Here is a 72,089-nt window from a genome sequence, read left to right on the forward strand (position 1 = left end):
CTTGGCCTAACAGTTTCAGGCAGTTCCTCTTTATTCAGTGGAACAGCATCCTCCTCTATGGGCATCTCCTTGACATCCCCTTCCTCATTTATTTCCATGAAGACAGGCCCTCTTTTCTTGTTCTCCTTCATTGCTACCCTCATGCTCTTTCTTTTTCCTACACTCTTCCTGTTCCCTCGAGGTAAAGGGACCTCTATTTGTTCGAGTTCCTCCTCCTCCTCCACTTCTTCTTTAACTGCAATTCCTTCCTGATCTTCCTCATCTTGTTTCTCTTCCTTTCCAGCCCTAATGACTTTACCCTGAACCACTTTAAGATTTAATAGATGGAGCATTTCAAGTTGAAGGATTTGGGTGGATTTTAAGGGAATCACAAAGTATGGGCTAAGGTCAACTGAGAAGCTTTTGAAGATTTCTGTAAGAAGGGAGGAGTATGGAATTTTGAATTTGGGGATACAGGTGGATAAGTGTTTGATCATGATTGCAGGAAAGTTTATGGGAATTTTCCTTTCAAGACAATACATGAGACATGCATCAAACAGACTTGCTATGTTCCTTTTCTGAGTTCGAGGAACTACACCTCTCCACACAATATTAAACAGTAATTTTTGAAGAGGTGAAAAGCAGTTGTGTGAGGTGGAGGTGGATACTTTAGAATCTCCTCCAATGGAACCAACTATATCTTTCTCATCTACATTATCTATGGTCACTGTGATTTGACCTTTGAGCCACATATCAAAACCCCTATTGGGTGTACCAAACAGCTGTTCCAGATAAGAGGCATCAAATTCGATGCGAGTTCCATTCACTTTACTTGAGCATACATTATCAACACATGCAAAGTTCTTGCAGAATTCTTTCATAGCTTCAGGAATTAAGGGGGATTTGGCATAGGTACTCAACAGACTTACCCACTTTTGTTGTTCAAGGATTTCCATCAACTCTTTAAATTTCGTGGCTTCACACCATGTTGAGTTGATTGCGAACCCCTCGACCAGATTGTTTTCCTTTGCAGTGAGTTTCTTGGACCCTTTTACTTCCCCCTGAGTTTGAGCATTCTCCTCTGTTTCCTCGATGTTTTCACCAGAAGCTTCCACTCGTCGTTTTTTGGATTTTCTTGTGGAGGATCTAGGGTTTGAGATTGGGGATTTCATTTCGATGTCAGTGTTGGTTTGTTCCCCCTGAGTGATTGCGAGCATTGGATTGTGGGATCGAAGAGGAATTGGCGATTGAATGGGTGAGGTATCCATGGGAACAGGAGATGAAGGGTTTCTCTTTCGTTTGAGGGATGTGAGATCAGTGTTGTTGCTTGTGAGAACCATGGTTGAGGTTTTTTTATTTTATAGGTGGAAGGAGAGGTGATGTCAGTGGAGAAGGCGTGTGAGAGAGAGAAAGGGGGTTGCATGGATTGATTGTGGAAAGTGAAGAGTTTCTCCTATTTATTGCCAATGGAACCGTTCCAAACATTCTTTGAATATGGGTATTCGGTTTTTAATTAAAAAAAAATAAATAGATAAAAATAAAAGGAAAATAAAAAAAAATTGTGTTTGACTTTGACTTGCTTAATTTCGTATCTCTGACTTAACTAGTTTGAAAGGAACTGCTTACCTTGCTCATTTGAAGTGTGAGTGAATTTGCCACGATGGTAAGCTTCAACTATGTTTGCACACAAGATTTTGTGTTTGTAATAGTCTATATGTACCATGATTCTTGCTTTTGCCTTAGAGGAACTTCAATTTGGCAATTACCTTAGCTTGATCATTCCGAGTTCCATTCTCATTTTCTCATGTTTCTCTCTGTTCAAAGGCTTAGTTAAAATATCAGCAATTTGGTGATCAGTTTGGCAAAAGTCTAATTTGATCAAACCTTTCTCAACATTATCTTTAAGGAAATGGTGTCTGATGTGGATGTGTTTGACTCGGGAATGATGAACCGGATCTTTTGAAATACAAATAGCACTAGTGTTATCACAATAGATAGGAACACAATCATAGATAATACCAAAATCTCTTAGCTGTTGTTTTATCCATAGAATTTGTGAGCAACAAGCTGCAGCAGCTACATACTCAGCTTCAGCTGTGGATAGAGCAACAGTATTCTGTTTCTTGGAACCCCAAGAAACCATGCATGGACCTAGGAACTGTACCATACCTGATGTGCTTTTTCTATTCACTAAGTCACCTGCATAATCAGCATCTGCATATCCTCTTAGCTCGAAGGATCCACTTCTTGGATAGTAAAGGCATAGGTCATCAGTTCCTTTGAGATATCTTAGTATTCTTTTCACCGCAGTTAGATGGGACTCCTTTGGATTTGATTGAAATCTTGCACATAGTCCTACACTAAAAGAAATGTCAGGTCTACTGGCTGTTAAATATAATAGAGATCCAATCATACCTCTGTATTTTGTTTGATTCACACTTTTCCCATTTGGATCAGTGTCTAATCTGGCAGCAGTTCCCATGGGAGTGTGATTTACTTTGGCTGATTCTAGCTCATATTTCTTTAGGAGTTCCTTCACATACTTTTGTTGGTGTATCATGATTCCTTCCTCGGTTTGCTTGATTTGTAAACCAAGGAAGAAGTTGAGTTCCCCCATCATACTCATTTCAAATTCACTGCTCATCAAGCTTGCAAAATCCTTGCACAAATTTTCATTAGTTGCTCCAAATAATATATCATCAACATAAATTTGAACTACTAACAAGTCAGTTCCTCTAGATTTTAAGAATAAGGTTTTGTCTATTCTACCTCTTTTAAAATCATTTTGAAGGAGGAACTTTGATAATCTCTCGTACCAAGATCTAGGGGCTTGTTTTAGTCCATAGAGAGCCTTATCTAATTTGTAAATGTGATTTGGAAATTCGGGATTTTCAAATCCAGGGGGCTGTTCCACATAAACATCTTCCTCTAAGAAACCGTTTAAGAAAGCACATTTAACATCCATTTGATAAAGTTTAAAACCCATGAAAGCAGCAAAGGCAATTAAGATTCTAATGGCTTCTAATCTAGCAACAGGTGCAAATGTTTCTTCAAAGTCAATGCCTTCCTGTTGATTATAACCTTTAACCACTAACCTTGCTTTGTTCCTTATGATTGTTGCATGTTCATCTTTCTTGTTCCGGAACACCCATTTTAGCCCTATCACCTTCTGGTGCTTTGGTTTGGGTTCCAAGTGCCATACCTTGTTTCTTTTGAATTCATTTAATTCTTCTTGCATGGCAATGATCCAGTCAGCATCTTCCAGAGCCTCAGTGTGATTTCTTGGCTCAAATATGGAGAGGAACGCGTGGAATGCGCAAAAGTTCCTTAGTTGTGACCTTGTCTGAGTTCCTTTTCTGATGTCACTCACAATGAGTTCCATTGGGTGGGACTTTAGATGCTTCCAAGGTTTAGGTTGAAATTGAGCTACTGGTGTTGTGGCATTTTCGTCAGTTCCTTCTATGACCTGAGTTCCCTGTTGGGGTTCCTCTGGTGTTGTTTCTGGATCTTCTTGGTTTTCTGCTTGTTCCTCTAGTACGGGAACTTCTTGATTTTGTTGAGCAGTTCCTTTTGCTGTGTGTTTGCTTATTTGGAACTCCTCATCATTTTCTGCAGCACGAGATAGACCAATCTCGAAAAATTCTTGTTCCTGTGCTATGTCAGTTTTGTTAGATTCATCAAATATTATATGTACACTTTCCTCAACACACATAGATCTTTTGTTATAAACTCTATAAGCCTTGCTATTTAAGGCATATCCTAGGAACACTGCCTCGTCGCTTCTTTCATCAAACTTCCCCAAGTTCCTTTTTCCATTGTTGTGGACAAAACATTTGCTCCCAAAGGCTCTAAAGTAAGAGATGTTGGGTTTTATACCTTTTAGTAGCTCATAGGGGGTTTTGTTTAGGATTGCTCGAATCATAACTCTATTTATAATGTAACAAGCAGTATTGACTGCTTCAGCCCAGAAGTTCCTAGGCAAGGAACTGGCTATTAGCATGGTTCTTGCCATGTCCTCTAGGGTTCTATTTTTCCTCTCAACAACTCCATTTTGTTGTGGAGTTCTGGGAGCTGAGAAATTGTGGTCCATACCTTGTTCCTTGCAGTATTCATCGAATTTGTAGTTTTCAAATTCTGTTCCATGATCTGATCTTATATGGATCAGTTGGTGACCTGTGGTTTTCTGGATTTTCTTTGAAAATGTAACAAACTCATCAAACGTTTCATCCTTGCTTGTTAGAAATATGACCCAAGTAAAGCGAGAGTAATCATCAACAATAACTAATACATATTTTTTCCCACTTCTGCTTTGAATTCTCATTGGTCCACATAAGTCCATATGGATGAGTTCCAATGGTTTTGTGGTGCTTACCAATTTCTTAGATTTAAAGGAACTTCGGACATGCTTGCCTTTTGCACATGCATCACACACTTTATCAGTTAGGAACTTGATTGAGGGGAGTCCTCGAACCAGTTCCTTTGATCTTAGTTTGTCAAGCAGCGAGAAACTAGCATGTCCAAACCTCCTGTGCCATAGTAGGGAATTTTCTTCAAGGGCACTGAGGCAGGTTAGATTGTTCCTGGGAACTGTATTGAGATCCACAGAATATGTGTTCCCTTTACGAGTTCCTTCCAAAATAACCTTCCCAGTGTTATTGTTTATGATTTGACAGTTTTCAGAAGTAAAACTTACAGAGTTTCCTTTGTCACAGAATTGAGAGATGCTTAGTAGACTGTGCATCAAACCCTCGACTAAAAATACATTTTCAATGGCGTAGGAACTTGACCTTCCAACTTTTCCAATTCCAATAATTTCTCCTTTCATGTTGTCTCCAAAGGTCACAGTTCCTCCATTGTAGGCTTCTAGTGAGAGGAATTTAGATTTGTCTCCTGTCATGTGTTTGGAACACCCGCTGTCGAGATACCACGAGCTGTTCCCCTTCACTAGAATCTGTAAAAAGATCAAAGGTTAGTTACAGGAACTCGGGTTTCCTCGAGTTCCTTTTCAACTATGACTTCAGACTTCTTAACCCATTTTTGTTTTACATAGTTTATGTTTCTTTGATCCTGTTCCTTCATCTTGGAACACTCAGTACTTATGTGACTTCCACTTCCACATGAGAAGCAGACTTTTACACTAGGAAGATCCACATACTTCTTCTTATGACTATTTTTATGGTTAAAGCCTAATCCTTCTGTTCTTTTAGATTGAGCATTCTCAATCCATTTGGGAGGAACTTTAGGTGGTTGTCTCTGTGCCCTGGCCATGGATAGTTCCCTTTCCAGTTTCTCTTTTTGTTCCTTTGTGGTGATCAGATCTTTGTTTAAATTTTCTAAGTCGATGTTAAAAATACCCATGTTGATTTCCAAGGATTTTGTAGGATCTAAACTTAAATTAAACATCTTATATTGACTGAGTTGAACTTGTAGAAGGATGTTTTCATTTCTAATTTTTTCGAATGACTCATTAATAGAGGTATTTCTATCTAGTAATTCAAAGAACCTGCCTTGGACATCAGATCTAATATTGTTCAGATAATTTATGTGGTCTTTACTGAGTTCCAAGGCTCTATCACTTTGTGCTTTTAATATACTTAGCTTTTTGTAATCATCTAGAGTTTCTAGCAACAGTTCAATTAGTTTTGACTTTGAGAGACACTGAAGAGTGGAGGAACTTACTTCTTCTGATGGAACTTGATCAGTTCCTTCTGTTCTAGCCATAAGGCAGAGATTTGCAGTTTCTTCATTTGGTTGTTCCTCATCGTCTTCTGAGTCTGTTGCTTCGCCCCATGCAGCTATCATGGCCTTCTTGAAGTTTGGTCTGTTGAAGGTAGACTTGTTAAAGCGATCTTTGACCTGTTCCTTCCCTTTTCCTCTGGTCTTGTCGTTCTCCCACAGAGGGCATTCACGAATTTGGTGATCAGTTTCTCCACATTTGAAGCAACCTTGCTCAGTTTTGGAACTAGTGATTTTCTTGGCAAAGTTCCTTCCTTTCTGGTTTCCTGGTTTGAAGTTCCTATAGAGCTTTCTCATTCTTCTGACCAGCATGGCAGCCTCTTCTTCATCTGGTTCAGATTCATCGAGTTCCTCAGCCTTTAGAGCAAGTCCTCGACTTCTTGAGCTCTCGGGAACAGCAGCTCCAAGATGCAGTTCGTGTGTCATCAAGGAACCAGCAAGTTGTTCAATGTTGAACTTGGTGAAGTCCTTGGTCTCAAACAGTGCAGTGACCTTTGTTCTCCAGCGATCATCTTGTGGCATGCTTCTTAGTATTTTTCTTACCTGTTCATCTGTGGGAATGATTCTACCAAGAGAAACTAATTCATTGGTTATGTTAGTAAATCTAGTGAACATTTCTTGAATAGTTTCTTTTGGAAGCATCTCAAATCTTTCATATTTAGACATCAAAAGGTCAATTTTGGAACGCTTAACTTCATTAGTTCCTTCGTGGGTTACTTGAAGTAGTTCCCAAATCTGTTTTGCGTTCTTGCACCCCATGACTCTGTTGTGTTCATGAGGTCCAAGCCCGCAATGCAAGATTTTGACAGCCATGGCATTCATCTCATATTTATCAAAGTCTTCTTTAGAAAATTCAGACATTGGTTTAGGAACTACCTCGTTTTCAGCATTGGTCTTTGTTACCTCGAAGTCTCCAACTTCAATTACACGCCAAACTTGGTAATTTTCAGCTTTGATGAATATCTCCATTCTATTCTTCCAGTATGAGTAGAACTTGCCATTGAACATAGGTGGCCTTTGTGTCGAGTAACCTTCTTCCAGTTTCTCTTGTGAGTTCATACTTTCAGGAACTTGACTCAAACAGGGTTTCCTGTGTTTTGGTGAGTACTGGCTCTGATACCAACTGTTATTCCAGTAGGAACACGCACAAGAGGGGGGGGGGGTGAATTGTAATTAGAACTTTGATAAAGTTTCTTGCGGAACTTAAGAAACAATCAAGAAACTGAGAATAGAGAAGACAATAACAATAATTGTGAAAACTTCTTGATACTAATCAAGAAGAGAATTCTTTTATTATGGTAATGCCTCGATTACAATAATCTCTCCAACACAAGTTCCTCTCAAACTCGTGTTCCTCACAGTAATCTACTTCGATTACAACTCCTTAACTTCTCTCTCTCAGACTTAAACTCTAAGTCTAAACAGGATAACTCTATCCTTACTAATACAAAATATAATTCGTGTTTGGATAACTCTAGATATTAATAATGCTTTTGTGAGGATATAAGAAACTTAGGAACTTTGAATTAACTAGGACACAAACTGTTTTAGAAAATCTTAGACAAAACGTTTTTAGGAAAGCAAAAACTCTCAGAATGTTTGTGTGCTTTAAACCAAAAACGATTTCCCTTTTATAGTGTTTATCCTTAGGGTTAGTTCCCTTCAAAACCTCAACTGCTAACTGCCAGCACTTTGGTCTCCACGTCCCTTGACTTGAGGAACAAGGGGAAGACCACTTCCCACGTTCAGCCATAAAGCAGTTGGTGATTTGACTCAATCAAACCCTAAAACATTTCTTTAAAACAGATTTTATTTATCTACAAAAACTTAGGAGAATTTTTAGGAAAATAAGTTTTGTTTAAATAAAACGTAAATCTATTTTATATTAAATATGCAAAACTTGTTTTTATTTATGAAAATGTTTTCCATAAAAATCGCTTCCAATAAAATAAATGGCCTAATTAAATCATAAGTTCCTTGAGTACTCTATATACCATTAGCATAATTAATATTTACATAAAATTCTAAGCACAGTGGACTACCTAGACTTCATGTCTTCCCTTTGTCTGGAACTTGCAACTCAGAAGCTTCAGACGTTCCAGCCAAGGAACATTGATGAGTTCCTCTCTAGCTAACACAGGAACTCTTGGCTATGAGTCTGTAATAGTTCTTGTGGATATTCGGAACTCTTGATATGTAACTGTGTTGCTCCTCTTGTGACTTCAAACTGGAACAGATACAACTTCCAGCTCTGAAACTCCATTGACTGTTCCAAGTGTACCTCAGGAACTTCACCAGTTTATTCAAGTTCCTATCCTAATAGAAACTTGGTCATATGCCTGTTCAAAGTCATTTAGCAACCATAATCAGGAAGTTTGCAATATGTGTGTGTGTCATCAACCAAAACTTAGGAACAACATATTTCAACTAGCTTAGCTTCCCATTCAAGAAAATTTGCCAGGTTCAGCTTGACCATAAGCTCAGAACCTATGATGATGCTTTGATTGTTGTTTGCCATATTTAAAAACTACAATCGAAAAGAATAAACAAATAAATAACCTTTCACAGTTTCTCTTAATAAACTTAAATTCTAGCATACATGCATAATTCAATGTTTATTAAGCATTTTGTTCAAGTTATGTGTTCCGACAGGTGTGAATAAAATGATTCCAAGATCCTAAAATCATTGAAGAACTAAGCACAGTTTGTCGACTTAATCCTAAAACATCTTAGGTAAGCAAAAGCCTTTTGCTAATAGTCTAGAAACTATTCTTGGTTGATAGGTACGTCTAAGAACTTATTAGGTAAACCTATCGATTTTGCCACGACATAAAAGGACTCCTTACTTATATCGTTGAGTATCACCAAAACTAACATGTACTCACAATTATTTGTGTACCTTGCCCCTTTAGGACCAATAAGTAACACCTCGCTGAGCGAAAACTATTACTAGATTGATGTAAAGGATATCCAAGCAAGTGTATATTTTGGCATGGCACCTTTTAACTCAATTTTTAAGTTTGGAACTTAAGGCTCTTACTATGTTGGTTAGATTTTAAGTGAACTAAAATCCTTAATCATGCAACATAATCAAGCTTTTGATCTCATGCATTTTAAGACATATTTAAAAGCAATAAATAACTTAAAACATGCATAAGATAAATGTGATCTAGTATGGCCCGACTTCATCTTGAAGCTTTAACTTCAAAGTCCGTCTTGAAAATCTCCGTGGGAGGCACCATTTTCTTCAAATAGGATAACCTATAATTAAAACTAATTACAACTATTTGATGGTACGCAGACCATATTTGAATTGAAAAACAACTTTGGTCTTTTAGACCAATTACATTCAAATTAATGGTACGCAGACCATATTTTCTATCCTATTTGGGCCATACTAGTCACTTCATAACCTGCAAAACAGTACATATACAATATATACCATTCACCCATTCATTATCATGAATGGCCCACATAGCTGGTTAGTAAAACACATTATGCATCACGTAAACATTTGCAGCAATTAATCAAGGGCACCAATAATCTACCAATTATTCAGTCCTTATTAATTCTAATCAAGTTGTTTTAACCTTAAGGATTTGTAGACCTAATCAAGAGTTTATGACTAAAAGGGCTCCCACTTAAACCAATAAATTCATATGCTTTACTAATTTTAAACATAAAAATGTATTTCTAGTCTAACCGGAAACATACAAATTTAATTAAAATTTAAAGCTCATATAAATTTATAATTGAATCCAAAAAGTTTAATTTAATTTCAGTCGTATTTAAATTAGTTCATGATTTTAATTTTAGTAAAATAATTAGAATAAATAAAATTTATTATAATTACAATATTCAAAATTAAAATCCAAGAAAATAATTTAAATTATTAATTTTAAAATTAATTAAAATTACGTAAACTGAAATTTTCAAATTAAAATTTCAAAACGATCTAATCGCAACGCAACAACCCCACGCAACGTACGCCCATGGGCCACACGCACACAGCCATCGCTGGTCATGTGCGCGCAGCCCATGCGCTGCGTCGCATCGCTGCTGCTGCTTTCCCTCGCAAGGTATCACGCGAGCTGGTGCTCGCTGCGCGCGCCAGCATTCGATGCACGCGAGCCATCGCTCGCTACGCTCGCTCGCCAGCGCTCGCTTCATGCGAGCCAGCGCTTGCTTCATGCGAGCCAGCGCTTGCTGCGCGCGCTCGCCAGCGCTCGCTTTATGCGAGCCAGCGCTTGCCAGCGCTCGCTTTGTGCGGGCCATTGCTCGCCAGCGCTCGCTGCGCGAGGCATCGACGCTGGGCGTAGCAATCGTGGCACGCGAGCTTGCGCTCGCTGCGCGCGAGGCTCCGCACGCTTGCGCGAGGCAGTGCGCGCTGTGGCGCAGCTCGCTTGCTACCCACACGCGACTGTTGTGCCTTGATTTCGCCCTTGCCCATTCGTCCATTGCTCACAGCCCACGACACAAGGCAGGGCTGCTGCCTTGTGCTCGTGCACCATGGCCTTGCTCATTGCATTCGTGTCGTATGGGCGACGAGCTCCCTTGCTCGTCGTCACATGCCCGCACTATACAACACCCCTTAAGGGTAACACGTAGCGTCCATTGCTTTGTGCGTGCAAGTTATATGAGCGAATCGCATAAAATTTAAAAAATTTATATTTCAAATTAATGACAAATTAATAAATAATATTAATTTCATAATTTTAGGGCGAAAAATCGAAAATTTATTATTCAATTGATTTCCGATTAACATGGATTCAAGTCTAGGTCATAAAAATTTAAAATTTAACATAAATTTACAATTTTTATGGTGGTTTTTAATCATAGGTATCTAATTAAATTATAATTAATTATGAAAATCAAATTAATTCGAAATTATTCTAATTTTCAACAAATTAATCATAATTACAAATTAGATTGCATAATTAACAAGGCTAGGCATTCAAACTTGTTAAACATATACAGTAGGTCAATCAGAAATTCAAGATTTATCAACAAGAATCGCAAATATTTAATTTAACATCTTAAATTTACGAAATTTTGCATTCGAAAAACTAAAACCTCCGAAAAGTCATAGTTAGGCTTCGAATTTGAGAATTCTGGGTTCGGCAGAAAAAAAATTTTGTCAAAATTTTAGAATGCCTTTTACATGCGGAATTGACACAAAAATCACTCGATTTGGATGAGTAACGAAGAAACTGCCGAAAAACTGCGTACGTATAATTAAATAAACGCAATTTGCAATTAATTAACAATTACGAAAATTAATCACCCCTTTTAATTCTTGCAAATTTGTAATATTTAACCATGTTCATGCAATTTAGATTATGAAAATAATAAGAGGCTCGTGATACCACTGTTAGGTTATGATACATATGACAATTCATAAATCATGCGGAAAAACCATTAAGCTAGGAAAACATATTATTTACACATAATCATTTAGCATAGTTTAGATGCATACTCTTTGTTGCGTGCCTTCCCTAGCTGCGCCCGAACCGAACAAGAACAAGTCTTTAGGACTCCAAGTGTCGTCCCTCCGTAGATAGTCCACAGCACGTCCGGATCCGCCTTAAGGTTGACCAACTAGAATCGCCCTTAAGGTACTCTGAATTTTCGGCACTTTATAGGCGATTGTGTGACTGAATTTTGCTCTCAAAAACTCACTTTGAATACTTGAATGCTCTATGTAAATATGTGACCCTAGGCACCTATTTATAGAGTTATGGAAAAGGATTTGGAATCCTATTAGGATACTAATTTATTTAATTATAATCCTACTAGGACTCTAATTAAATAAACTAAATCTTTTAGGATTAGATTTAATCATATGACAAATCCCGGTAGCTTTAGGATTCGAGTAGCACACAAACACACACGCACGCACAGCAGCCCACGAGGGTCGCCATGCGCGCGCGCGCGCAGCCCGCGAGCTCGCAGCCCACTGCCGCAAGCCCACACGCTGCCGCAGCCTTGGCGCGCGCTGGGCCTGCCTTGCGGTGGGCCTGGCGCAGCCTTGGCTGGTGTGTTTGTGGCGCGCTGGCCTGCTGGGCGATGGCCCGGCTTCGTGCTGGGCCTTCGTCTGGCAGGCCTCGTCCGATGCTAATTCGTACGATGCGCTTCAGATTAATTTCCCGATTCCGGAATTCATTTCCGATACGAACAATATTCAACATTTCCGATTCCGGAATCAATTTCCGTTTCGAACAAATATTTAATATTTCCGTTTCCGAAATTATTTTCCGATTCCGATAATATTTCCGATTCTGACAATATTTCCGTTTCCGGCAATATTTCCGATTCCGGCAATATTTCCATTTCCGATAATATTTTCCGATACGTACCATGTTTCCGTTTCCGGCAACATCTACGACTTGGATAATATTTATATTTCCGATACGATCCATATTTCCGTTTCCGGCAATATCATCGTTTCCGGAGTATTCATTTCTTGCCTGTGAAGATCTCAGCTCCCACTGAAACCAAGATCCGTCGATTCCGAACATCCATAGATGGCGTATTTAATGCCATTAAATACTTGATCCGTTTACGTACTATTTGTGTGACCCTACGGGTTCAGTCAAGAGTAAGCTGTGGATTAATATCATTAATTCCACTTGAACTGAAGCGGCTTCTAGCTAGGCATTCAGCTCACTTGATCTCACTGAATTATTAACTTGTTAATTAATACTGAACCGCATTTATTTGACTTAACATTGAATGCATACTTGGACCAAGGGCATTATTTCCTTCAACAAGTTTTCCGGCAAGACTCCTCCCATTGTTCATACTCAAGGTATATATGTTCCAAGAGTTTTGAAGCTTGTTCTGGTTGCACTTTACGTTAATTAATATTTTATTCATAAGGTGAACTCAAGACACAACAACATGCCATACAATAAAAGCAAGCAAACAACACTCTTTGTTAATTCATTAGGACTTGTGATCAACATACAAGACTCAAGTGATATTACTCCCATTGTTCCTTCTCAATATACTATTGAGATAACCTGATATGCCAGTTAGCAAGCGGGGTGTGCACAAGGCACGAAAAATCCTTATTTCAATTCACATAGACTTCCCAAACATACCCTACAGACGGGGTAGAATAAATAGTGCAACGAGGCACCATTACTTGGCTCAAAATATGCTAGACATTACGTACAATAGCATAATAATAATCCCTTGCATGTGAAAAACAACCATACATGCATAAAAATACTTGAACATCATGCTTGATATTAAATTCAACGATTATAAATAATCACAACATGCTTGTTCACATATAATTCATAAATTCAATAATAATCCATAACATGTTTGTTCACAACATCAAACATGAACCCATAATAATCCAAGTCACATGATTCACAATAATAACGTATCACAAGGTCCTCATCTAAACGGTGGTCACCCTAGACATGTACATACCTCGAATATCTAAGTACGAGGGCCACTTTGCGAATCGTGACTCAAGATTAGAAATCACCTCCTGTCATTAAAATAATGAAAACCAATTATTATTCATGCTCACTAAATTTCCAGCAACTTTTATAAATCCTAAAACCCTTGAATTTGTTAGAAATTAATTGTCCATTAATAAAATAATAGTCTCAATTGAAAAACTAAAGTCCTAGTATGAAAACATTAATTTTCCACCTTTAAAATCATCAAAATCGACATTTTTATGCCTTGAAAAAATTCTGAAAATTATATTTGATTTCCATAATTGAAATTAACATTAAATTATGTAAATATATCAATGAATCATTAAGTTGGGATTAAAACCCTAACCCTAATTTGTCATAAAACTTACTTTAAGCCTTTAAAAATCGACACTTTATTAAATACACGAATCTGAAAATTGTAGTACTTCAATATGAAATACTCCTATTAATCCAATCATACAAATCATCAAAATTAGGTGTTCATAACTGATCCCGGCAGTTTAATTAATCAAAAATCAATAATAATAATAATATATTTTAAAATACGGAAATGAAATAGAATAGGCAAGGAAGAAGAAAATTATACCACACCGACATATACCACAGTATCACGAATTGAATATGATTGGGCGCAAAAGATCAAAGGAATTTAGAGTATAATACACGACAACACCCATGACTTGTGTGTGTGCGTGTGGTGCGCAACGGACAGCAACACGGGAAGGGGCGCAGGCTGCTTGCGAGCAAGAGGGAGCACGGAGTGTGCGAGTAGCTGGGCGTCGAAGAAACAAAGCCGGGCAGCAGCAACACTCGGCGAGGGCACGAGTGTTGTGCGACGAGAGAAAATAGCGATGCGCAACAGGAGAGGGAGAGAAGGCACGAGTGTTGTACGGGTGATGCATGAGCACGAGCAGCAACAAGGCAGCGAGGGGGAGCAAGATGAGTGCATGAGGGTACGAAGGCACGAGGCAGCGACGAGGCACGAAGTGGTCGGCTGTTGTGCGCGAGTAAGGAGAGGGACGAGAGAAAGAGAGAGGACCCAGGTGTGTGGTGCAAGAAAGAGGAGAGAGAAAATTAATGAGGGAGTGGGGATAAATTTAATGAAGTGGGGTATTTATAGGCTTCCCCAATCCCTAATGGGCTAGGCTTATGAATTAGACATTGGGCTTTGCAAAATAGGAGGTCGAGTTTGAATTAAGAATTGAAATTAGAAATCTTAGTTGGGCTCAACTACTAGAACGAGTTGGGCTCGGATTTAATTCAAACCATTTAAAATCAAAACCCAATTAAATTTCCCTACTTCAAATAATAAATTCCTTTCGTAATTAATTAAAATCATAATTATTTTAATTAAATAAAAATACATTTAAATGCAATTTAATTTCCATAAATCATAAAAAAGCTTTATAAATATAATAAAATATATTTATAAATACAGAAAATTACGAGGTATTACACGTTCCGATCCGCCTTAGGTTCAACCAACTTGGATATCGTCTAAGGTATTATGCACTCGGGAACTCACTATAAGTGATAGGCAAGAATATTGAATTTGTTGAATTCAAGTTGTGATGTATGTTATAAACTTATGATCATGGATCACATATTTATAGGGGAATACAGTAGTCATATCCTACTAGAATTAGATTTTCTAAAACCCTTAGAATCATGATTTAAGTTATCTCAAATACTTAGTCTTTTAGAAACATCTAAATAGTTAGGTATTAGGATTATCATAAAGTTCTAAACTAAGTAGGATAAGGAAAACGGATAGCTAGTGGGCCAAGCTACTTGCCGCACAAGTAGCCTTGGCGCCCAAGCATTTATTGTCTCACACGCCAAGGTTGTGGGCTGCTTGCTTTCTTGCCACCCACGCCATGATGCAGTCTGCCCGTTGCCTGGCTGCCTTGCCGCCCACACTTTGCTGCGGGCTGGCTGTCTTGCCGCCCACGCTTGGCTCGCAGCCCATGCGCTAGACGCTGGGACTTGTGCTTGGCGTTGGCTCGTCGAGCGATGGGCTGGCTCTCTTGTCGTCCTGTCGCTCGTCGTGCTTCCGATTCGAACAATCTTTACGTTTCCGATAATATTTCCGATTCCGGCCATATTTTCCGATTCCGACAATATTTTCCGATTTTGACAATATTTCCGATTCCGATAGTATTTCCGTTTCCGACAATATTTCCGATTACAGCAATATTTCTATTTCCGTTAATATTTTCCGAAATGAACCATATTTTCGTTTTCCGGTAATATCTTCGACTTCGATAATATTTATATTTCCGTTATGAACCATATATTCGTTTCAAGAAAAACATCTTCATTTCCGACAAATATTATTTCTTTGCCTTTTGATGATATTAGCTCCCACTGGAACCAACATCCATCATTTCCGAATGTCCATAATTAGAATATTTACCGAATATTATATTCACCTAAATACTTGATCTGTTCACGTACTATTTGTGTGACCCTACGGGTTCAGTCAAGAGTAAGCAGTGACATTAATATTATTAATTCCACTTGAACTGAAGCGGTCTCTAGCTAGGCATTCATATCACTTGATTTCACTGAATAATTAAGTTGTTTAATTAATATTGAACAGCATTTATTAGACTTACCATAAATGCATTAAATGCAAACTTGGACCAAGGGCATTATTTCCTTCAGTCTTCCACATGTCCTTAGGGACAAGTGTGCATTTCATAACTCCTTTACCGCTTGATTCTTGCTCATGAACATAAGGTAAGTGTAGTCATCCTTCTTATGTCCAGAGGTTTTTTTTCGGTGTCAGATTTCAACTGATCAAATAAGTAGATAATCACAGCCTATGATTCATCTGAGCACGGCCATGCATTTTACAGTTTCTAGCTCTTTGACTGGTCTTGTACAACTTTTGGCATCTCTTCCCGATTTAAGTAATCTAGCGATCTTGAGGTTAGAATTCATTTGATAGGTGATTACCGAGCGTTGCTGTTATAGTCTCCTTTTATGGTGCGACATTTGACAACGTCAAAGTAACCAGTTCTCAAACAAGTAATCTCAAATCACTCAGGTATTGAGGATTAGTGTCTAATAATATAATGAAATTTAGTTATGGAAGATTTTCATCTCTTACAGTAAAGTTTCATAGGTCTGTTTGATACCAATATTACCAAGTAAGTATCTATGCAAATGATTGCGACATTGCCATGACCACATAGTTCAAGAAACAGAACTACTAGTCATCTTGCATTTTAGTAATCTAGTGTTTACTATGCGTCCGCCTTTATAGAAAACTTCCGACCAGGGACCTATCATATGCCTTGTTGAGGTCGATCTTGAGTATAGCAGCATATTCCTTCCCTTTGTTCCTTTTCTTCACAACGGTCATCATTTCATGAGCTAGCAAGCAATTATCAACAAGTAATCTTCCCGGAACGAATTCATTTTGGAAGTCTCCAACTATATCAGACACTACAGACTTCAGTCTGAGTACCATCGTCTTTGAAATGATTTTGTACATAGTGTGTTGCAAAGACCAATTGGTCTGAACTGTGATGCGGACTCCAGTCTGATTGTCTTTGGAATATGAGCGACGCTCAAGTGCTCAAGTGTAGTAATCTCCTCTTGGTGACGACTCAGTGTATAAAGAAATTAGTCCCACTATCATTTTGTACATTAAGCACCACTCTTTCATTCTTACTTTAATGAAATGAAGTTTCCTTTGTATCACAAAGAGATTAGAGCCTTGCACTGTTTTGTTCCACTTCTCATCCACCATACTAATGATTGGTTCCATGATCATTGCCCACACTCCCATCTTGTAAGGACGTTGCACTTCTTATAGCTGTTGATGTCTGCAAACATTTGGTAGTAATTTTGATGCGTCAGCAATTTGGGCTTTTGATCCATTATCAATCACACGTGTCTTGCTGAAATGATATGTCAGGATTGTTGTTTTGGTCATCACTTCTTTTCTCCCTATTTTCATCTCTCTTTATTTTTAATTATTTTTTTCCCCTTTCTCTCACCTCATGCCGAGTCACAACCAAACGTTGACCTTGCTCTTAATGATTAACGTTTTGAAATGAGCAGAATAAGAAACACATTTTTACAGATGAATGTATATTTGGCCTGAAAAATAATAACTCCAAAGACATATATGTGAATTCTGAAAGTTGATCCTTTTCGGAAAAAAAGAAATTTAACCTTTTCTGATAAAATTATTAAGAACGGTTGTATATACAAGCAATGTATTGATCGAAAGGCAAACACATTTACAGGAAAAAAGATATTACTGCTCATTGTGGCGTGTAGATCAAGTTTGAGTGAGCAGAATTATACTAATTGATGTCCTGCTCATAGTGGCAAGCCTGCATCAAGTTTGAGAGAATTAGCACTTTGTATTTCATAACATTTTTCTCTGCGTTATGTCAACAAGAATTTCGTGAACTGTTGCTTCACCTACTGAATGCCTTTATATGTTCTTCTCCACTGTATGAAAGATTACTGAGTGACAAGCCAGAAGTCGGCTGTTAGCCAAAAGGTGTGCGTATGAGTCAGATGACCATGTCATTTTTTGTTTTTCTTTGGGTAAGAAAATGGGAGACGGGGGACTTTAGCTGCTAAACAATTTTTCAAGTGTCTCAAAAGAAAGTTGGCAGTGATATTTTTGCTCATTAAAAAGGGAACTGACATCTAGATTAATAGGGGCACAACAGACATGAATGCATGCTTACCATGATTTACAATGAGTCATACTCTCATGCCAGTACTAGCTACTCAGACTTTTTCACCAAACTGAGAAGCACGCCAGTAGTAAGACTCGTTGCCACAAAACCAAGAGATACTTCTGTTCCAACATGGAATCCTGAAATAAAAGTAAAAGGAGAGAAAAAGAAATTAAATTTAGACAAAAAAGGAAAACTAGGAAAGAATTTTTTGTGTAAAAACACCCACCAAAGTAATCAAGGATCATCTTCAGCCCAATAAAGCCTAGTACAACAGCAATGGAGGGCTGAAACAAAACAAATCGAAGCTGTCTTAGTATTTTATTCAGTAGCAATAAAGAATTAACACAAGGCATTGCAGCGACTTGGTCATAGCCAGGTATATCCACATACTGCATTATATTGACACAAATTATTCAAACAGCACCAATGGTGAAGAATATTTTGAATTCCTTTTCAGTTGACATATTTTCTTCCAAGCCTTCACTGAGTTTGCTGCATATTTTTCCGAAAATGATTCACCACGGTTTCTAACATGCAGCATATTACCTAAATCTGTATGAATATACAAGAAATAAATATGTCTTAACAATGAACCAGAAAAGTTCATTCACCTGCAGATATTCCAAGTCGGCCATGCTTTCAGAAATAAGAGTATATAACGACCTTAAACCTGCATTCAAATTTATATCATCAGTACATCTAAATACTATAAATATAAAATGATAACCAGTCAATATAAGTAAAGCATGCTTTCAAGCACTGGAGCTAAGGAAACTAATGCTTCGTATGTACCAAATCCTTTGATTCCACTTTAGCAATTACCACAGAATTCAAGCAAACAATATGAACTCTCTGTTTCACCTAAATCTAGCATAGACAATTTACAATGGACTTAAAGGTCCCCAAATGGGGCATGGCTAAATAGCCCATATAGTTTCTTTCAGATTACCATTTCTCTTAGACCATTAGTTGAACTACATACTACCTCGTCGGATGGAAGCCTGAAATTTTTTTTTCAGAATACTGTTGTGTGGGGTCTTTGTGTGGTATACGCTTACGACCCGTTTGGTAGCCGGCCATAAATGGCGTGAATGAGAATGAATTTGTAAGGAAATTCAATATCCATTCCCATGGTAATGTTAGTTCACTCAAAATTACCTCTTTTTCTTTACAAATTTCCATTACCATTTTGGGAGTGGAATTAGGTGGGAATGCAAATCTATACTACTATTTTTATAACGGAAAGATTCGCAAGAAATCTAGCGTGCCACATGTCAAATCTTCAATTCTATACTACTATTTTATAACAGGAAGATTTGCAAGAAATTTAGCCTGCCACGTGTCACATCTTCAATTTCAATTTTTTTTTAAAAGAAAACCATCCATAAACATTGTGGAATTTCAATAGCCTTTTGTTACATTTCTCTTCAAATGTCATAAACTTTCCGTTTCTTTTTCATTTCGTTTCCGATTCCCTTCGGTTTCAAATCCTTAATTATCTTCCCTTACTTCTTTCCCCCATTAAATTTTACTCTAATTTTATTTTTCTTTCCCTTCTCCCTTTCGCCAAATCTGAAATTTCGAACCAAGCAACTTACTTTTTTTGAATTTACTTCCTTGCAAGACATTTAAGTCAAAGATTTTGCACAACAAATTGCTCTCTACTCAAAGTCGGAATTATGATATTTATAATTTGAGTAAGAATGTCTTGGTTTTAATATTATACTTATATAATTTATAGGATAAATTGATTCTAAAAATACAACCTTTAATCGATCTGCTTAAAAATGGCTGACTTAAAAATGGCTGACTTTCCGTTTAACTAAGAATAACACAACCTTTTAGACTTGTCTTCTTTTAAAGGGTTCCCCTCATAAATGACTTTCACCCCTTTTTAAGCAGATCGCTTAAAGGTTGTATTTTTAGAATCAATTTTTCCTAATTTATAATTGCCCGAAAAATACATAATTTATTTAACAAATTAACTCATGCGTTGCATGGGCCAAAGACTAGTTTAAGAAGAAAAACACCAAGTTTGTGACAAAAATTCATTACCATGGACTCATGATATTATTTTCCTTCCAAATAACACTTAGATTTATTCTCATTCCCACTATTCATCACTGGCTACGAAACAGGCCGTTAAGGCATTGCTAGTTTCACGTTATCAATGATTTTCCATCAGTTGTTCAATGTGCTTACCATCTCAACTTAGTGTTTGGCAGAAAATTAATATTTTCTTTCCAAGTTAATACTTGTATTACTTTCTTCCATCATGCTGTCAAAATGTCAATAATATGTTCTCCCACCTAGATAGTAGCTCACTACACAAAAAAGTTATTGGCTTTAATTGGTGATGAAAAAGTACCAGCAAGCCTAAATAGCACTCTCAAACATTCACCAGGCCAGTGATCAGAAAGACTCATAATGAATGAAATATTCAATGTTGATTTGGAAGCTAACACCAATGTATTATTTGTTCAACTTACTGAGACAATAAAGGACAAAGAACAAAATATCACCTAAGATGGCAAAGAGATTGGATGAAAATACTATGAAAGGATCTCGAGTTACACCGAACACAGCTGGTATTGAGTCAACCTACATGTAACAGATATAGGCAGACAAAAAACTTATTAGTAATTCGTTCATGATCTAAGCAAGGTTGACCATCCATCAAGTTAACATGAAATTAAAAGCCATGACATGAGATAAAGAACCTACGGCAAAAGCAATATCACTCAACTCAATAACTGCTACAGTGAGAAGTAAAGGTGTAGCCTGCCCAAAAGTTTAGATGCCTGTTAGAAACCAAATACAATTACTGTACAAAGGAAACATAAATGCACACATAGATAAGAAATATTTCACTACTTATCGAATCATCTAAGCAAAACAAAAGGTAACGTGATTGGCAGAAATCTGCTCAACTAGCACAACTTCATACACCTTTATGAGGGAATGAAACATGCTGATGTTTCCTTCTTTGTTCAGTGGGCTTTAATCTCAAGTAGAAACCCCTAAAATTTGAAGCGAATAAAATTAATATTTTTTGAGAGATGGCGACATCATTAGAAGATTTTTTGGCCAGAGCATTTACCTTTTCTTCAATTGTTATTAACATTTACATGGTGTATCTGTCCTCTGTCCTTTGCACTAATGATAACTTCCAATTTTATTTCAGAGCAAGTGTAACGAGCCGAGCTGGCGAGCTTGAACAATCCCAAGCTCGGTCTCAGATCGCTCAATTAGCAGCCCTAGCTGATGCAAGGACTTACTATTTTTGGATGACAACGAAACCCCTAGACTAGTTGATCTAATGGATGACCCTATTGCCTTTATTATTAATACAACAACAACAAAGCCTTAATCCCAAAATGATTTGGGGTCGGCTAATATGAATCGTCGTAGGAGATCGTCATTGTCACCAATCAAACCAGAAAGGAGCAGGAAGTAAAAAGAAAAAAAACAAGAAAGAGAAAGTGGAATTAATGAAAGTAAGATAAGAGAAAAATGTATATATATATATATATATATATATATATATATATATATATATATATATATATATATATATATATATAGAGGAAGGCTCTCGTGAGAACACTTCCTTACGGTGAGAACACTTTCTTACGGTGAGAACACTTTCTATAATGGCATTTTCGTAATTAATTATAACAAATACCCCCAATTTATTTTTTCACGACACTTTTTTTTTTCATTTCAGATTCATCTCTCTCTCTCCAATTCTTCCCCCTCTCTCTCTCTCCAACTCTCTCGCCGTCGGTCGCCACCAACACTCGCCGGTCGCTGCTCGCCGGTCAATTCTCGCCTCTCGCCGCCGATGATCGCCTCTCTTCGCCGCCGCTGATGATCGCCTCTGGCCGCCGCCGATGGCAGCATTTCAATCGCAATTACAATCGGTAAAATCGAACCAGAAATCCATCAATTTCACCGCTGTTCGAACAAATTCTCCATCTCGCGGTGATTTCTTCTCGTTGCTCGCCGCCGCTCAAACAAATTCGCCGATGTTCGAACAAAATCGCCGGTCGCGAAACCTGAACTCGAACCAAAAATGCTGGTGGCGGTGGTTGTGTTTCGCGAATCAGGTAAACACAATTCCAATTCAGCAATTCTCATTCGATTTTTCTTTAAAATCGATTTCAAAATCAGTTTCATTCAATTTCTTAATTTCAAAATCAAAATCTATTTCAATCGATTCTTCGACCGGCGCCGCTCATTGCTCGCTGCTCTCAGTTCGCCGCTCGCAGCAATCCGGCCACATATCATCTCCTCCTTCCTCCTCCAATTCCGATTATATTTTCGCAGCAATTTTGATTATCTCCTCTCGCCGACGACGCTGGTGGCCTCTCACCGCCGCCGCCGCTGCTCGCAAGAATTCAATCACAGTTCCTTGTTCCTTGTTCCTCCACCACGTCCCCTGTTTTGGTTGATTTTTATTTTGTAATTCTTCTTAGATTTGTTTCAAATGAATTATTCCAAATTTTGGTTTAGTTATCAATTTTGTAATTTCAATAACTTATTTTATTGATTTATGTGGTTGATTTATTTTTTCAATTCGCATTATAATTTGATTGAATCTCTTGATAATTAACTTGTACCGCTTTTATTGTGCTAGGAAAGCATATAATAAATTTAGAACATGTTTGAATAAATTTAGAACATGCTTGAATAAATTTAGAACATGGTTGAACAAATTTAGAACATCGTGAATAAATTTAGAACATGCTTGAATAAATTTAGAACATGCTTGAATAAATTTAGAACATGAGCTTAAAAATTTAGAACATGATTGAATAATTTTAGAACATGAGCTTACAAATTTAGAACATGGTTGAACAAATTTAGAACATGGTTGAACAAATTTAGAACATGGTTGGACAAATTTAGAACATCGTTGAATAAATTTAGAACATGCTTGAATAAATTTAGAACATGCTTGAATAAATTTAGAACATGAGCTTACAAATTTAGAACATGGTTGAACAAATTTAGAACATCGTTGAATAAATTTAGAACATGCTTGAATAAATTTAGAACATGCTTGAATAAATTTAGAACATGAGCTTACAAATTTAGAACATGGTTGAATAATTTTAGAACATGCTTGAATTAATCTAGAACATGAGGTTAAAAATTTAGAACATGGTTGAATAAAATTAAAACATGCTTGAATAAATTTAGAACATGGCTGAACCAATTTAGAACATTGTTAAATAAGTTTAGAACATGGTTGAATAAATTTAGAACATGATTTTGAAAATTTAGAACATCGTTGAATAAATTTAGAACATGCTTGAATAAATTTAGAACATGCTTGAATAAATTTAGAACATGCTTAAATAAATTTAGAACATGAGCTTACAAATTTAGAACATGGTTGAATAAAATTAAAACATGCTTGAATAAATTTAGAACATGGCTGAACCAATTTAGAATATAGTTAAATAAGTTTAGAACATGGTTGAATAAATTTAGAACATGAGTTTGAAAATTTAGAACATTGTTGAACAAATATAGAACATAGAGAGTGTAAAAGTGTTCTCACCATAAGAAGTGTTCTCACATAAGGAGGTGTTCTCACCGGATCCCTCCCCTATATATATATATATATATATATATATATATATATATATATATATATAGAGAGAGAGAGAAAGGCTCCCGTAAAAACACTTCTTACGGTGAGAACACTTCTTACGGTAAGAACACTTTTTAGACCGTTGGATTGTTTCTAATCTGACCGCCCAAAATGAATCGATTTTAACAAATCTGGACCTTTAAATATTTACGGTTGGGATTAAAAACAAAAATAATTTTTTTTTCAGATTTTTTTTTTCATTATTTCACACTCTCTCTCTTCAGTTCCTCTCCCTCTCTCTCTCTTTCGAACACCACCAACATCAGATCGTCGTTTGCTGCCGCCGTTGCTCGCCGGTCGCCGTTCACCGCTCGCCGCTAGCCTATCGCCGGCCGCCGCTCGTATCCCGCGGTTGTGGCGGTGGTTGTTCTCTCTCTCTTCAATTCCTCTCTCCCTCCCATTTTCGAACACACATCCGGCCACCGCTCGTAGCCGCCACCACCACCAACATCCAGCAACATCCTCCTCGCGGTGATTCCTTCTTGCTGCTCGCCGGCCGCCGCTCGCTGTCGCTCAAACAAAATCGCCGGTGTTCGAACAAAATCGCCGGTCGCCGAACCTGAAATCGAACCATAAATGGCGGTGGCGGTGGTTGTGTTTCACAAATCAGGTAAACACAATTTCAATTCAGCAACTCTCATTCGATTCTTCGTTAAAATCGATTTCAAAAATCAATTTCAATTGATTTCTCAATTCCAAAATAAAATCGATTTTAATCGATTCTTCGAATACGAAATTATTTCAATGGTGCCGGCGCCGCTCTCAGTAATTCGGCCACATAGCATCTCCTCCCTCCTCCAATTCCGATTATATTTTCACAGCAATTCCGATTATCTCTTCAATCAGCACTTTCAATTCAAAATTAAATTCACAATTATATATTTAGTGTTATATACTTGGACTAATTAATAATTTCTTTAAAATTATCTAAATATAACAATATATATACCGTTATAATTGCATCTGAGAAGCCAGAGCTAAAATATCAGCACAAGAAACAACACCAGGGAACTCCTTTTCTATAGCGGACTTTATTGCGTTCATGACTTCAAATCCTCGAATTGTTGACTAAATTTAGAAACAAGCTAATGCTTGAATAAATTTAGAACATGTTTCAATGAATTTAGAACATGCTTCAATGAATTTAGAACATGTTTGAATGGATTTAGAACATCATTATATAGATTTAGAACATGTTTGAATGGATTTAGAACATGCTTAAATAAATTTAAAACATGATTGAATAAATTTATAACATGTTTAATAATTTTAGAACATATTTGAATTAATTTAGAACATGAGCTTGAAATTTTAGAACATGTATATATGTATATGAGTTGACTAGGTTCTCGTGTTCTAAATTTAAAACATGCTTGAATAAATTTAGAAATGCTTGAACAAATTTAAAACATCGTTGAATAAATTTAGAACAAGAGCTTGAAAATTTAGAACATTTGTATATGTGTTGGCTAGGTTTTCATGTTCTAAATTTAGAATATGGTTGAATAAAATAGAACATGGTTAAATAAATTTAGAACATCGTTGAATAAATTTAGAACATGCTTGAATAAATTTAGGATATTCTTGAATAAATTTAGAACATGGGATTTAAAATTTAGAACATGCTTGAATAAATTTAGAACATCGTTAAATAAATTTAGAACATGCTTGAATAAATTTAGAACACGAGCTTGAAATTTTAGATCATGGTTGAATAATTTTAGAACATGCTTGAATTAATATAGAACATGAGCTTGAAATTTTAGAACATGGTTGAATAAATTTAAAACATGGTTGAACAAATTTAGAACATGGTTGAACAAATTTAGAACATCGTTGAATAAATTTAGAACATGCTTGAATAAATTTAGAACATGAGCTTGAAAATTTAGAACATGATTGAATAATTTTAGAACATGCTCGAATTAATTTAGAAAATGAGCTTAAAATTTTGGGACGTGGTTGAATAAAATTAAAAAATGTTGGAATAAATTTAGAACATGGTTGAATAAATTTAGAACATCGTTGAATACATTTAGAACATGGTTGAATAATTTTAGAACATGAGTTTAAAAATTTAGAACATGGTTGAATAAAGTTAGAACATGGTTGAATAAATTTAGAACATGATTGAACAAATTTAGAACATGGTTGAATAAATTTTGAACATGATTGAACAAATTTTGAACATGTTTGAACAAATATAGAACATGTTTGAACAAATATAGAACATGGAGAGTGTAAAAGTGTTCTTACCATAAGAAGTGTTCTTACCTAAGGAGGTGTTCTTACCGGATCCCTCCCCTATATATATATATATATATATATATATATATATATATATATATATATATATATATATATATATATATTATAGAAGAAATATTGTAAGAAATAATAAAAAATAAGTAAAGTTTAAAATAAATGAATAAGTAAAATAAGTACATTTCAAAATAGCATGTAGAATTAAAAATAAAATTTAAAAGAATTTTACAAATAAAATAAAAATTAAAAATTAAAATTAAAAAATTAAAAAATAGAAAGAAACAGAAACATGAAAGTTGTATAAGTCAAATGAAGTCATCAACGTATATTCTCTCCCTCCACTATGTCCTATCCAACGCCATATTTTCCTCAATCCCAAGAAAGCTCATATCATGCTCAATCACCTTCCTCCAAGTTTTCTTAGGTCTTCCCCTACTACTTGCAATTCTATCACTTTGTCACCTTTATTATTAATGAGGCACAAAAAGTTTTTCTGATTCACTTTTTTTTATGGGGATGAAGAGGTTAACAACAATAGAATTATCATTATCATCATTATCATTACCCCATTGCCTCAAAGAGGCTCCCGTAAGAAGCGGGGTAAGGGGGGTCGGGTGTACGCAACCTTAACCCTGCAATTTCAGAGAGGTTGTTTCCAATTGACCCAAAAGCAATAATAGGACGACAACGGGACGACCATCTTCTACTTCATTGAAAGGAGGCGAAGAGGTTTTAAGAGCCATTTTGATTTAGTCCATTACATCCCACGGCCAAAAGAACAAATGAAACTTTGGCTCCATCGGAAATGGACAAAGGTTAACAACAATAGCGTTAACAACAATAGCATTACATATTATTTTTGTATGACAACGAAACCCCTCGACTAGTTGGTGTAGTGAATGACCTTATTACCTTGATTATTAATGAGGCACAAACAGTTTTTTTTATGCATTTTTTTTAATGGGGGTGAAAGAGGTTAAAAACAATAGCATTACATAATGAAGCTCATACAATGACAATCCAATTAATCAAGTACTTCCTCCGTTCCACAATAGATGCATCATTTCTCATTTGCGCACTATTCATCAATCAACTTTGACAACCTTTCTTTCACTGTTGTGTAAGAAAAAAAACATAGTCAAGTGTGATCTTGTTAAAATCGTATTAATGCAAGGATTCCAAATATCAACTTTTTATAATTTTTACTTATACGCATTTAGAGACATTAATGTTCAAATAAGCGCGTTGGCATACGTGCAATGAGAAATGATGCATCTATTGTGGAACAGAGGAAGTAGATAACTGTTGGAACACTCCAGTTTGTACAAGCTGTTCACTATAAGCATCCATGAACAAAGAAATTAATAACCAATGTTGATTTGTGACTAACCTTCCACACACCATTGTCGATTGTGAAAAACCGATTGCCATCATAATTAGCTGCAAAGTTGAGAAGATGGGAAATGAGAACTTTGGACAATGAACACCGACAGCAAAGTGTTCACTATAATAATCAACCTTACAGTCTTACAGCATTGTAAATCAAGTATTCTAGCAATTATATTTACTTGAAACAGGCTTTTGTCTGGTAACTGATTCAGGTGACTAATATGACAAGGTAGATGAAAATTTCTGCTAAAGTTTCAATTAAAATAAAATCATAAAATTTCATCTACATAAACAACTTCTTCGTTCTACCAACCACTCATGTAATCATCTTACAATCAGCCACCTTACCAGTTTCAGTTACTACCTATTTTTGTTAATGCTTAGTTGTATCAGATTCAGCTTCATTTCAACCAGTGTTGCCAAACATAGCCTTTATTGTAACTTAGGACCCTTTACCAAGAATATAGTCAAATTGAACTAGTCTAGAACATGTATAATCATCAACCATGATCCACTTAGCTCTCTGCAGAAAACAAAGTCTACTTTCTTAAGGTGGTCCTGTTTCAAGTGAGTCAACCAGACAGTAGCAATATCAAATTAACAGAAACTTTTTAATTCTTTGCTCTATTTCTCTCTGAAGACCAAGAATATAAATTTAAACTTCAGCGCTTATCCTTGTACTTCTGGACTCTGGAGGTAAGAGAACTGATTCAACTGTTTTCCATACGTTCAATGATTCAATATCTCAGTAAACTTTCTGATATGATACCTTAAAAATTCTCCATTCCCCTAATCAAATCAGTGTAGGCTCTCTCACAGGACTAAGTCTATTATCTAGCTTCTCACCACAGGCACCAAATCTTGACTAAGATCAACAAAATAAAAAGAAAATCAGCACCGAGACGTTAGAGACACTTATCAGGTCGAAAGACTCAAAACTGAAGCTATCAGAGTATCAGACTATTAACATCGATCATGGCCTCACTGCAACTCTATGAGGGTTAACCACAGCTTTCTGGTATACTGCGGCTGCTTGGCCTGCTTAAAAGTGATTGAATTGGTTGTAACTGGATAATCTTAGCATTCTCAAAATCGTTATAAAGCTGGCTACACAGCAATGCATTATTGTCAGTTACAGAAAGTACTATTAAAAAGAATATGAAATTCTCATTGATAACACTTAGCAGTATTTCCGAGTCCATATAACATAAAAGTAGACACGAAATGGAAATGGAAATGGGAAATGGGAAAAGGGAGATTTGACACTTTGTAAGTAGAAGATGATGTTGATCTAAGTATGCTGCATGCATCAGCAGAACAATATAAATAATTCCGTGCAAAAAAGTAATCCAAACTACAAAATATACACTAACAACCCCATCTAGGGAAGCTAAAATCAAGATCATGATTCCACTGACATTTCAACTTTCTACATCAGGTTGGAGCAATTGAAGTACTGGACTGTAACACTCGGGCTCAGCCCCGACAAGAGTACCTGTCCTGATGTTAGACTCAATAATTTCATGGATAATGCACATGTTTTTGGTCCAAAACAAAGTGTCAAGATTTTCAACCTAGTAAATTGTCCACACTCTACAGAGTTTAATATTCGACAAAAGAAGAAATGAAAAGATCCAGCAACATAGGATTAGAATGGGGTTAGATAACCAGTGTGATCTACCAGAGATATATTATAGTAGGATCTACGACTTGTTGAACTTTTCTGGACTTGGCTCTTGGCCTTACCACCAATTTGATTATTGAACTTTGCCAAGTTATGGAAATATTTACAATTAAATTGATTTTTTTAGTCTCAAAAATCTACATGCAACATTTAAAACAAAAATGAACAGATTTGCCAAAATAAAACCTTCTATAAGACACGCCTTGTCAAAAACTAATTTATAAAGAAAGGTTTTGAGATACTACCTTTGAAGATACTTTTTTCGCAAACATATACCACAAGTTGACCAACTCTTTGGAAGTTGACTTTTTCTTTTTTCCTCTGTTCTCTTCCTTTTCCTACTTTTCTAACTCACCTTTCGTTATCCTATATTTTGTTCCCTTTAATTCTTTTGATCAAACAGTTCTAGATCCAAGAGGCCAAGATTCATCATTTCATAAAATCTCACCAATCCAAAGTTGATGAAGATGGCGATGATATTTCTAGCAAGATGATCAACCAAAGAAAATGGAGCATGGGTTCAACATTAAGCAAACCATGGAGCATGGGTTCTGTAATTGTAGTAATTTCCAACATCCTTTTTTATATAAAGTAATTTTTGACAAAAAGGGTCTTATAAAAGATTGGTTCAGGCGAATTTTCCAAAAAACAATGGCAGGGAAAGCAAGACAGCAAGTTAGTTAGCTTTATAAATAGAAGATAATACAAGCGTCCCAGAGGCTCGTTCTCTCCAAAGTGTAAACTAAAACCAAAGAAAATTTTCAATAATGTTCTTCATGGCTTCTTTCTCCCTATCCTTCTTATATATAGCATTTCCCACAGTTCATTTCCTTTCTTCTTGAAATCTGGCTCACAAGGTTAGGATTGGGCAGAGATAATTGGCAATAATGAGAAAAACTCATGGTTACGGATTGATTCAATCTTCTACACACCCCCTTCCCCCCTAGGAAAGAGGGGGGAAAAAGGCTTCCAGTTTAATATAAATGGCTATAGGCAATCGTTGTATACTATAATGTTCCTCCGGTTTTTTTTTACTTGCAACACTTTGGTTTTTGCACTATTCACATACACTACTTTGTTTATCTTTGATGATTATACTTAAGGTAAAACATATTCATGAGAGATTCGTCATAATGCATTTTCTGAATATTAACTTTTTATATTTGTACTTATTGTTAATTAAAGATATTAATTGTTCAAGTTGTGCAGTGACAAATGTGATAATGAAGTATTGCAACTTGCAAGTAAAGAGAAATGGAGGAAGTACGTCATAAATGCCACAAATTTAAAGCTCTTCAAGTTTCAGTGTTATCGCGAGAACTATCAAATCCTTGTATTTTCATTTTACATTTTTACTGATTAAAAATTTCGTTTTTGTTCGTCCCATTCATTGGTTTGCATTGGACTCCCTTTCCACTGAATATGTTTTACAAATGGGATTTTTCATGAAATGCCCCTGAGGTTTGCCTTAATGCACCAAATACCCCTAAACTTTCCAGAATGCACCAAATACCCATGAGGTTTTGAAAAATAATACAAAATGCCCACAAGGCTAACGGACATTAAGTCTCCATTAGCGTATGTTTACCCTTTTGCCCTTAATCAACCATTTTAACTACTAATCCTAACATTAACCCTTAATTAAAGTAAATAAAAAAAATCAATTAACCTCAAAAAAATCAATTAACCCCAAAAATAATAAATTAACCCCCAAAAAATCAATTAACCCAAAAAAATCAATTAACCCCAAAAAAAAACAATTAACCTCCAATTTTTCCTGTTTAGAACCTTCACCACCACTAACCACCCGCGCCACCACCGCCTTAATTGCTGCAGACGACCCGCAACCACCGCAACACCACGCCCTCGTCTTCCTTTCCTTCTCTCGCGCTTCCTGTCTTCTTCTCCTCCGCGCTGGCCGCAGCCACGCAGCACCACCCCAGCCGGCGTACTCCTTTTGCCTTGTCGGCGTGACGCCGCGCCCAAGCCTGAGCCGCGGCGCCCTTCTTCCTTCCTCGTCGTGCTCACCTTCTCTCGCCCTCCCTGCCTCCTCCTCCACGCTGGCCGCAGATAAGCAACACCACCCCAGCCGGCGTACCCCTTCTGCCTTGCTGGAGTGACGCCGCGGCCCCCTTCTTCCTTCCTCGTCGTGCTCACCTTATCTCGCCCTCCCTGCCTCCTTCTCCTCAGCCCTGGCCGCAGCCACGCAGCACCACCCAAGCCTCAGCCGCAGCCCTTCTTCCTTCCTCGTCGTGCTCACCTCTGCCCCTGCCTTGCTTTTGCTCCATGGTTGGCTGGATGGAAAGGGGAGAGAGAAAAGAAAAGAGAAAGAAAAGGGGAAAAAAGAAAATTAAGAGGGAAAAAAACAGTTAACGGAAAGTTAACGTCGTCGGTCAAAATGGGGCAAAAAGGGTACTTGAGTGTATTTTCCCAAACCTCGGGGGTATTTGGTGCATTCTGAAAAGTTTAGGGGTATTTGGTGCAATAAGGCAAACCTCTAGGACATTACAAATGTATTATTATCATGTAGAGTATTTTACAAACCTTCTAGTTAGGACTTAGGAGTGATGAATATGGTTTACAAATGTATTATTATAAATGTAGATTTTTTTCCCTAATTTGAGCTCTATTGTTTTTTTTTTTTTGGCAAACAAAGAAGTATTATTACCAAAAGGATAAGATTACAAAATAACCACAATCCAACAAATCACCTAGGCTGAAAGTGGAACAAAATCCTCCGGTTGAGGAAATACCACCACCTACTACTTAAGCAATATAACCACTCATTGCATCATATACAAGCTACATGAAACAAAATACTATGAACTATAACACTGCAATTGTCCAACTGAAGATCTTGGCATTCCTCTGCAGCCACAACCGATACACTGTTTCAGAAAAAGATGACCCTAGCTTCTGGTTTTTTGACTCTACACTTCTTGGTAATCCATTTTACCTCCTCAGGGAAATCACCTATACTAATGATAAATCCTATTTTGGTTTACACACTAGACTAGACTTTAGGAGAAACAGGACACTTAAAAAATAATTGATGCAGATTCTCAGGTTCCTGTTGGCATAAACTGCAAACACCATCCACACTCATGTTCCATTGCAACGGTTTGTATTTAGTTGGAAGCCTGTTTTGAACTGTTAGCCAAATTATAAAGATACTCTTAGGACTAGCTCTATTGTTACAAATGAGCCTTCTTCAATCCACCTTATTACCTTCCTACTTCAAGTGCTTGTACATTTTCTGAATCTTGTATTTTCCTACATATTTTCCTAAGGGACCAACTCAGTCCATTAGGAAAATTCATGGTCCGGAGTCATTTTTCTTCACATAGTACACGTGCACCCATTTAATCCAAAGCCTGTCCTGCTTCAAAGAAAGAGCCCAACAATGTTTTAGGACTACAACTTTGTTTTGTTCCACACTATAAGATCCCTCAAATATCAAGACAGAGTTGTTCCCAAGCCACTGAGCTTTCTTAGATCCCATATCCCCACCAGTCCATAGGAAAGCCCTTAGGAAAGCCCTGCAAACAACATGAATCTCTCTCATGACCTTCCTAGGCATGATAAAAATTTGACACCAATAAAGTTGCATTCCATAGAGAATTGTTTTACAACTGAAGCCTACCGGCATAGGAGAGAAGCTTAGCAGACCAACTCCTGAATTTTACAATAGTTTTATTAATGAGAGGCCTACGATCAGTGTACTTTAGTTTTCTAGTGGTAGAGGAACATCAAGGTATTTAAAGGGGAAGGAATCCTTGATCTTACCTAGTCCACCTCTAATACTAGACTCATCATCATCAGATACATCAAGAACATCAGAAGATCATCTGCAAACATCATATGAGTGATTCACAGTTTTTTACATCTAGGATGAAACTTGAAACCATGAGTGCCAACCACTGCAGCAGACATCTAGATAGATATTCCATTCCAAGGGCAAATAGAAAAGGAGAGATAAGGTCACCCTGTCTAAGTTCTTTATTTGCAGAATTGCATGAATATGACCAGTGGGATAACCATTGACCAAAAGGGAGTAAGAAACAGTAGAAAGACACTCCATGATCCACCCTACAAAAATGGACGGAAAGCCAAGCTCTTGTAACATTGTTTTGAGGAAAGGCCATTCAAGAGAGTCATAAGCCTTTCTAAGATCAATCTTGATCATGGACCTTGGTGAGATATGTTTCCTAGTATACCCCTTAATCAACTCAGAGGCCAGGAGAATGTTATCAACAATTGATCTGCCAGGAATAAATCCAGTTTGAGCATCACTAACTACATCCCCCACCACTGTCAACGGTCTAGATGTGAGAACTTTTGAAATAAGCTTATAAATAACATAACAGCAGGCAATAGGCTTATAGTCCTTCACACAAGAAGCATTCTGAACTTTGAGATTAAGGTGACTACAGTATTAACCTGTTTGAGCAATTTGCCATTGTCAAAGAAGTCTAACACAGGTTCATAAATCCAAGTCTTGATGGTTGGCCAAGCCTTCTGAAAGAAAAGGCTATTGAGTCCATCGAGCTTTATTAATGTCAATCCCTTTAAGAGCTATATCAATTTCCTGTGTAGGACAAGTCTTATCAAGTGTTGAGCAGCATCAGCAGTTAGTCGTGGACCTTGCCTGACAACAGTTACGTCAACTCCTAGAATAGAGTCAGCAGTTGTTCCAATCAACCCCTTATAGAAGACCCTAATATTCTCCTTGATTTCCACTGCACTACTCAATTTATTGCCACTACTATCATAAAGCAGGTCAATACTATTGTTGGAATACCTTTCCTTCATGGTAGTGAAGAAGAATTTGGGGTTTGAATCACCAAGCTTAAGCCAATCCTTGACTTCTGCTTATAGACACTCTCCAGGACAGCAAGAAACTTTTTAAGAGAAGCAAGTGTTTCTTTTTTCTTCATCTAAAGATCAAGATCTGTATGATTGTTGGACAACTGACTCGGACAATATCTCACTCTCCTTTGATATGCTCAATTCTATCCTCCAACTTAGCAAAGTCCCTACTATGGATCCTTTTAAGACCAGTTTTAATATGTTTGATCTTCTCCAAAACTTGAAACATTGGAGTACCCATAAAAGGAACATTCCAGCCTTCACTGATCACTTTCACTGATGACTTGATGGAATTCTACATGGCCAGCCATGTAATTGAAAATTTTAACGGGCCTCCCTCCTTGCTTGACCTATAGGTTACCATGAATAACCAAAGGAGAGTGATCTGAAACACCTGGATTGAGATATTCCACTAGAGAGATAGGGAAGACAAAATGCCATGTAGAATTACAAAGGTACCTGTCTATCCTAGAAGAGACCCTAGTATCTCCCAAACCTTTATTACTCCATGAGAAGAAACTGCCACAAGCCTTCATCTCCCCCTAGATCAATGTTAGACAACCAAAGTCAGCAGTTTACACAGTAGCTATAGGATTTCCATTAATCCTGTCACCATCATATAGAACAACGTTGAAATCACCAATAACACACCAGGGCATTGTAATACTATTAGCCAAAAAGGACAGATCATGCCATAAAGGTTTCCTTGTGTCCACTACGTGTAATCCACACCACAGTGAGGTAGAAATCAGTTTTCCCATTCTTGAGTTGAACCCAACGATGAATTAGCTGTGCTGAATGATTTGGGCAGTAACATCATAATGATACCAGGCAAGCCAAATCCTACCCCTAGGACCAAATGGAACCAAATTTCCCTATTATCCTCTTACTTTCCCACACTAACTATAGTTTCAAATAAAGCTACAATACTCACTTTATTATGAGTTAGAACCTTCCTCACCTCCCTTTCCTTACTGAGGTCATTAAAACCTCTCACATTCCAGCTGCAGATCATGGAACTATGTGAGGATGAGTCTCTTCCCCACCTAAACCCCCCCTATACCATCCATTACATCATATGCAAGATTCACCTGAGCTAACCCCTCTGGAATAGAGGTCAAAAGAGTGCCCAGAGGAGATCTATGAAGCATTTTCCTTCTTGAAACCACCCTCCACCCATCATCAACTGGCTCTTCATCCACTTCATCCACTGCAGGAGTTGGACATCACCCTTTGCAATCTCAGTAGTTGTAGTTGTAGTTGCAGTGTTGACAGGTCCATTGGTCCATTCACCACCCATTTCTTAGTAACCTTCTGTTGGTGGACGGCAGGTTGAAATCAGTGTCGGTTTGATTGCTCTTAGAGCAATGACCACAGTCTTACAAGTCTTACACGGCATCCAGTCATACAGACCACTAGGATCTTTCACAAGCACAGAATGGGGTAGCTCTTTTGTTACATCCACTTCCACTGGAATTCTAGCAAATGAAATTCTAAGTTGCTTAGATGTGCATTCATCAGCATGCGATGGAACCCCTACTAAACTACCAATTCTGTTCAAAGAGTCAGTACCCCAACAATTAAGAGGCAAATTAGGCAGCTTAATCCATAAGGGAACCACACGCAATATTTCATCATGGAAACTGAAGTTTGCAGCCCATGGCTTAACAATCATGGGTCTACCATACGAGTGTGGACCAGCAAACAAAATAGCATTTCTGTCTGCAATGGAGGCAAACTTAAGCACAAAGAAACCTTCATCATGAAGGAAAACTTGAGGTTTGACCACCTGACTCCACTTCTTCTCCATATACCTCGAGACAGCTCCAATGGAGGGCAACTCTTCCACAACATACATCACAATGGAAGTAGCTCTATTGTTTTTAATTAGTTCCGCGTATAGTTTTGTACTTGGTTTAGAAAAAACCAAAAATCAAAACTGAAATTCATTTCCAGTTTTTCAAAGACTAAAATCCAAAAACAAAAGGTGATACTAAACGAGCCTAAAATATAAGTTGGACTTTTCTTATACTGATTTTTCATCGCATCAATAAGGATAATGGTTTCTAACAAAGGATAGTAACAGGCTAGCAGCTCATGCAATAACTTTATACTCTATACTGAATTACTGATGTTGTAATGTGAGATCAAAACACATAACTTTACATTGCTTTTAGATTTGTAATTATTATAATATCATTTGACCTAGTAGTAGACCAGATTCCTATCTGTCTGATCTTTAAAACTAAAGCACGCTTCTTTGAAACATACTTAAAAGCTTGAAAGTTCAGAACACTTCCCATTTCATGTAGGGAAGTATAGTATCACAATTCACAAGAGTGCCATTAATCTCCCACAGCCATGATTAAGATATAAGAATATTTGACATGTCCACATGAACTCCGCTAAACAATCAAAAAGTTACAGAATGTCAATATGCAAAGAGCACTTATTACCTGTCACAGGAATAACTTTCTGGCAAGCCTTCACTATAAAATTTTCCGATAAGTCTTCATCTTCTTCTTCAGTGGAAAATAACTATTTTCAAAAGGCCGAGAAAGGCACCATTAACAGAAACAAATAAGGGTGTCAGACTGACAATCTGATGCCAAGCAAGATCAAATTAAGAGCACAAGGGAATCCTGATACAAACTGATGCAGATCCTAGGTGAGAGAGGTAGTTCAAGGCACAGTCCAAACAACAAAACCAAAACTTACTCAACCAAGTGCAGGTTTGTCTTCAGGTTGGCATCTAGGACAGTACTTATGCAAGGAATCCTTAGAATTTTAGGAGACATATTATCTCAGTTATTAAGATGACGAGCACTACAAATTAGATTGTTTTCATCAAGTACTTTGTGTGGACTTATTGTACTGTTGCAGGTTATGGAAAGGCTACTTGAAAGGATGTCGAAAACAAGATAATTGCATAACCAAAGGTAACAAAGAAAATTATAGAAAAAAGAACGGACAGTCAGAATTCCTAAACGATGATTGAAGAACATAACATACAAAGGCAAACATGCTAATCTAGGAAAAGAAATGACTTTTAGCAAGTACTCCCTCCGTATTTATTTAAGGGATACAAGTGGGGATCATGTCATTTTAGAAGGGTGGGAGGGGGTGGGGGGTGGGGTTTAGTTCTGAAATTATTTGTTTAATAGGGTGGTGGGGTATAGGATATATTAGATAGATTATTTAATTAGATGGTGAGGTTGATAAGTTTCTAAAAATGACAAGTGTATCTCTTAAATAAATACGGCCGGAAAAGGCAATTGTATCCCTTAAATAAATACGGAGGGAGTACATAATATGCGCGAGGCATCTATCATGAAGAAGAGAACTACCAACAAATACATATTATGTTCAAGACACTTACATGCTATTCTTAGGAAAGGGTAGAATAGGATAAGAGCCTCTTACTTTCCAATTGAACTGTCAATTTTGAAGTTTGAATTTTACATTTTACACAGGTACCAAAGGCCCTAAGGTTTAACGGTAATGTTACCTTGAATGAGGAATACAGGAGTATTGCTGCCAGTAGAAGGTTCACCACTTCAAACCTCTATCAGATCAAAACAATATGCACTAGTTCAAAGTCTGTCACCGCAAGAGAGGTTTCAAAGGACTGTAAAAAACCATGAAATGCTGAGGATTCAACCTGAAGGGTGGCTGTCCCAAGAAGTATTAGTGAAGATCGGAATATAACGGCGCCAGCGATACCATAAGAGAGCACACGATTCTATATAACAAGCAGGAAATACTGTCATAATAAGACAATGAAACAATCTGAACAAAATAATCAAATCTGTTTGTAAATAAAAAGCCTCCTCAGAAGTCTATCTTCAGTTTAAGAGATGATAACTGTTCTACAGCGCATTTGTCAAACTGATTTTAATAACTGACATAACCTAAGATCAAACTTAGCAGATAAGCATACCTGGTACATAATTGGCACCTTGAAGTACTTGAAAACTAAAACAAAGACAAACAGATTGTCCACAGAAAGACTTTGCTCCAAAAGGTACCTGAAAATGACTCTCGTCATACTGCTGAAAATTTACGAAGTACTACAGCTGATTCGTAAAGTTAAGAGGAAAGTAATGCCAAACAATACAAATATGTAAACTGAGATAGAGGCAGCAATTGTTTCTAAAATAAGGTTTACTCAATCAAGTGGTTGGCTAGTTAAATAGAAGTATCTAACATAAAATCATATTACTAATAGGAACATTTTTACACCCAATATAAACCTCCTCCAAGAAAAAATTATTTCTGCTCCTTTAAAATTTTGTTTTCTTCTATTTTTCTGTGCCTTATTTTTTATACTGACATAAATAAACCATGTTAATGATGTTACTACCTCCATTTTCCTGCTGCTCAATTTCTGTAGCAAAAACAAAGGAGAACTCAAGTGGAAGACCACTCATGAGGGTATCTTCGCTTGAATTTTAGGAGAGGTAGTGGAAAGGTGTAATTATTATATGCAAAAGGGGTTAGATGATAAAATATGTTTTCCAAAAAATAGAATAAAGTAGAAGTGGGTAGAACAATAAAAACACACCTCTTTTTGGAAAGTGGGTACAAATAAAAGTAAATAAATGAAAACAGAGGGTTTACATTAGATATGGGCAGGTAAAGACAGAGAACAATCATGGTATCATACCCGGCAAAAAATTCTGTAGCTTTGCCAACACCACCTGTGAAACCCAAACCAATACCAAATGCCACCGCAGTGCTTACCTATTAAATTGATTGACCACATCGTTTAACATAAAAACATGTACAAGAAGAAAAAAATAAGAATAAAATTCAAAGATACTCACACACAAAGCAACAGTTCTAACAGATGACATATAGCTTTCTTGATCATGCTTTTCTTTTACTACACAGCCTACAGAAGTTGATAAATGAGACTTGCTGCCACTACTACTCGGACGTGATCCAGTATCATCTCCATGCCATTCTGCAAGCCATTTAAACAGCAAGAACTTCAAAGAAGCTAGAAAAGGGAGGCCATAATAGTCCAAACTCCAAAGACTTTTCCACTCATCAAACCTCACGTAAACATTTATTTTTAAAGGACAAACTCAAAAACATTCAATCAACTACTTAAACTTTGAACAAAATAATAAGTCAAAAAGTGATCTAATGTATGCTCAAACTGTCAAACTACCAACTCCATTTGCAGATTCAAAAGATTTTTCAAGTCAATAAAATATAGGAGGGGAGTGGGGGCACTGCAAAATTACTAACACTATTTTCATCAAGCATGCAACTCTCTCTGTGCCTTTTCTCTCTCACTCTGCACATGTCACAAAAAGTCAACCATCATCATCTTACAATTATTTCAACATTACCTCTGCTGTATTCATTTTCCCCGCTCCTCCTTTCCCCCCTCCCACTCCCTTCCCTTACTTGTCTATCTCTCTTCCATCCCCGCTCACGATGCTCTCCGACTGAGATACATCTATAGTCACAGTCATGCACATGCATCATTGATGCGATAAATGATAATTTCCCCAGGGCCAATCTCCAAAAAATCTTACTACAAGCGATAATGATTACATTACTAGTCACTGCTTGGTTTGACGATGGAACCATATTGGGGTTGCAATTAGTCACTCTTCTCCCCTCTGGGCTTGTGTTTGGCCCAGTGAAGTTTATCAAGTAAATCAGCACCAAGGGTTTTGAAATAACAATGAAAGAACAGAAATAAAGGGATGAAAATAATTTGAATTATGATTATTGTTCTGTGTTAGCATGTAGATATTCGAAGGAAAGTTGGAGTTGTTGATATAAAGGATAGGATAAGAGATAAACGGCTATGTTGGATAGTTGCATCAGCAACAATGGTGAAGGGTTGAGAAAATGGAGATTTGAAAAAAAAGCCGAGGAACCCAAAGATGACATGATAGAGGGAATTAAGAATGACATGAAAAAAGTGGATTTGGAAGAGCAAGGAGTATTAGATAAAAACAAATGGATGAAGATCCTGTGGGTGACCATGAGAGATTAAGTTATGGTCATGCAGCCGACAGGCTTTGGTTTTGTTGTTGTTGTTGTTGTTGTTATTGTTGTTGTTGTTGTTGTTGTCGTTGTCGTTGTCGTTGTTGTTGTTGTTGTTGTTGTTGTTGTCTTGTGTTGGCAAAAAAAAAAGAAGTGGATCTGTGCATGGATTAAGAAAGCCACAAGTACACAAACGAGGTGCAGTCCTATAACAGCGATTTAGAGCAGCTATGTGATTAGTATTTTATCCACCACTAGCATGTGCACTAAGAGGAAGACAGCTATGTCTTTGGATTTGGCTTTTTGATGCTTTTCTAACATATGGACCTCAAATTTAGCAGTCCTTTCACTATCCACAACAACCCAAGGTATGTTTGACAACCATGACTGAACAGTCAAGTGGTATCTTCAAGACTACTGTGCAAAATAAATAAAAAATCAATTCCACTAAACTACTTAAATCTTGAAAGTCGTTGTCTTCTCAATTTTGGCTAACAACAAGAAGATACCATCATGGCATCGCCTGTCAACAAACTAAAGAGAATAAAGTAGGACGAAAATCACAACGGTGATTGGGTCATTATGGATTCTTAAATCACAACATCCTGAGATAAAGAAAGTTGCTCCATGGATGAATTATGGTGGCAGCTAACAACTACAAATTGTAAATATCTCGTAGATGGAAAGGCAATAATAACGCCATAATACAATATCAAGCAAGTCCAGCTCAATGACATCTACCACACCCCTTGTATTTTGGTTAACAAAGATTCAAAAAATTGATCTTAAAATCATTGTTACTTAATACTCCAGTACAGATTGGGTACAGGAATTCAATTTGCTATCTAGTTTTGTATATTAGGCAAAAATGTACCACTTTCATAGATAAAGTCATAAATTCTCCCTTTTCAGCTTACCGGGATCAGCGATTTAACTAACACTACATAAACTACTTGGTCCCGTCAAGTTAGAATCTTTTGCGCCAATTTAGAAGGTGGTAATAAATGGCGATAATGTTAATGATCTTATACATAATTTTAAAGTCATCCCGTTATTGTTTATGGGTCAATTGGAAACAGCCTATCTACAATTGCAGGGGTAAGGTTGCGTACGTCTGACCCCCACTTACCCGCTTGTTGTTGGGAGCCTCTTTGAAGGCACTGGGGTAACAATAATGATGAATGATGAGTATCATACCAATGTGACAATGTCTATGGTAATGGTTGACCATTTCAAGCATCTCAATTTTTATTATAGAAATCAATAGTTTAGAATAATGGCATTATGAAAAACAAAGAAACTATATAAAATTGTAACTAGTAAATAAAAAACCAAGGTACCTGAGGCAGTGGAAGTACCATCTTCCTCCTTGGTACTCTTTGCATAAACAACTGAGAAATTAGGCAAAGGAATTTTCCGGGAATGAATCGCTGCAAAATCATTAATTAAACAATTTCAGAAAATTAACTTCAAATCGCAGAATCTCAAAATCAGAATTTAAGAGAGCAAGAGAGTGTTGCCTGAGCGAAACATCAAACATGGACGATGCGAGAACTGAGTAGCAAACAAAGAAGTGGAGGATGAATTGGGGGTGGTATTGAGCCCCACATTGAATTTCAGAGGGATTGTGTGGACACCATTGTAAATCACTGATGTCACTCCCATTTTTGTATTCCCACACTGCTAGAAAGCTAAGCTTTCTGTGTGGACGTAACAACTTCTAAATAGTGTATTTTGACCTCGCTAACGCAACGTCCACGTTGGGAAATCCTACAGCCACGACATGAGTCAATATGGGACAATTAGAAAAACGGAGGAAGTATCCAATAAAAAATAACTGCAGGCACAAACCCTCATAGAGTGATAGGCACGTGCATACAGCCTGCACACAACCACCCTCCTATATACACCAAGCCTCGCACACAAAATCTAATACCCACATGCACACGGTGGCGTATCAGCCCTCTGCGTCTATTTTTTATAGCTTGCTTATGTAAAAAAAGAAATGAAGAAAGTTAGACCACCATTCATTTAAGTAAGAGGGAACTCAGGCAAGGGACTATGGAATTCGTTTTCTTCTGGAAAAGTTTGAATGTACCCGATATCCTAACCTACCAATATTCTTATTCGATCCTCAATAAGTCACAATTTGAATACACCTGAAAACCGTGTGGTTGAAATTAATGGGTATGATGAAATATGAGGACAGGAAGGACCCTATATCTCAATGGAGTCTAGTACACCGTTAATGGAGTTGCATACGGGGCTTTAATTAGCTTCCTTTATCATTGTTACAAGAATTTGTAAAGGCCCATTGTACATAATCCCTTTCTTATCTTTGCCAGTCAAAACTATCACATCCCTCGTTCTTGCCCAATTTTTTTAATGCTCATATATTTTGAAAGACCCACCTTCATAATTATAATTTCAAACGACAATGGTTCGAATATAACTAGACTATAATATAATTAAGATAAAATCAACTAGTATAATAATCATGTATCATCAATATCGAGTACATAATCAAAAACATGATTGATCAACACAACAGAAACATATATAAATAAATTTTACTTAATTACAGCAAAGAATTGACAACTCAATTGCATAAGATAGATAAAAGGCAATCCTGATTTGGTTATACACATATTTCTCAATTTACAGTTCAAGCACACAATATTGTAAGCTTAACACAACTCGACAATTGAAAGAAATTAGATAAAAATCAAATAAAAAAATCAAAGAAGCTGCAACAATATTTTACAAAAATCAATCGAAACCCAGAAAAAGTAAAGGAGAAAAGAGCAAAGTTCTTGATAATTGCAGAAAATAACAAACTATTATGAGAAAATACAAACCTTACACGAATGAAACGTTGCCCCAATCTGAACCGATATTTGGGTGAATTGAGATTTGAGAGTGAGATTGTAGGATAGAGAGAGGAGTCAGTGCCTTAGTTTGAGGGGTTTAGAATGATACTCTGCTTCGTCGTCGTCAACATCATCTTCGAATCAATATCATCTCTTTGCATCAGCACTTATCAGTCAGTCATTGAATCACAGTAATTCACTCTACTCAATTTAGATTGGGCTACTTTATTGGATACTAATAGTATACACAAATTCTTATTTACAAGGGTTGTACAATAAAATAAATATTGTACGTAAAAGTTAACTCAAAATACTTAAAAGTTAAGCTTATATATATATAAGTTATCTATTTTTTAGTGATTTTTTTTTTTCATTTTAATAAAACTTATTTCTTCAAAATCACTAACAATATATAAAATTATTCATTTAACCCTTCAAAATATTTATCTATCAACTTTTTTTACTAATATAAAAGTTAATCAAAACTAGGCTAAAATTACTAAAAAATGAGTAAAAGTTATCTTGGTGTACAATAAATTTATTGTACACCTTGTGCACGAGGCATGCTACATCGCTGTCCACCAGCGACAAAAAAGATCCATACCCACCCTAAAAAAAAAAAAAATTGGAAAGATGGCCCACACTTAAATAAATGTGTACAAGTGTTGCTAACTTCTTATATACTGTCATCGGTAATATAAGTATTGTCATTGTTATATATATACTGTCATTGTTGTATTAAAATACTGTCACAATCACCCAAAAAAAGAAAATTATGTATACAAGTGTAATGAAATAGAAAAAGTAAAGGGATCACTTAAATGAAAGGATAAAAGTGTTGCATATTAAATGAATAGATAAAAATATGTATATAAGTGTTATATAAGTATTATCATCGTTTACATAAATACTGTCATTGTTGTATTAAAATACTGTCATTGTTGTATCAATTACTGTCATATTGCCGATATTTAGTAATTTGTTTGACTTTTCAACTCATGTAACGAAAATACCATTTTGCCCTAGGTATGGGCTCTTTTTGTCGCTGTCCACCAGCGATGTAGCATTCCTCCCTTGTGCGCGCAAGACCTTTTGAATCTTATAGGGGCGACACTAACTAAGTAATGAATGCAAAAAATGAATAAAGAGAGAGACGACACAAGAAGATGTTGACGCGGAAAATACAGGAATAAGGTAAAAATCGCGGATAGCCATGAGGCTATCAATCCACTAAGTATCCTAAGAAATAACTAAATAATTGTTTATGCTTTGTAAAGGGAAATAAACGAATACAATGATTGCTTTAATGGCTGAAATATAATGCTTGTTCTATTGATTGAGAGCTTGAGTTAACTTCTCTTCTAAAGTCGTTGCCCCTGCTTATATAAGTGAAGCCCAACGACATTATTAGTTGATAGGATCCCTGGAAAATAGGAATTAGTTGACAACCGTTGTCTCCACGTTCTTTGCTCGTCTTCAACAACTTCCGAGATCTTGGGTGGCTTACTTGACCTATTCTGTTTGTTTGACGGCGCTACACATCTTGGGCCTTGGGCTTGGATCTTGACCTATTTTCTCTTAGTTGCTTATCTATTATCGTTGGTCATTTGTCGCCTATCCCTTGTCATTGGTCTTCTGTCGCCTAAGCCTCGTAGCCTAGCGCTGCGTCCGACCTATTCATCCGACACGACGCTACCTGCGACACGACAGTACCTGGTCGACACGACATGATCAAACGTCAAAGCAGTTATGTCGTCAGTCCAAAAAGTGGGATAACAGTATTCCCCCAATTGTGATTTTGCGGGGTCTTGCAGAGCAAAAATAACAATTTAAATTTCAAAAAGAAACTACTTCAACTGCCTCGATCGTGGGAAACCGCTGTGAATTAAAAGCCAATTAATAGGAATCAGAGCATGCAATAAGTTTTTTACATAGAAAGCTTCGAGAATTTTCAGATATAAAAACAAGAGAGAGAAAGAAAGAGAAAGAGAAAGAGAGAAGTTGAATCGTTTTCCTGTGTAATTTCGCCCAATTCAGGTAAATTTCGACCATTTCTTTTCGTTTTTCCTGTAGAATTTCTTAGAAACAATGGTTAGATCGAAGTCAGTGGCGGTCAAAGAGAAGGAAGAAGTTGGGTCAAGCCGGGTTTAATCACTTAATCCGTTTTATTCCACCGTTGAGAGTTCGGTGGCGTTTATAAGCTTGCTGGTTTGCCGCCGTCGGCGAAAGTTGTAATTCCCGGTCCGGAGGATGAGGCCCTTCATTGCCCCGAGGGATATGTGGTTCTGTATGAGTATCCGTTTACAATTGGCTTCAATTTTCCTTTTATACCTCTGGCTAGATCTTTTATTGAGGTGCTCCACTTGAGCCCAGGTCAACTAATGCCTCAGATCTGGCGAATTTTTACCGTGGTGCAAAGGGTTACTTTAGATTGGCAGGTGCCGTTTGATTTGTCTGATTTGATGCACACCTACGACTTGGCACTTAAGGAGTGTAGTCCTTATACTTTGGTCACAAGGAAATAGATGAAGAATTTGGGTATTGGCTTGAGTGTGAACGACAGAGGGTGGCAAAGTCGTTTTGTTTTTGTTAATAAGGATTCCCTGGGAGAAAAGGGGAGTTTCTTGGTTGAAGGGTGGACGACGGAAGGTAAATTTATTTCTCATTTTTTGTTTTTGCTATTTTACTGAACGTCACCTTACTTGGCTTTGTTTTGCAGTTGTCAATACGTCGCTGGCTGGACTGAACTCGGATTCTCACGACAAGACTCTCAAGTTTTTGGGTGCTCCGTCGACGAGAGGTCATTCCGTCGTGACGGTGGTCGCTTGGAAGGTCAAGAGTGGGATCAATCAGGCGACGTCGACGAGGAGGAAGTGGAAGAGGAGTCAGGTCATTTGACTCGTCGACGTAGGAGATTGGATCTGCTTGACGAGGTAGTAGCAAATTCATCGTCTACCGAAGGGGAGGAAGGTGACATGGAAGACACTTCAGGTATTTGAATTTTTTATTTTTGGCTTATCGTGTTTGTGTTTTAATGGTGGGGGTTTTATGGTGACATGTTGTGTTTTTTGGTGAAGAACACCCTTTGTCGTCCAAACCAGTGGCAAGGATGTCGCAGAATGAGATGATGGAACGTGCGAGGAAACAGTTGAGGTCGTCAGCTTCTTCTGGTGGGCAAAGCTTGCCTGTCGTCCCTCGATACTCTAAGATAGGTGCGTCGCTTGAGACGCCTGTCATTATTGGGGTTAAAGGTTTTCACCCCATTGCGTTGTCTTCGCCTCCGAAGCCATTCAAGGCATCGTCGACTACTGTCACCCTTGGCAAGGCTCCTGCTGCGTCGGCCTAGAAGTGTCCTGCTGAAAAAGGCGCTGCTGACAATACGAATATCTCTCTGCCCCCGAACTTCTTGGGCGACGATGACACTGCCGTCGTTTGGCCGTATGCGGACCGTTTGATCTTGCCTTCGACGTATTAGCGCTATCGTGAGGCGATACCGATGTCTGTTGCGTCGGACGCTGCTGAACTTAGCTTGTGGTAAGTTTATTTTTTTACGTTTTTATTATCGTTCGTCGTGTGTCAGTGCGTCGTTTGTGTTTGCGCGCATTACATACGTGTGTCGCTTATTGTTGTGATATCTCTACATACAGGCGTTTCAGGCCTCAATGGCTGCTCGTAAGTACTATGCGCATTTATGCAACGAGTTGGCTGATGCTGGTAATTTGGTCGCGACTACGAAGAAGGCATCGACGTCTTGGGAGTCGAAATGGAAGGTTGGGGAGAAGAAGGTAATTGACCTTACTGCTGTCGTGAAGGCTAAGGATGAGCAGATCGCCAACGCGACGAAGGGGGTTAAGGAAGTGAGAGAGGAGTTGACTTTGAAGGTGACAGAGATGGAGGGGCTACAGAGTTTGTACGACGCTTTGCATGAGGAGTTTAATGACTGCAAAGCGTTGGCTATCTGGAGGACGAGGGCGCAGATGATGTACTCGCATTTGATTGGGGAAACTAGCATCTGGCCCGCGCAAATAGAGGAGGATGACTATTTGCCTAATGGTGGCACCATGGAGGAGTTGGCGGTGACAGTGGTGAAATTGGGAGATATGGATGATACTTCTAGTACGGGGGTTACTGAGGCCACCGTCGCCCCATTGGTTGAGGATGCCCCCGTCGCCCCCACCACACAGGAAGAGGAAGGTGCCCCCATCGTCGTCCCGCAGGAGGAGATGCTAGAGAAAGAGACGACGGAGGTGATGATCACTGCTGACACCGTCGTGCCCCCAGAACAGGAAGATGAAGCCCCCGTTTCTACTCAAGAATGAATGTAATAGCATGTAGTTTGAACTTGTTTTATTTTGTGGTTTTATTTTGTGGATGTTTTTACTCGTCATCGATGGCGGCGACAAGGTGTTTGGATAATTTGTGTGTTTATGTCGCCCTTATGAGGTGATAACTTGGGTTTGGAAGTCGCGGCCCTAGAGGTCGCGCATTTTGCCTCGTTTATGACAAGTGTGTTTGATTTTCAATTGCGTTTTATCTGTGGACGTGTGATAGCTCATTGTGTTTCGGTGTTACCGTCGTGCGTAGTGTGTTAGATGTCACAAAAGTAGGTACTCGAAGGACAAAGTTCTGTGCACATAAAATATTACATGCGTCGTATGTAGTCGTTGTGTTTCAGAAGTGATGCGTCGTTGTTAGGATCCAATTTTGTTTAAGGGTCATGACCTCCGGGGACGAAGTCGTCCACTGTTGGTTATGTCGTTGTCTCCTCTTATGTGTTGGTAATTCAGTCGACTGTATGACCTGCGAGACGAACATGGGATGCTAGGAGAATAGGCCATTGGGGGTGCCAACGGCCCTCCGATGCCTAATTCAGTAATGGTTTATGAATTAAAAAAATCATAAAAATGAAAGAATGAAAAGACAATGTAACGGCTGATAAAATTATAACGACGAAGTTTCAAAAGTGATAAAGTTTAAGTTGGGCGGCATTCCAGCTTCGGGGGGACCGACTTGCCGTCTTTGGTGACGAGTCTGTATGCCCTCTTTCGATGATTTTGTCGATTAAGTACGGTCCCTCCCAAGCTGGTGCCAATTTACCCGCGTTTAATTCCTTTGTGTTTTGGAACACTTTGCGTAGCACCCAGTCGCCCTCCTTGTGTTAGGTTATGATACATATGATATTACATAAATCATGCGGAAACAACCATTAACCCAGGATTACATATTATTTACACATAATCATATAGCATAATTTAGATGCATACTCTTTGTTGCGTGCCCTCCCTAGCTGTGCCCGAACCGAACAAGAACAAGTCTTTAGGACTCCAAGTGTCGTCCCTCCGTAGATAGTCCACAGCACGTCCGGATCCGCCTTAAGATTGACCAACTAGAATCGCCCTTAAGGTACTAGAATTTTCGGCACTTTTGAGCAAGATGTGTGGCTGAATTTTTCTCTCAAAAAACTCACTTTGAATACTTTGAAAAACCGTTATAAATTGTGAACCCTGGCCACATATTTATAGGGGTATGGAAAGGGAATTGGAATCCTATTCAGATACAAATTGATTAAACCTAGAATCCTACAAGAACTCTAATTTAATTAATTTATCAAATAGAATTAGGAATTTAATCATTAACCGAACTCTGCACGTTTTAGGAAACGTGCACGAACACAAACACTTGCACACACACGCACGGCAGCCACGATGGGCCCCCATGCGTGCGCGCGAGCAGCAGCCCACGCAGTGCCCGCGCGCGCTGCGCGCTGCGCGTGCTGTGCGCGCTGTGCGCGCTGCGCAGCCTGCTGGGCCTGGCCTTGCGCTGGGCCTGGCGTGGCTGTTTGTGCGGCGCGCTTGGCTTGCTGGGCGATGGCCTGGCTTCGTGCTGGGCCTCGTCCGGCAGGCCTCGTCCGATGCTTATTCGTACGATGCGCTTCCGATTAAATTTTTCCGATTCCGGAATTCATTTCCGATACGAACAATATTTAATATTTCCGACTCCGGAATTAATTTCCGTTTCGAACAAATATTTAATATTTCCGTTTCCGGAATTATTTTCCGATTCCGGTAATATTTCCGATTCTGACAATATTTCCGTTTCCGGCAATATTTCCGATTCTGGCAATATTTCCATTTCCGATAATATTTTCCGATACGTACCATGTTTCCGTTTCCGGCAACATCTACGACTTGGATAATATTTATATTTCCGATACGATCCATATTTCCGTTTCCGGCAATATCATCGTTTCCGGAGTATTCATTTCTTGCCTGTGACGATCTTAGCTCCCACTGAAACCAAGATCCGTTGGTTCCGAATATTCATAGATGGAGTATTTAATGCCATTAAATACTTGATCCGTTTACGTACTATTTGTGTGACCCTACGGGTTCAGTCAAGAGTAAGTTGTGGATTAATATCATTAATTCCACTTGAACTGAAGCGGCCTCTAGCTAGGCATTCAGCTCACTTGATCTCACTGAATTATTAACTTGTTAATTAACACTGAACCGCATTTATTAGACTTAACATAGAATGCATACTTGGACCAAGGGCATTATTTCCTTCAGTCTCCCACTTGTCCTTAGGGACAAGTGTGCATTTCCTAATTCCTTTGTCGCTCGATGCTTGCTCTTGAACATAAGGTAAGAGTTGTCATCCTTATTATGTCCAGAGGTGTTCCTCGGTTTCAGAGTTCAACTGATCAAATAAACAGATAATCATAGCCTATGATTCATCCGAGCACGGCCATGCATTTCACAGTTTCTAGCTCTCCGAGTGGCCTTGTACAACTTTTAAGCATCTCATCCCGATTTAAGGGAGGACAATCCCAATCTTGCGATCTTGAGATTAGACTTCGTTTGATAGGTGATTACCTGAGCGTTGCCTTTATAGCCTCCTTTTACGGTGCGACGGTTGGTCAACGTCAAAGCAACCAGTTCTCAAACAAGTAATCTCAAATCACTCAGGTATTGAGGATTTAGTGTCTAATAATTTTAATGAAATTTACTCATGACAGATTTTCATCTCTTACAGTAAAGTTTCATAGGTCTTGTCCGATACTAGTCTTCCCAAAGTAAGTATCTATGCAAATGATTATGACATTGCCATGTCAACATAGTTCAAGAAACAGAACTACTAGTCATCTTGCATTCTAATCGTCTAACGTTTTCTATGCGTCCAATTTTATAGAAAACTCCGATTAGGGACCATTTTCAACCTTTGACATTCAAGTTCACTTGATAGACATTTCTTAGTCACAGGACTGGTCCTGGCAGTCTATCTTGAATATATCGTCAAATTGAAGGGACTCATCATTTAATAAACCACAAATTAAATGGAAAAATGAATTCATTTCATTTATTGTGAATGATTAACCAATAATGTTTTACAAAGATTTAAACTCTAAAACTTTAAAACATTAAACAGAGACATCAAAGCCATTCTCCAATATGCTTGATTCCCATAGCTGCAGTGTGCGAGTTGTGCTTCGCTTGCGGCAGAGGTTTAGTTAATGGATCTGATATGTTGTCATCAGTTCCAATTTTGCTTATCTCGACTTCTTTTCTTTCAACGAATTCTCGTAGAAGGTGAAATCTACGAAGTACATGCTTGACTCTCTGGTGGTGTCTAGGCTCTTTTGCCTGTGCAATAGCTCCGTTATTATCACAATACAGGGCTATTGGTCCTTTAATGGAGGGGACTACACCAAGTTCTCCTATGAACTTCCTTAGCCATATAGCTTCCTTTGCTGCTTCATGTGCAGCAATGTACTCCGCTTCAGTTGTAGAATCCGCAATGGTGCTTTGCTTAGCACTTTTCCAGCTTACTGCTCCTCCGTTGAGGCAGAAGACAAACCCAGACTGTGATCTAAAATCATCTTTGTCGGTTTGGAAACTTGCGTCCGTATAGCCTTTAACAATTAATTCATCATCTCCACCATAGACCAGGAAGTCATCTTTGTGCCTTTTCAGGTACTTCAGAATATTCTTGGCAGCAGTCCAATGCGCCTCTCCTGGGTCTGACTGGTATCTGCTCGTAGCACTGAGTGCGTACGCAACATCCGGGCGTGTACATATCATAGCATACATTATTGAACCAATCAATGATGCATATGGAATCCCATTCATTCGTCTACGCTCATCAAGTGTTTTTGGGCACTGAGTCTTGCTTAGAGTCATTCCATGAGACATGGGTAGGTAGCCTCGCTTGGAGTCCGCCATCTTGAACCTATCAAGCACCTTATTGATATAAGTGCTTTGACTAAGTCCAATCATCTTTTTAGATCTATCTCTGTAAATCTTGATGCCCAATATGTACTGTGCTTCTCCTAGATCCTTCATCGAAAAACATTTCCCAAGCCAAATCTTGACAGAGTTCAACATAGGAATGTCATTTCCGATAAGCAATATGTCGTCGACATATAATACTAGGAAAGCAATTTTGCTCCCACTGACCTTCTTGTATACACAAGATTCGTCCGCGTTCTTGATGAAACCAAAGTCACTGACTGCTTCATCAAAACGTATATTCCAGCTCCTGGATGCCTGCTTCAATCCGTAGATTGACTTCTTTAGCTTGCATACCTTTTTAGCATTCTTTGGATCCTCAAAACCTTCAGGCTGTGTCATAAACACAGTTTCTGTTAAAACGCCGTTTAAGAAAGCAGTTTTGACATCCATCTGCCATATTTCGTAATCGTAATATGCAGCGATTGCTAACATTATCCGAATAGACTTTAGCATTGCAACTGGTGAAAAGGTTTCATCGTAATCCACACCGTGGACTTGCCTGTAACCTTTTGCGACCAATCTAGCTTTGAAAAATTCAAGTTTCCCATCCTTGTCCTTTTTCAGTTTGAAAACCCATTTGCTTCCAATGGCTTGGTAGCCATCTGGCAAATCGACCAAATCCCATACTTGGTTTTCAGACATGGAGTCTAATTTAGATTGCATGGCTTCTTGCCACTGCTTGGAGCTAGGGCTCGTCATAGCTTGCTTGTAAGTCGCAGGTTCATCACTTTCAAGTAATAGAACGTCATACCTCTCGTTCGTCAAAATACCTAAGTACCTTTCCGGTTGAGATCTATATCTTTGCGATCTACGCGGGGTAACATTTCTAGATTGACCATGATTCTCACCAGATTCTTCTAAAGATCTCTGAGTTTCATCCTGAATGTCATCTTGAGCATTCTCTAGAGTTTGTTGTTCGACTTGAATTTGTTCGAGGTCTACTTTTCTCCCACTTGTCATTTTGGAAATGTGATCATTCTCCAAAAAGACACCATCTCGAGCAACAAACACTTTGTTCTCAGATGTATTGTAGAAGTAATACCCCTTTGTTTCCTTTGGATAGCCCACAAGGATACATTTGTCAGATTTTGGATGAAGTTTGTCTGAAATTAATCGTTTGACGTATACTTCACATCCCCAAATCTTAAGAAAAGACACATTTGGAGGCTTTCCAAACCATAATTCGTATGGAGTCTTTTCGACAGCTTTAGACGGAGCTCTATTTATAGTGAGTGCAGCTGTATTTAGTGCATGTCCCCAAAATTCTAATGGAAGTTCGGCCTGACCCATCATTGACCTGACCATGTCTAGCAAGGTTCTGTTCCTCCGTTCCGACACACCGTTCCATTGTGGTGTTCCAGGAGGAGTCAATTCTGATAGAATTCCACATTCTTTCAGATGGTCATCAAATTCATAGCTCAGATATTCACCGCCTCTATCAGACCGCAGTGCCTTAATCTTCTTGCCTAATTGATTCTCTACTTCACTCTGAAATTCCTTGAATTTGTCAAAGGATTCAGACTTATGCTTCATTAGGTAGACATAACCATACCTACTGAAGTCATCAGTGAAAGTGATAAAGTAGCTGAAACCACCTCTAGCATTTGTACTCATTGGTCCACATACATCTGTATGGATTAAACCCAATAGTTCGTTTGCTCTTTCTCCAACTTTAGAGAAAGGTTGCTTTGTCATTTTGCCAAGTAAACATGATTCGCATTTACCATAATCCTCTAAGTCAAATGGTTCTAGAATTCCTTCTCTTTGAAGTCTTTCTAAGCGTTTCAAGTTTATATGGCCTAATCGACAATGGCACAGATAGGTGAGATCTGAATCATCCTTTTTGGCCTTTTTGGTATTTATGTTATATACTTGTTTGTCGTGATCTAATAAATAAAGTCCATTGACTAATCTAGCAGATCCATAAAACATCTCTTTAAAATAAAACGAACAACTATTGTCTTTTATTAAAAAGGAAAATCCCTTAGCATCTAAGGAAGAAACTGAAATGATGTTTTTAGTAAGACTTGGAACATGGAAACATTCTTCCAGTTCCAAAACTAGCCCGGAGGGCAACGACAAATAGTAAGTTCCTACAGCTAATGCAGCAATCCGTGCTCCATTTCCCACTCGTAGGTCGACTTCACCCTTGCTTAACTTTCTACTTCTTCTTAGTCCCTGTGGATTGGAACATAAGTGTGAGCCACAACCAGTATCTAATATCCAAGAAGTTGAATTAGCAAGTATACAGTCTATAACGAAAATACCTGAAGATGGAACGACTGTTCCGTTCTTCTGATCTTCCTTTAGCTTTGGACATTCTCTTTTGTAATGGCCTATTCCATCACAATAAAGACAGCTTGATGTGGACTTGTCCTGCTTTGATTTAGCATTGCCCTTGGACTTTCCACCTTTCTTGAATGGTCTCTTTCTAGCCTTGAGTAAATCTTTGGCTTCACAGTCCAGTACTATTTCAGCCTTTCTGACAAGGTGAATAAATTCTGCAACTGTTTCTTCTCTTGGTTCACTTAGGTATAGTTGCTTGAAGCGACCAAACCCACTGTGTAGTGAATTGAGCAAGACAGAGACTGCCATCCTTTCGCTTATTGGTGTTCCTAGTAGACTTAGGCGATCAAAATATGAACACATAAGATCCACATGGAACCTCAGTGGGACGCCTACCCTCTGTTTAGTGCGAAGGAGCTGAACATGTGTTTCTTGGACCTCCATCCTATAACACCTGTTGGGAGAACTAACCTTTAGACCAGACATTGATTCAATCAACTCATGGACGTTCAGGTCCCTGTCCTCCGTACTTCCACGACAGATATCCCTCAGATTCTTGATGAGCGTAAAAGGTTCATAGGCTACAAACCTTTTAGCCCAATCATCAGGGATATTGTTCAGCATGAGACTCATAACCTTTTTGAGATCCGCATCCCAGGCGTAAAATCTCTCAGGGGTCATGTCTCTGGCATAGTAGCTTGGCATGGGATGTGACAGTACATACTCAAGTCCATTGAGTTTGACTATTTCAACTAGCTTAGCTTCCCATTCAAGAAAATTTGTCAGGTTCAGCTTGACCATAAGCTCAGAACCCATGATGATGTTTTGATTGTTGTTTGCCATATTAAAACTACAATTGAAAAGAATAAACAAATAAATAACCATTCACAGTTTCTCTTAATAAACTTAAATTCTAGCATACATGCATAATTCAATGTTTATTAAGCATTTTATTCAAATTATGTGTTCCGGCAGGTGTGAATAAAATGATTCCAAGATCCTAAAATCATTGAAGAACTAAGCACAGTTTGTCGACTTAATCCTAGAACATCTTAGGTAAGCAAAAGCCTTTTGCTAATAGTCTAGAAACTATTCTTGGTTGATAGGTACGTCTAAGAACTTATTAGGTAAACCTATCGATTTTGCCACGACATAAAAGGACTCCTTACTTATATCGTTGAGTTTCACCAAAACTAACATGTACTCACAATTATTTGTGTACCTTGCCCCTTTAGGACCAATAAGTAACACCTCGCTGAGCGAAAACTATTACTAGATTGATGTAAAGGATATCCAAGCAAGTGTATATTTTGGCATGGCACCTTTTAACTCAATTTTTTAAGTTTGGAACTTAAGGCTCTTACTATGTTGGTTAGATTTTAAGTGAACTAAAATCCTTAATCATGCAACATAATCAAGCTTTTGATCTCATGCATTTTAAGACATATTTAAAACAATAAATAACTTAAAACATGCATAAGATATTTGTGATCTAGTATGGCCCGACTTCATCTTGAAGCTTTGACTTCAAAGTCCGTCTTGAAAATCTCCGTGGGAGGCACCATTTTCTTCAAATAGGATAAGCTATAACTAATTACAACTATTTGATGGTACGCAGACCATATTTGAATTGAAAAATAACTTTGGTACTTTAGACCAATTACATTCAAATTAATGGTACGCAGACCATATTTTCTATCCTATTTGGGCCATACTAGTCACTTCATAACCTGCAAAACAGTACATATACAATATATACCATTCACCCATTCATTATCATGAATGGCCCACATAGCTGGTTAGTAAAACACATTATGCATCATGTAAGCATTTGCAGCAATTAATCAAGGGCACCAATAATCTACCAATTATTCAGTCCTTATTAATTCTAATCAAGTTGTTTTAACCTTAAGGATTTGTAGACCTAATCAAGAGTTTATGACTAAAAAACGCTCCCACTTAAACCAATAAATTTATATGCTTTACTAATTTTAAACATAAAAATGTATTTCTAGTCTAACCGGAAACATACAAATTTAATTAAAATTTAAAGCTCATATAAATTTATAATTGAATCCAAAAAGTTTAATTTAATTTCAGTCGTATTTAAATTAATTCATGATTTTAATTTTAGTAAAATAATTAGAATAAATAAAATTTATTATAATTACAATATTCAAAATTAAAATCCAAGAAAATAATTTAAATTATTAATTTTAAAATTAATTAAAATTACGTGAACTGAAATTTTCAAATTAAACATTCAAAACGATCTTTAATCGTAACGCAAACACCCTACGCGTTGCACGCCCATGGGCCGCACGCACACAGCCATTGCTGGCCATGTGCGCGCAGCCCATGCGCTCGTCGCATAGCTGCTGCATCCCCATCGCAAGCCTCCGCACGCATTGGTGCTCGCTGCGCGCGCCAGCTTTCATCGCACGCGAGCTATCGCTCGCAGTGCGCGCGCGACATCGCTCGCTGGGCGCGCGACATCGCTCGCTGGGCGCGCGAGCCATCGCTCGCTGGGCGCGCGACATCGCTCGCTGGGCGGGCGACATCGCTTGCTGTGCGCGCGAGCAATGCTGGCTGTGCGCGCGAGTCCTCGCTCGTTGTGCGCGCGAGCAATGCTGGGCGCAGCGCTCGTGGCACGCGAGCTTGCGCTCGCTGCGCGCGAGGCTGCGCGCTCTTGTGCGAGGCAGCGCGCGTTGTGGCGCAGCTCGCTTGCTGCCCACACGCGACTGCCTTGGCTCGCCCTTCGCCCATGCCCATTCGTCTATTGCTCGTGGCATACGACACAAGGCAGGGCTGCTGCCTTGTGCTCGTGCACTACGCCCTTGCTCATTGCATTCGTGCCGCATGAGCGACGAGCTCCCTTGCTCGTCGTCGCATGCCCGCATTATACAACACCCCTTAAGGGTAACACGAAGCGTCCATTGCTTCGTGCGTGCAAGTTTTATGAACGAATCGCATAAAAATTTAAAATTTATATTTAAAATTAATGACAAATTAATAAATAATATTAATTTCATAATTTTAGGGCGAAAAAATCGAAAATTTATTATCCAATTGATTTCCGATTGTTATGGATTAAAGTCTAGGTCATAAAAATTTAAAATTTATCATAAATTTACAATTTTTATGGTGGTTTTTAATCATAGGTTTCTAATTAAATTACAATTAATTATGAAAATCAAATTAATTCTAAATTATTCTAATTTTCAACAAATTAATCATAATTACAAATTAGATTGCATAATTAACAAGACTAGGCATTCAAACTTGTTAAACATATGCAGTAGGTCAATCAAAAATTCAAGATTTATCAACAAGAATCGCAAATATTTAATTTAACATCTTAAATTTACGAAATTTTGCATTCGAAAAACTAAAACCTTCGAAAAGTCATAGTTAGGCTTCGAATTTGAGAATTCTGGGTTCGGCAGAAAAATACTTTTTTTGTCAAAATTTTAGAATGCCTTTTACATGCGGAATTGACACAAAAATCACTCAATTCGGATGAGTAACGAAGAAACTGCCGAAAAACTGCGTACGTATAATTAAATAAACGCAATTTGCAATTAATTAACAATTACGAAAATTAATCACCCCTTTTAATTCTTGCAAATTTGTAATATTTAACCATGTTCATGCAATTTAGATTATGAAAATAATAAGGGGCTCGTGATACCACTGTTAGGTTATGATACATATGACAATTACATAAATCATGCGGAAACAACCATTAACCCAGGATTACATATTATTTACACATAATCATATAGCATAATTTAGATGCATACTCTTTGTTGCGTGCCCTCCCTAGCTGCGCCCGAACCGAACAAGAACAAGTCTTTAGGACTCCAAGTGTCGTCCCTCCGTAGATAGTCCACAGCACGTCCGGATCCGCCTTAAGATTGACCAACTAGAATCGCCCTTAAGGTACTAGAATTTTCGGCACTTTTGAGCAAGATGTGTGGCTGAATTTTTCTCTCAAAAAACTCACTTTGAATACTTTGAAAAACCGTTATAAATTGTGAACCCTGGCCACATATTTATAGGGGTATGGAAAGGGAATTGGAATCCTATTCAGATACAAATTGATTAAACCTAGAATCCTACAAGAACTCTAATTTAATTAATTTATCAAATAGAATTAGGAATTTAATCATTAACCGAACTCTGCACGTTTTAGGAAACGTGCACAAACACAAACACTTGCACACACACGCACGGCAGCCACGATGGGCCCCCATGCGTGCGCGCGAGCAGCAGCCCACGCAGTGCCCGCGCGCGCTGCGCGCTGCGCGTGCTGTGCGCGCTGTGCGCGCTGCGCAGCCTGCTGGGCCTGGCCTTGCGCTGGGCCTGGCGTGGCTGTTTGTGCGGCGCGCTTGGCTTGCTGGGCGATGGCCTGGCTTCGTGCTGGGCCTCGTCCGGCAGGCCTCGTCCGATGCTTATTCGTACGATGCGCTTCCGATTAAATTTTTCCGATTCCGGAATTCATTTCCGATACGAACAATATTTAATATTTCCGACTCCGGAATTAATTTCCGTTTCGAACAAATATTTAATATTTCCGTTTCCGGAATTATTTTCCGATTCCGGTAATATTTCCGATTCTGACAATATTTCCGTTTCCGGCAATATTTCCGATTCTGGCAATATTTCCATTTCCGATAATATTTTCCGATACGTACCATGTTTCCGTTTCCGGCAACATCTACGACTTGGATAATATTTATATTTCCGATACGATCCATATTTCCGTTTCCGGCAATATCATCGTTTCCGGAGTATTCATTTCTTGCCTGTGACGATCTTAGCTCCCACTGAAACCAAGATCCGTTGGTTCCGAATATTCATAGATGGAGTATTTAATGCCATTAAATACTTGACCCGTTTACGTACTATTTGTGTGACCCTACGGGTTCAGTCAAGAGTAAGCTGTGGATTAATATCATTAATTCCACTTGAACTGAAGCGGCCTCTAGCTAGGCATTCAGCTCACTTGATCTCACTGAATTATTAACTTGTTAATTAACACTGAACCGCATTTATTAGACTTAACATAGAATGCATACTTGGACCAAGGGCATTATTTCCTTCACCTTGAACATCTTCACCTTGACGTTTTTGTTGAAACACTTTGCGACGATCTGTTGATTTGATGCCATCCTTATTAATGCTGCTTCCCTTAAATCCTCCGTATTGTCGAGGTTCTCACTTAAATCCTCCGTGACCCGATTATCGTCTTGTTGCTAGATTCTGCTTGGCCATTTTCTTGGGGGTATCTTGGCGTCGACGTCTTTAGCTCGATGTTCCACGTTTTGCAGAATGCTCTCGTCTTATCACTTATGAACTGCGATCCGTTGTCGCATATGATCTATGAGGGTACTCCAAACCTGCATATTATGTTAGTCCAAATAAACGAGCATACTTCTTTGTCCTCCCTCGTATAGTATACGTTTCTTTTTATCCTGGTTGACAAGATTCGTCCTCCCTCGTGTCCTCCGCATTCTCCTTCGTGGTATTGTTGGAGCAGTCCTTCCCAATCTGCCTTCTCTGCGCATCGCATCATCATTCTGTTGGCTGATTTTTTAAATAACACGTCCTGAAAAATAACATATCGTGAAGCTTTGAAAAGGATTTTTCTGGCTTCGAGCTTGTCGTTGGGAAGGGTTTCGTATGTTAGGTAGTCGAGAATGGGTTTGGTCCAACTGTCTGTGTTTGTGGTTGATAGGACGAGGCTGGCGTTTTGTGGGATTTCTTTGTCTATAGTGGGCGACGGCAGGTGTATTAGGGGTATGGTTGAGAATGGTGATTTTCTAAGTGCGGATCCTAAGTTCGCGAGTGCGTCGGCCTGTGTGTTTTGGTCTCGTGGCACTTGTTTGATGGAAAAGGGTTTGAACTTTGTGGTTAGCTTTTTAGCTTTCTCGAGGTACAGGGTCATTTTGAGGTCTTTAGCTTCGTAGTCATCGTTGATTTGGTTGACGATCAGTTGGGAGTCGCTGAAGATGTCGAGTCCTCTTGCTCCTAGATTTTCAGCTAACGTCATTCCGGCGATCAATGCCTCATACTCTACTTCGTTGTTTGTCGCTTTAAAGTCGCAGCATATGGCCTGTGATATCATGTCCCCTTGTGGTGATTTCAACACGACGCCTAATCCTGCACCACAAAAGTTAGAAGAGCCGTCAACGAAGAGTGTCCACGTTCCGCCTATGTTGTTGATGTGTTTGACTTCGTCGTCTGCTATTTTCTCTAAGTCGGGGCTGAAGTCGGCCACAAAGTCTTCTAGGGCCTGCGACTTTACAGCCGTCCTGGGTTGGTATTTAATGTCGAATCCTCCCAGCTCCATTGTCCATTTTTCCATTCGGCCTGTCAGTTTTGGCCTACGCTGATATGTTCATATTTTATAGTGTTTTTACCCCCGTCCCTTAGTACTTTTTGATCTCAAATGAGCTCTTCGGAGCGATTTTTAGTACTAATGCGCTCCTTGTAGTGTGTTTGTAGTTTCAGGTTCATCATTTTAGGAATTAGCATATTTTTGTGCATTTCCTATTCATTTGAATCAATACAAGACATTATGTACTTTCGAGAGCACAACATTGAGTTGGAAGAGTTTTCGAGCAAAGCGGATAGTGAAAGAAGTAGAAAACCGACACTCGTCTACTCTTTTGATCATAACTTACGTTCTACAACTCCAAATGAAGTGATTCTAATTGGTTTGGATTCTAGACTTCAAGAGATTTCCAACGAGTGGTCACTCACCTAATTCCGACGAATAACAAAGGAGATATGACGTTTTAAAGATAAAGGATCGTGCAGTTTGTACGCGCGCCCGGCGGGCGAACGCATGCCCGGCGGGCGAAAAGAGAGAATTTGAGGAACGTCATATTTGGCCCGGCGGGCATACCTGCGCCCGACGTGGGGTTTTCGAGCTTCTCGCCCGGCGGGCGGATGTCTGCCCGACCGGGAGACGACAACCCAGGGCGCTTTTTCGCGGTTTTCTTTTATTATTTTGGGCAAACTATAAATACTAAGCCCTATTATTTTAGTTGACACCTTTATTTTCTAGTATTAAGCACTTATTTTATTTTCCTAAGCTCAGTTTTTCTCTCTAATTTGTTCTAAACACTTAGTTTATTTTCAATCCAAAATTCAAGCTTTCCTTTGCCATTGTTCTTCAATTAGGTATTGTTCTTATTTCAATCTTTTGTTTTTCCCTTAATTATGTTTTCAATCATGCTAATTGCTTTGTTTATTGTTAATATGCTTGAGTAGTCTAATTTCTAGGGTTTGGGGATCCATGATTAGTATGAAGGGACATTGAATAATTGTGATTGTTGGCATTGTAATTAATTCCTATTGATTGATTTATTTCACTATACAATTAGATTTGCGCAGGTTTAATTGTGGTAGTTATGCAATATCAAATTAAGATTCGAGAGATGCAATTTGATGTTTAGGCTTGTGTCAATAGGTGGAATTAGGATTAATACGTAGCGAGTTCCCGTTAATTCTAAGTCTATGATTAGTATCGATTCGAGAGAGCATGCTAGTCTAATTAATTACCTTGTTGATTATCGTGATTGTTCGTTGTCCTGGATTGTTAATTGTTGGTGAACCTATGCCCTAGATTCCTTAATATATTGATTCATAATCGTTTAATTGTCGTTCGTAGTCTTAGCATACAATCAATCAACCAACTCTTGTTCCCAATAGTCTAGTTTAATTAATTGATAGTAGAAAGAACGCCTGTTTCCCTGTGGATTCGATCCTGACTTCCCTTGCTACCCAGCTAGTGGACTTAGGTTATTTTTTATTAGGTGATACGACTTTAGCCTGTCAAATTTTGGCGCCGTTGCCGGGGAAACAATTTAATTTTCTGCTATGATCTAGATTATTTTCTTGAGTCTCATAGAACTTCCTGTTCTTTGAGACCATGTATATATTTTATTTTCTTTAGTATATTTTTTTTTAATTTTTTTTTTAATTTTTTTTTTTTTTTAACTTTTTTTTCCCCCTGAAAAATGGATTATTATTCTTTCCTTCAATTCGTAAATGAGCCTTTTAGGGTGTATTTCGATAGGCTAAATGATTTTATTGGTTACCACAATCTTAATCTTTGGGATTCTTGTGGTTTTGCTTATGGTGGTTTAAATGAGTATACAAGGAATGTGATAGAAAGTAGATTTAATGGTGATTTTCGAGCCTTGTCTTTGGATGATATGTGGGATTACTATATGTGGTTTGCAAGGGATTTGTATGAGCGTGAAATGGCCATTCATGTTACATGTGCTAATCCAAATTATGAGCATAATCTACATGTTTCTACCCCCTCTCCCTCGAATGCTTGTTATAATGAGGTGCATTCTAATGTTTATGATAATCATGTCTATTCTAATGACTTATCTAACCCTTTCATGGATATCAATGCTTTGCCTCATGATTCCACTGTTGCTTCTCCCGTGTATTATTGTGAACCCTTGTCCAATCCTGTTCAACCCGAATCAGAAAGCAGAGATAGCTTCTTAGAGGAATTAAGAAGATTAAACTCTGAGATTGAGATTCAGTGTACTAGATCTCAAGAGGCTACTGATGAGATTATTAAAGCTAGTAAGGCAACTCTTGAGAGATTTAGAAAAGTTCAAGAAATTATTGAAAATAATGATTCGAGTTGTGTTGGGGATGGGGGTCAATTGAGTGAACCCATAGGCAACCAAGAGTGGGAGGAACTTATAAAAGAGGTTGAGGATGAGTTGGAGGATGATGATGTGACTGTTGGATCAATGGATGAAGGATTTGTTGAAACTGAAAAGCCATATGTTATAGAGCAAGTCCATGAGGAAGTTGAAGTTGATAAAACCCCTGTTGTTGTGTCAACCCCTACCCCTCATATTCCAAGTCCAAGAAGGGTTATTCTTTGCCCCGTTTACACCGTCTCACTCCCCTTCTCTTTCCCCATAAAACCTTTGCTTGAGGATCTTCCTCCTCCCCACGAAAATCAAAAGCCCAATGACCCAATAGAGTATGTTCCTCTTTGTGAATCTTTTGCAGGTACTTATAGTACTTACAAAGAAGAGGTGGATGCTTTGCAGAGAGCTCTATATGGTAAAGAGCCTGTCCACCATGAATTTCAAAACACAGAGAGAGCTATTTCATTGATCATTGAGGTTGAAGAATCAATAGTCCGCAAAAACAACTTCCATAAGGAGAGTATGCCTACTTTCTCTTTTCCTTCCTTTTCTTATTCTTATTTTCTTATTGTTTTTTCTTTTTGTTCTTCTTCCTTTAGGCATCCTACTCCTTACTGGCATAGAGCGCATTCGGACTTTATGCAAATGTTGCCGTTGATTATCGTGCATGTCTTGTTGCACGAAAGATGTGCGAGTGCGCATGACAAGCTTCTACGCTCGTTGGTTGGTTATTTACTAACCAATCGCTTTGCGGGAGGCACATAAGAGTTGGAGCCGGAGGGGTTCAATGAAGATTGAGACCCTCGATCTCCACTCCTTCAAGCACTGAGGACATTGCTGAGTTTGGCTTGGGGGAGGTATGTGTTATTGCTTTCTAGAGTAGTTTATCGCTTTTGAAAAAAAACAAAAAACAAAAATACGTTCCGATAAAATACAAAATCATGCTTCCATGTGCCCCTTGATTGAAAATTGTTTTGATTCTTGGTTTTTGATGACGAGCAATGTTGATATGTTAGCCATGATTTGATATTTGATTACTTTGATGCCTTGATATGTGTCAACTTTGACCAACTATTTGTGGACTTGGTGCTTGGCTAGTTGATTTGTTTAGGAATGTGTGATAGCTTCCTGGTGTGTCATTGATTTTGAGTATTGATATGGAACTGTTAGTAATGTTTTATGACTCATATACATGCACATTGAGGAGGACGAAGGCATTTTGCTATTTAGGTAGCCTTCAGATGAAATTAGATACATTTGTTCCCTCTTTTCTGCCCATGTTGTGGCTTGTGCCCTTTTATTCGGTGACTAGCCATATTACAAGCCCATGAAAGCCCCATTGGTTACTAGTCCCAAGCCTAGTTTGGGGGAGCTAATAGTAGTGAGGCGAGGGAGTTGTAGTGTGCTACATTTTGAGCACAAAGTGAGTATTGAAAAAGGAAGTTCTTCTTATCATGTTTATTGTTTGAAAAGGAAAAAAATAATGAAGAGTGAAAGAGATGAGAAGAATAGAAAATGTGAAGGCTTCCAAAAGAAAAAAAAAGGAGATCGAGCCAAAAAGAGAAAAAATTCATTACTCTCAGAAAAATTCAAAGCATTGTTTAACTCAAGTATTGTAATTTCTTATCATTATATATGAGTGATTGATTTTAGTTGTGAAAGAAAGGCAAGAAAGTATAGTGCGGTTTGTTTGTTGTTTCATCATGTGTTGAGTGGGAGAGTTGTGGTCATCATTTGTGGTTGATCATGGTTTTGCTAGGATTTATGCTCCCCAAAGCCAAGGCTTTAAGCTCACATTTTACCCAAATTTACCGCACCCCTACCTAAGCCTATCATTAAAAGCTTTGAAGACCTTCCGACCTTTGTGCATAGAGTCATATTAATGTGAAAGTATTTGTTTATCAATGCAAGTTATGACATGACATATTCCGAGTCGACTATTAGGTTGAGTGCATGTTCTTTTAAACACACGAGTGTTGTGAGTTTGGGAGGGCATTGTTCACATACATATTGGGAGGAGAGAGAACGGGTACATCTTTTACCCGCCACATAAATGAGTGAAGAGTGTGTGAGCACTAGTCTTGAATTCCATTGTGCACTTATGGTTCGCTCTGCGTGACGATTGTTAGGGAGGATTTGTGGTCGAATGGATTTGATTGCTTGGCATTGATGCATGCTTGTTGAATTTTACCTTGAATCGTATCCGTTGTTTTAAGATGTGTTTGGGGTGAAGTTGATTTATGTATTCATCGATGATTTCTTTGCTTAGGGACAAGCAAAGATCTAGCTTGGGGGAGTTTGATATGTTCATATTTTATAGTTTTTTTACCCCCGTCCCTTAGTACTTTTTGATCTCAAATAAGCTCTTCGGAGCGATTTTTAGTACTAATGTGCTCCTTGTAGTGTGTTTGTAGTTTCAGGTTCATCATTGTAGGAATTAGCATATTTTTGTGCATTTCCTATTCATTTGAATCAATACAAGACATTATGTACTTTCGAGAGCACAACATTGAGTTGGAAGAGTTTTCGAGCAAAGCGGATAGTGAAAGAAGTAGAAAACCGACACTCGTCTACTCTTTTGATCATAAATTACGTTCTACAACTCCAAATGAAGTTATTCCAATTGGGTTGGATTTTAGACTTCAAGAGCTTTCCAACGAGTGGTCACTCCCCTAATTCCGACGAATAACGAAGGAGATATGGTGTTTTAAAGATAAAGGATCGTGCAAATTGTACGCGCGCCCGACGGGCGAACGTCTGCCCGGTGGGCGAAAAGAGAAAATTTGAGGAACGTCATATTTGGCCCGGCGGGCATACCTGCGCCCGACGGGCGGTTTTCGAGCTTCTCGCCCGGCGGGCGGATGTCTGCCCGACCGGGCAATGACAACCCAGGGCGCTTTTTCGCGGTTTTCTTTCAGGTTTTCTTTTATTATTTTAGGAAAACTATAAATACTAAGCCCTATTATTTTAGTTGACACCTTTATTTTCTAGTATTAAGCACTTAGTTTATTTTCCTAAGCTCAGTTTTTCTCTCTAATTTGTTCTAAACACTTAGTTTATTTTCAATCCAAAATTCAAGCTTTCCTTTGCCATTGTTCTTCAATTAGGTATTGTTCTTATTTCAATCTTTTGTTTTTCCCTTAATTATGTTTTCAATCATGCTAATTGCTTTGTTTATTGTTAATATGCTTGAGTAGTCTAATTTCTAGGGTTTGGGGATCCATGATTAGTATGAAGGGACATTGAATAATTGTGATTGTTGGCATTGTAATTAATTCCTATTGATTGGTTTATTTCACTATACAATTAGATTTGCGCAGGTTTAATTGTGGTAGTTATGCAATATCAAATTAAGATTCGAGAGATGCAATTTGATGTTTAGGCTTGTGTCAATTGGTGGAATTAGGATTAATACGTAGCGAGAGCCCGTTAATTCTAAGTCTATGAATATTATCGATTCGAGAGAGCATGCTAGTCTAATTAATTACCTTGTTGATTATCGTGATTGTTCGTTGTCCTGGATTGTTAATTGTTGGTGAACCTATGCCCTAGATTCCTTAATATATTGATTCATAATCGTTTAATTGTCGTTCGTAGTCTTAGCATACAATCAATCAACCAACTCTTGTTCCCAATAGTCTAGTTTAATTAATTGATAGTAGAAAGAACGCCTGTTTCCCTGTGGATTCGATCCTGACTTCCCTTGCTACCCAGCTAGTGGACTTAGGTTATTTTTTATTAGGTGATACGACTTTAGCCTGTCATACGCATCACAGACTTAATTGGATAATTAGTCATCACCACTATTTGGTGAGTTTCAAAATAATGCGTTAACTTTTTGGCGGCAGTGACGAGTGCTAAAACAAGTTTTTCGAGGGAGGAATACCTGGTTTCTGCCTCTAACAGCGACTTACTGATGTAGTAGATGGGCAGTTGTTGCGTCTCATCTTCTCGGGCTAACACTGCGCTGACTGCTGCCGGGTTGACGGCAAGGTAAAGTTGTAAGACTTTACCTTCCTTGGGCTTGGACATGAGGGGTGGAGACATTAGATATTTTGTGAGAATTTGCAAAGTCGTTTCATGGTCGTCAGACCAATTAAAACCCTTGTTTTTGCGTAAGACGTCGTAGAATAAACGACATTTGTCCAACGACCTAGAGATGAAACGGTTTAATGCTGCCACTCTCCCTATCAAGAGTTGTACCTCTTTTATATTTCTGGGCGATTGGATGTTGATGATTGCACGTACTTGGTCGGGGCTTGCCTCGATTCCTCGTTGGGTGACGATGTAGCCCAAGAATATTCCTGCAGATACTCCAAAAGAACATTTAGTTGGGTTAAGTTTCATACCGTATTTCCTTAATATTTCGAAGGACTGTCGTAGGTATTCTACGTGGTCGTCCGCTTTCTTTGATTTCACCAGCATGTCGTTGATGTAGACCTCCATCGTGTCTCCTAGTTGATCTTTGAACATTTTGTTGACCAGTCGTTGGTACGTCGCACCTGCATTTTTAAGACCAACAGGCATGACTTTATAACAATAAATTCCTCTATCTGTTACAAAAGATGTTTTTTTCTTGATCCTCTGGGTGCATGAGGATCTGGTTGTATCCCGAGTAGGCGTCCATGAAAGTGAGTAGTTCGTGACCGGTGGTGGCGTCGACCATGGCGTCTATGTGCGGCAGAGGGAACGGATCTTTGGGGCACACTTTGTTGATGTACGTGAAGTCGATGCAGACTCTTCATTTCCCGTTCTTTTTGCTGACGACGACGACGTTTGCTAACCAGTCTGGATACTTAACGTCTCTGATTTTCCCCGAATCTATCAATTTCTAGACCTCTTCATCTATGATCTTATTCCTTTCAGGTGCGAACTTTCGTCGTTTCTGTTTTACTGGTTTGAAGTTGGGGTCGACGTTGAGTTTGTGGGTAATGACGTCCGGGCTAATTCCTGTCGTGTCCTCATGCGACCAGGCGAAGCAGTCCAAGTTTGCTCTTAGGAACGCTACTATCTGACTTCTGATGTTGTCAGGCAACGACGCTCCAATCCTTACGACTTGGTCTGGCTTTGTTGGGTCTAATACGATTTCAACGATCTGTTGGTCATCCGGTTAATCTGCTGTCGATCTTGGCTGTAATTGCTAGATGGATGATTTTGATGGTTTCAACGCGGTTTCGTAGCATCTCTTTGCGTCCCTTTGTTGTCCTTTGATTTCCATGACACCCCATTTGGTTGGGAATTTGATTGACTGGTGGTATGTTGACGGTACTGCTTTCATTTTTTGGATCCATGGTCGCCCTAAGATGACGTTGTATGATGATGGGCAGTCGACGACGTTGAACTTTGAAGGAAATAATGCCCTTGGTCCAAGTATGCATTCTATGTTAAGTCTAATAAGTGCGGTTCAGTATTAATTAAACAAGTTAATAATTCAGTGAGATCAAGTGAGCTGAATGCCTAGCTAGAGGCCGCTTCAGTTCAAGTGGAATTAATGATATTAATCCACAGCTTACTCTTGACTGAACCCGTAGGGTCACACAAATAGTACGTAAACGGATCAAGTATTTAATGGCATTAAATACTCTATCTATGGATAATCGGAATCGACGGATCTTGGTTTCAGTGGGAGCTGAGATCGTCACAAGCAAGAAATGAATACTCCGGAAACGATGATATTGCCGGAAACGGAAATATGGATCGTATCGGTAATATAAATATTATCCAAATCGTAGATGTTGCCGGAAACGGAAACATGGTACGTATCGGAAAATATTATCGGAAATGGAAATATTGCCGGAAACGGAAATATTGTCAGAATCGGAAATATTATCGGAATCGGAAAATAATTCCGGAAACGGAAATATTAAATATTTGTTCGAAACGGAAATTAATTCCGGAATCGGAAATATTAAATATTGTTCGTATCGAAAATGAATTCCGGAATCGGGAATTTAATCGGAAGCGTATCGTACGAATAAGCATCGGACGAGGCCTGCCGGACGAGGGCCCAGCACGAAGCCAGGCCATCGCCCAGCAAGCCAAGCGCGCCACACGAACAGCCAAGGCCACGCCAGGCCCAGCAGGCCATGGCAGCGCGCGCAGCGCGCGCAGCAATGGGCTGCGAGCTGTGCTGCTGCTCGCGTGGGCTTGCGGCTCGCGTGGGCCGAGCGGCCGTGTGGGCTGTGCGCGGGCATGGCCTGCACGCTCGTGGGCCATGCTCGTGTAGAGTTTGTGTTCACATACGAAACCTAAATTGTGTAGGATTTGTTTGATGATTAAATTCCTAATCCTAAAAGGATAAAATTAATTAGTTAGAGTCCTACTAGGATTCTAGTTTAACTAATTAGTATCCTAATAGGATTCCAGTTCCTTTTCCATACCTCTATAAATAAGGGCCTAGGGTCATTATTTGCAGGAACGATTGAAGTATTCAAAGGGTAAGTTTTTGAAAGAAAAATCAGCCATACACTTGCAAACACATAGCCGAAATTCCTAGTAACCTTAAGGGCGATTCTAGTTGGTCTAACTTGAGGCGGATCCGGACGTACTGTGGACTATCTACGGAGGGACGACATTTGGAGTCCTAAAGACTTGTTCTTGTTCGGTTCGGGCGCAGCTAGGGAAGGCACGCTACAACATGTATGCATCTATTCTATGCTAACTAAATGATTATGTGTAAATAATATGCTTTCCTGGCTTTATGGTTTTTCCGCATGATTTAAGTATTGTCATATGTATCATAACCTAACAGTGGTATCACGAGCCTCTTATTATTTTCATAATCTAAATTGCATAAACATGGTTAAATATTACAAATTTGCAAGAATTAAAAGGGGTGATTAATTTTCGTAATTGTTAATTAATTGCAAATTGCGTTTATTTAATTATACGTACGCAGTTTTTCGGCAGTTTCTTCGTTACTCATCCAAATCGAGTGATTTTTGTGTCAATTCCGCATGTAAAAGGCATTCTAAAATTTTAACAAAAAGAATATTTTTTGGCCGAACCCAGAATTCTCAAATTCAAAGCCTAACTATGACTTTTCGGAGGTTTTAGTTTTTCGAATGCAAAATTTCGTAAATTTAAGATGTTAAATTAAATATTTGCGATTCTTGTTGATAAATTTTGAATTTTTGATCGACCTACTATATATGTTTAACAAGTTTGAACGCCTAACCTTGTTAATTATGCAATCTAATTTGTAATTATGATTAATTTGTTGAAAATTGGAATAATTTAGAATTAATTTGATTTTCATAATTAGTTATAATTTAATTAGATACCTATGATTAAAAACCACCATAAAAATTGTAAATTTATGTTAAATTTTAAATTTTTATGACCTAGACTTGAATCCATGTTAATCGGAAATCAATTAAATAATAAATTTTTGATTTTTCGCCCTAAAATTATGAAATTAATATTATTTATTAATTTGTCATTAATTTTGAAAATAAATTCTAAACATTTTTTTTGCGATTCGCTCATATAACTTGCACGCACAAAGCAATGGACGCTACGTGTTACCCTTAAGGGGTGTTGTATAGTGCGGGCATGCGACGACGAGCAAGGGAGCTCGTCGCCCATGCGGTACGAATGCAGCGAGCAAGGGCATGGTGCACGAGCACAAGGCAGCAGCCCTGCCTTGTGTCGTGGGCTGTGAGCAATGGGCGCATGGGCAAGGGCGAGAGCAAGGCACGAGCAGTCGCGTGTGGGCAGCAAGCGTGCTGCGCCACAGCGCGCACTGCCTCGCGCAAGCGCACGGAGCCTCGCGCGCAGAAAGCGCATGTGTGTGTGCGACGAGCGCTGCGCCCAGCGATGGCGTGCAGCGTGCTTGTTGCGACGTGCGACGAGCGCTGCGCCCAACGATGGTCAGCAGCATGCTTGTTGCGACGAGCGCTGGCGCGTGCCTTGCGATGGGGAGCAGCAGCGATGCGACGCAGCGCATGGGCTGCGCGCACATGGCCAGCGATGGCTGTGTGCGTGTGGCCCATGGGCGTGCGTTGCATGGGGTTGTTGCGTTGCGATTAGATCGTTTTGAAATTTTAATTTGAAATTTTCAGTTTACGTAATTTTAATTAATTTTAAAATTAATAATTTAAATTATTTTCTTGGATTTTAATTTTGAATATTGTAATTATAATAAATTTTATTTATTCTAATTATTTTACTAAAATTAAAATCATGAATTAATTTAAATACGACTGAAATTAAATTAAATTTTTTGGATTCAATTATAAATTTATATGAGCTTTAAATTTTAATTAAATTTGTACGTTTCCGGTTAGACTAGAAATACATTTTTATGTTTAAAATTAGTAAAGCATATGAATTTATTGGTTTAAGTGGGAGCCCTTTTTAGTCATAAACTCTTGATTAGGTCTACAAATCCTTAAGGTTAAAACAAATTGATTAGAATTAATAAGGACTGAATAATTGGTAGATTATTGGTGCCCTTGATTAATTGCTGCAAATATTTATGTGATGCATAACGTGTTTTACTAACCAGCTATGTGGGCCATTCATGTTAATGAATGGGTGAATGGTATATATTGTATATGTACTGTTTTGCAGGTGATGAAGTGACTAGTATGGCCCAAATAGGATAGAAAATATGGTCTGCGTACCATTAATTTGAATGTAATTGGTCTAAAGTACCAAAATTGTTTTTCAATTCAAATATGGTCTGTGTACCATCAAATAGTTGTAATTAGTTTTAATTATAGCTTTTCCTATTTGAAGAAAATGGTGCCTCCCACGGAGATTTTCAAGACGGACTTTGAAGTTGAAGCTTCAAGATGAAGTCGGGCCATACTAGATCACATTTATCTTATGCATGTTTTAAGTTATTTATTGCTTTTAAATATGTCTTAAAATGCATGAGATCAAAGCTTGATTATGTTGCATGATTAAGGATTTTAGTTCACTTAAAATCTAACCAACATAGTAAGAGCCTTAAGTTCCCAACTTAAAAAATTGAGTTAAAAGGTGCCATGCCAAAATATACACTTGCTTGGATATCCTTTACATCAATCTAGTAATAGTTTTTGCTCAGCGAGGTGTTACTTATTGGTCCTAAAGGGGCAAGGTACACAAATAATTGTGAGTACATGTTAGTTTTGGTGAAACTCAACGATATAAGTAAGGAGTCCTTTTATGTCGTGGCAAAATCGATAGGTTTACCTAATAAGTTCTTAGACGTACCTATCAACCAAGAATAGTTTCTAGACTATTAGCAAAAGGCTTTTTTCTTACCTAAGATGTTTTAGGATTAAGTCGACAAACCGTGCTTAGCTCTTCAATGATTTTAGGATCTTGGAATCATTTTATTCACACCTGCCGGAACACATAACTTGAATAAAATGCTTAATGAACATTGAATTATGCATGTATGCTAGAATTTAAAGTTTATTAAGAGAAACTGTGAATGGTTATTTATTTGTTTATTCTTTTCAATTGTAGTTTTAACTATGGCAAACAACAATCAAAGCATCATCATGGGTTCTGAGCTTATGGTCAAGCTGAATGATATATGCGTTTTATATAGAGTTTTTACCCCCGTCCCTTAGTACTTTTATGTATCAAACGTGTTCTTAGGAGCCGTTTCTAGTACTAATGTGTGTTATTGAGTGTGCCTTGAGTTTCAGGTTTGATTATGAGAAATTGGTCGTTTTAGACCCGTTTCATTGTTGATCAAGGCCACTATATGAGTCCGAGAAGTTTGGGACTTCCATCGTCGACTTTCGGGAGCCTTAGATGCTTATGGTTGAGCCCCGGGAGTTAGACTTGGTGATACGGGCGAGATACATTGAAGATTGCAAATCGCCCTGGAAGCTGAGGGCGAAATGCAACCATCGGGCGGAATTATAAGCAAGCCAAGTTCATCAACGCGCGCCCGATCGGGCGCAGCTCGCCCGATCCGGATAATCCGCTCGATCGGGCGGATTTTGGCCCGATCGGGCCGACTATCGAGTGATTCGCCCGATCGGGCGAAGCGTCGCCCGATCGGGCGACGCCAACCTCCAGCAGTTTTTCGCGTTTTTAATTCCGTTTTTAGGCCTTATTTTGGCAAAACTATATAAGCAAACTTGTTTTATTTTTTAGGGACATCTTATTTTCCAGCACTAAACCCTTAGTTTATTTTTCTAAGTTTTATTTCCTCTCTACATTAATTCAAACAC

General features: G+C 38.3%; 1 protein-coding gene across 16 annotated transcripts; it reads right to left on the reverse strand.

Annotated features, from left to right (window-relative positions):
- Positions 1-16,237: 16,237 nt before the first annotated feature.
- Positions 16,238-42,878, reverse strand: LOC110791975 (thylakoid membrane protein TERC, chloroplastic). 16 transcript variants are annotated; one of them, XR_008921459.1, is made up of 18 exons: positions 42,624-42,838; positions 41,286-41,535; positions 41,106-41,195; positions 38,583-38,722; positions 38,423-38,499; positions 37,697-37,784; positions 37,418-37,498; positions 37,265-37,321; positions 36,213-36,294; positions 27,205-27,254; positions 20,612-20,668; positions 20,410-20,488; positions 18,499-18,557; positions 18,114-18,171; positions 17,894-18,024; positions 17,619-17,686; positions 17,453-17,527; positions 16,238-17,011 (listed from the first exon to the last, which is right to left on the reverse strand). XR_008921459.1 is itself a non-coding variant. In XM_056829104.1 (16 exons), exons 2-15 carry the CDS (start codon positions 41,428-41,430, stop codon positions 17,933-17,935), a joined length of 1,155 nt encoding a protein of 384 aa, XP_056685082.1. In that variant the 5' UTR covers positions 41,431-41,535; positions 42,624-42,838; the 3' UTR covers positions 16,238-17,011; positions 17,894-17,932. The 16 variants fall into 16 exon arrangements, 11 of the variants coding, with proteins under 11 accessions (XP_056685082.1, XP_021852437.1, XP_056685115.1 ...); XR_008921457.1 differs by lacking the exon at positions 17,619-17,686; XR_008921441.1 differs by having other exon boundaries at positions 17,453-17,686.
- Between the last annotated feature and the right edge of the window lie 29,211 nt (positions 42,879-72,089).

Source organism: Spinacia oleracea, chromosome 1 (genome assembly GCF_020520425.1).
Source record: "Spinacia oleracea cultivar Varoflay chromosome 1, BTI_SOV_V1, whole genome shotgun sequence".
Taxonomy (NCBI): domain Eukaryota; kingdom Viridiplantae; phylum Streptophyta; class Magnoliopsida; order Caryophyllales; family Amaranthaceae; genus Spinacia; species Spinacia oleracea.

What these genes read in the sequence shown, in the direction of transcription:
- LOC110791975 (XM_056829104.1), bottom strand. Translation starts at nt 41,430, where the DNA reads ATGGGAGTGACATCAGTGATTTACAATGGTGTCCACACAATCCCTCTG. An exon ending in TCGACAATGGTGTGTGGAAG is followed by an intron (nt 20,669 to 27,204) that starts GTTAGTCACAAA and finishes ACTTTTGGGCAG; the next exon opens with GCTACACCTTTACTTCTCAC. An exon ending in TGAGTGATATTGCTTTTGCC is followed by an intron (nt 20,489 to 20,611) that starts GTAGGTTCTTTA and finishes TGTTACATGTAG; the next exon opens with GTTGACTCAATACCAGCTGT.